The sequence below is a fragment of the Colias eurytheme genome, chromosome 8 (genome assembly GCF_061535395.1).
Source record: "Colias eurytheme isolate Ceu_HAF_F1 chromosome 8, ilColEury1 Martin Lab GWU primary, whole genome shotgun sequence".
Lineage (NCBI taxonomy): Eukaryota > Metazoa > Arthropoda > Insecta > Lepidoptera > Pieridae > Colias > Colias eurytheme.
In genome coordinates this window covers 10,186,905-10,258,993 of record NC_142987.1, presented here as the reverse complement: position 1 = coordinate 10,258,993, position 72,089 = coordinate 10,186,905, and the positions used below count along the sequence as shown (strand labels likewise).

The 72,089-nt window shown below is 32.8% G+C and overlaps 1 protein-coding gene across 1 annotated transcript; it reads right to left on the bottom strand.

Moving 5' to 3' along the window:
• Positions 1-14,012: 14,012 nt before the first annotated feature.
• LOC149906748 (uncharacterized) lies at positions 14,013-65,071 on the bottom strand. Its single transcript, XM_090104207.1, has 6 exons — positions 64,932-65,071; positions 30,552-30,724; positions 27,188-27,374; positions 26,707-26,846; positions 25,581-25,800; positions 14,013-14,141 (listed from the first exon to the last, which is right to left on the bottom strand). Exons 1-6 carry the CDS (start codon positions 64,963-64,965, stop codon positions 14,050-14,052), a joined length of 846 nt encoding a protein of 281 aa, XP_089960333.1. The 5' UTR covers positions 64,966-65,071; the 3' UTR covers positions 14,013-14,049.
• Between the last annotated feature and the right edge of the window lie 7,018 nt (positions 65,072-72,089).

Below are 72,089 nucleotides of genomic sequence, written 5' to 3'. Positions count from 1 at the left end.
AATGAACTACTGTACATTAAATAATTACAGAAAAATAAAACAATATCACAAATAAAATGACAGTTTATTAGTATTGTGACACATATTGAATAACTATTATACTAACACCTTTGTATTGAAGCTGATATTCGAAGCCAATATTGGTCTTGATAAATTCTGTTAGACAATACCTAATATTTTGTCGTAGGCAAAATGTATGAATTCGTCGTTTACAAACGGCGTCGTCATTTTACAAAAGCTCGGTATTTTGTATTACCCATGCCGATAACAAAAAAATCTAAAATGTCCGACACATTTTCTTTTATTTTTTTGTTGTAGAAGGTGGGTTAGGTTCGTTTTATTTTAAAAGTATATAGAAATAGGATCCCAGTTCTATTGACTTGCAATCGACTGCTTGTGGAAGTTTGAAAAAATTCTGGGCATTATACAAAATGGCGAGCTTTTACAATTTGCCTACGACTTATACTCCACGATGTACACAAATTTTGAATAGGTACAAACCTCAAATAACAATGCCATTAAATTATAATTACGTTTGAATCATTCACTGTAAAACCGAAGGATATTGGGAATACACGTGAGCTTTCTAGCGTAGTATATAATTGTGGTTATCTCTGAAGCTTGGTCAGGAGACTCAGGGACATTGAAGTGCATTGAAGAGGGTCTAATGAACATGTAAGGGTTTGTTATGATGTAAGTGTAATCTATACTTAATCTATACTAAAATATAAAGCTGAAGAGTTTGTTTGTTTGAACACGCTAATCTCAGGAACTTACTGGTCCGATTTGAAAAAATCTTTCAGTGTTAGATAGCCCATTTATCGAGGGAGGTTATAAGCTATAAGCTATATCATCACGCTAAGACCAACAGGAGCGGAGCAATGCGGGTAAAACCGCGGAGCACAGCTAGTAATATGTATCAGCCATCTGGTCTTCATAACACAAGCGAAAGCTTAGTATGGGATCAGATCGTGCCGTGTGTCAAATTTGTCCTGAAATATTTATTTATTTATTTAAATACTTGAAAATTTACTTCAAGGTTTTTCGAAGTTTTGATGTTTTTTTTTTACTATACCTGTGAGTCAATTCTTATTGGTATCAGAATGAAAAATGAATGTTAAAAGATTAAGGAAGAAATTTAGGGCAGGGATAAATGGATAGAGCACTTTCTTCACTCGCATAAACTCACTTTCAGTCTCTCCGCAAGTAAATAAACTAAGTACTAATACCGTCGAAATCAGTGACGAATCCCAACATATTTCAAATGTATTTATTATAAAATGTAAACATTTATAGAACAGTAAATTTACGTCATTGATAACCGTCATATTTTACAGTAAAAACCCTTCACACCCTTTCTTTAGAAATTCTGCGGTCTACATATCGGGCTTAAGTTTAATTCTAGCAACATTGTGCCGTTCAAAGAGCCGGAATAATAAATAATTTAGCGAATTCACATTCAGATATCTCTGTATTCTGAAGGATCCGTTTATTAACAATTCAGCGATTTTAAATAGAATCGAAAACGTGCCAACTCGCCTTTACACCAAGCGACTTGCGGTCTGTCATTTGATATTCATGTAATGGCATTATTCTGGAGGTAAAGATGTATAGAAGTTTCGGCATAATGTTATATTTGGGATTAAAAGAAATGAGGGCTGATGACATGGGTGAACAGTTGCTTGATACTTCTGAAGGTTTTTCCATCTTTTCATTTTTCAACTGCTGAATGTTATATTTTTTCCGTTCAATACGTAAACAATGCGAAGATGTATTGATGTGAATTTTTTATTAGTAGCATTGTTATAGTAGTAGTAACGGGGCCACAGACGGAACATCCTCGTACAGGCTTGCATCGCGAGGCTGCCCAATCTGTGTGGACCCGCCTTTATGATTTGAATCATAATGAAATTTCAGTAATATGGAACGGAATGTACCTCTAGTATCTACATCCTAAATTAAGTGTGCACTATGTTTTTATGGATTTCGTTGTTATTTAATCGTGATCACCAATTTGGCCGCTTTTTAAATGGTCCTTGCAAATTTAATCCACGAAAAAACTATGTCACTCTTGTTGGGCACAGAATGTAACCAATGCTCTATGAAATATAAGCCTCATACCCAACAAACAGAAAACGGGTCTTGAAACAGCCATAATTTAGCGAATAAAGCCAAGGTCATTAGTTAAAATATGACCCATAATCATAATGTATCCCATACAAAGTTAATCGCTATTAAAATCTATTTGAAAATTATGTTTTAATGATGATGAATTGTTTAGTAAGTTGAACATAGCCGCATATCCCGAGGCAACTTTATTAGGTTATAAATTCGTTACTACTAATTTAGGTTTAAACTTTACTAAACTAGTGGTACGCTATTTGAAATAATAATGATTAATAGAGATGAGTGTTTTGTTTATATTTAGGCTACAAATGGGTCTAATATTTATGACAGTACATTAAACAAGAAATTAAAACAAGAGCATCCTTACACGAGCAGCTCGAGCAGTTAACGGCTGAGCGATGTACACGGAATGCTCTAGCAGTCGGTCGTTGACAGCTCAAGCTGTCGCTATCAACCGTGCAGTTGACGGTTTGAAGCAATGGCGCCTTTTCGAGCAGTCCGTGTACGGCAGTGACTGAATGTCTATAGTTCACTGCGCGGTCGCGGCTTCAAGCTGACAGCCTCAACTGCTTGAAGCGGTCCGTGTACGGCTACCCTAAAGCTGTATAATCTGTACTACTCAATCTATTATTATAATTGCGACAGTAATCCTGTATGACTTGTCTTTTCTTCAAGCCTACACTACTGAACCTGTTTGGATGAAATTTTGTACAAAGATTACATTATTAATAAGTATGATTAAACTACAACTTCAACTCAGTAATCTATAAATATCTTATAAATATACAACAATTCAAAAGCAAAATCGAAACGATATCTTTCAAAATATCCAGAATATTCCCGTCAGATTCTCATATGAAGGTACAAGACGTGCCGTCTTAGCCAGTTAGCCATAAATTTAAAAATGTATGTAGATACGCCTCGGACTGTTTTACTGCTCTCCAATACCCAGAACATTTGTTAAGATTTTTATAGTATTTTCTTGTGTGATTTGACTGGAGTATTACTTCTTGAAATGATTGCTTTACAAAAATATGAAAGTTTGTTTTTGATTGTTATGTTATATTATTACCTATATTGTTATGTTACTCTTGGTCATTAGAGATTTTTCTAAATATAAAAGTCTAATATGAAGCTGGTCTTTACACCTCTTCCTAATGTTCTTGCATATCACCATCACACTATTATCTAATAAAAATGAATTCTATTCTATTGAGTACCTCTCTCTCCTATTATATTGAGTAATAAGTCTATTATAGAAAGCTGTTCAGCAGATAGAGATGGTAGAGATATAAGGGATCACCACCACTCATGAACACTCAGCATTTGTAGAGGAACTTAATTAGGCATAACCAATCTTTGTAAATACCTTCAGGAATAATCAATACTTTACTATAATATTACTATACTAGCCTATAGTCTTCCTCGATAAACCGACTATCCAATACATGGTAAGCAATTAGAAACCTAAAATCCTGAGATTAACTCGGTCTAATAAACAAACTGTACAGCATTATCATATATATACTTTCCAAATGTTACTCTACTTCAAAGATGGTCCTTCTTGTTACAGAAATAGAAATACTTAGTATATTAAAGCACAAGCAGCCAAAGCACAGCTCCTAAAGGACGCAGAATTTGTAAAATTTCATGCAATACCGATTCCACTATTGTGAATCGTCCTATTATGTTTCAACTTTATGCAGGAATCTGAATATCGCATATATTTATACAGAAAGTGGATGTAAAATTTAACAGAAATGTATGTCATATATATATTTTGTTACTGGTTTTATTCGTTTCTTGACCGGCTCCTATATATAGAGGTTAATGCTTGAGAGAAAGGAGTGTGTTCAATTTTCAGTTAGTTAAACTAAATCATTGTCTGGTCGTAGAAAGCTGATCAGCTACTTGTCCTAACAGAAAATTAATGTGTGAAAGAGATATTTCGAAGTAGGTATAATCTATTTACTTGTATTATGAAGCTCAACTGTTTGTTTTTTTGCTTGAACACGCTAATCTCACTACTTACTACATTAGTTACTTCACTATTAGATAGTCCATTTATCGAGAAAGGTTATATTTCATAACGCTAATAAGAGCGGAGCAATGCAGGGCACAGAATATACTTGTTACATATTATGTATATATCACGGTAGCATCTATGAAACATGCCTATCAATTAGAATATAGGTTAATAAAGTCATGAATATTAAAGGATTGTTCTACGAATATAGAATAAATAAATAAATTATTGGGTCAATATAATCTTGATAGAAGTTCGCGAAGTATTTTGGCTGTTTCTAACTCGATTGTAGCCAAAGCTGTGAATAATACGCAGAGTATGCCAGAAAACCTCTTGAATTTATCATAGATCTCATATCTAGTAGATAATTTATTGGTTAGATTGACCATATAACATACTATGAATATACAAACTCAATCTCAATATATTTTACATCTTGGTATTTATTTTTAAAGCGTTGAAATACTTAATAACAAAAAATCATCACGATCCATAACAAGGCGGGCTTCGAACCGGTGTCTAGCCGGGGTCACGCCTGGTGGACGCCAATCGAGTTCATCTTGTTGTCTCATATTATGTTATCTACTATGATTGACCATAAAACATAATTACAAACGGACCATTGTATTCGTGAAATTCATTCTAATAAATTATTAGCGATTTTACTTTCTTAGTGTTAGAATCCAAATATGTATTATAATTTAAACTTTTAATTGCTCCTACTTCAAAAAGATATCTTCGATCTATCTGCGAAAAGATAGATGTAGTAAGAATTCTGTAGTATTATTGTAATTTGATGATAAAATTTAATTTATGAAATTCAAATAACATTTCTTCTTCTAGAAATAATGCGAATTACTTGAAAATTAAACTTAAACCAGTACACAGGCTAACTTCGAAGATTCTTTACATGTAAAGTTACCAAATATATGAGAAAACTTTTAGCTGGGACATTTTAATGTTGGGAATATACAAGGCTAGCTGCTAGCTAGCTGTTGTAAATGGAATATGTTTTCTGCGAATTTAAGTAAAGACAATACAATCCACGACTTGTAGTTTTCTTATTATATGCCTATGAACTAACACTAATAATATATCAAATTCCAAAAGAGACACCTAGGGAGTTTTGAGAACTGCGTCTAATTGTAATTTGCTGCCAGAGATTATGTATATGTGTATTGTAATAAATATTCACTGTGTAACATGTTTAATTTAATTAGCTACGAACTACTTTAATAAAGATTTCGCACCAAAATCGGTTAAGTCATTTTTCATCTATGAGGTGACAGGCAGACATTTAGACACTTAGATACAATAGTTATAAAAACCTAGTTATGCCTAATATTCATTGAAGCTTAAAAATTACCTTAATCACGAAACTGTAGAATATAATTATGGAATTAATCAAAACTGCATTATTAGCTACAAAATGAGGTAATCCAATTAACCTCTAATTTGTATATGAAGGTAATTATAATCTATTGTCTATAGACACAAATAAATGGAGTAGAGTTATGACTCTAACTCAGTAGAGTAGTAGAGTATTTGTGTCTAGAGTTATGAAGCCTAAAGTATTACTACTTAATCTTCTGTATATAGTAGTTAATCAGTTTTTCCTTGTTGTTCTAATAAATAGTGGTAATTTCCTGGTCTTTCTAATTTAGCAATAAAATACAGAGTATGTGAGGGCTATAGTTTATTTAGATTATCTTTTTCATGTAGAACTGATCAATTTTTTAACTCTAGCACAAAATATACTCTTAGTGATGAAGATTGGAATTGGGTTTCATTAAATGAGCCAGTATACAAAACTAATTGAATTAAGTTGCATTTGTCGAGTTAAATACAAAACCTAGATAATTATATTAAAGCTACACGACCCAAAATCCCTTTACAATGGTCCAAAAAACTGCAACTTTCATATTCTTTAGTCCTCATAACTTTTCCTTTCACAGCATTAGCATTGTTAACTCGCATAATGAAACTCATTGTTTTATTTCAATTATTTTCCCTCGAAAAATTCCGTTAAAGAAGCCGGAGGAACAAAAGAGTTGGTTCAAATTAAAACCACAGAATTATATTTATGTTTATTATTCGCCATGACGACATTCAATGACAATTTATACATTATAATATTTCAAATAATAATTGGTGATAATGCGTGAGCGACATTCATTGAATTAAATATAGCAATTAGTCTATCAATTATTCTGTGGGAATTATACATCGAAAAAATTACAATAGTGGAACGTTAAATACAACTGGCTTATAATGGAATGACTCCCCGTTATGTGTTCGCATTTGATACACTCTATAATTTAAAATAAACAAGGATCATTTGTAGTATCGAATACATAGACAGTCATTCCTTGACACATATCTATATACAGTAACACATACATAATTATAAGTTTACATTTTACTTCATAGTTTCGTTTTCACATCGAATACAACACAATATCTTAAGTACATCATAATACTATACGTGTCAAAAACTAAACAATTGCAAAAGCTCTATACATACCGCATACACAACATTAAAGTATATTAATATTAAGCTGACTACACACGTACCTGCCGCAAGGGCAATATTGGAATTGCACCCTTAATCTTCCTAAATTGTGAAGACAAGCAGGGGCAATTTTTAAATTGGCCTCTTTGGCTTTTTAATTGCTCCAACTGCCGTGCAACCGAGATTGTCCCTGCGGCAGGTATGTGAGTAGCCTGCTTTATACAGCATTCGTAAAGCCTGTGCTAATCATAGAAACGGCTTCTCACCTACCTGCCGCAGGGGCAATATTGGAATTGCACCCTTAAATGGATCCTTAATTGTGATGTGTATAGGCAAGCAGGGGCAATTTAGAGAGCAGCAAAATTGTCCCTTTGGCAGGTAGGTGAGTAGCCCGCTTTAAGTATATTACAGAATTCATAAAGCCTGCGCTAATAATAATAAACACAGGCAATTAATTAAAATGTCAGCCCAAACATCATCACCACGCAATACAACAAACACATGTATCACAGAACAATTTGATAGTGCTAGAAATTGACAATCAACATCAATGGGACGCCACAATAAATCATTGGTTACGAATACACTTTTGGCTTACTGACAGATGGCTTGTCAACATTTTAAACCTTTATTCCACGTACATTTCCAATATAACGCTATTTTTAATAACAATTTAAGAAAAAAGTCGTCATATTTAAGAACCAATTTGAATAGACCTTAATGCTTATTTATATTATCTGTTATAATAAAAGGCGGGTCCACACAGAGCGAGCAGCTTGATGATGTATTGCTGCGCGAAGCAGCTCGGTCAGTGTGGACGTGGCTCGGTGGAGGAAAATGGCGACATACGCGGTTGCCACGTAGAAATTGCTTCGCGAGGCTGCTGCCTATTAAAATAACGGTCTGTTTAAATTGGTACTTAATTTAAAATTTGCATTTTTTTCTATTGTTTATAAAAATACGTTGAATATCATTCAATGCGAAGATTACATTTAAAATAGTTTACATTGTATGGAAGGTTCTAGAACGTTTCGAAGCCACATGTCAATAGGGATACAGCCTTAGAGATGAGACGCTTCAAGTCCTAGTAAATTTGTGTTGTCATTATTTCGGTTCTAATATTGGTAAGAGGTAGAGAAAATAAGGTAATTTTATTATTTCATCGAAAATCTAAGCAGAAAGTTTCGTCCCAGCGACCAAATCTAATTCATCTTTGTTTACTTTCACACAATTAATAATAACAGAAGCTTTAAATGTCAAAAATTTATACAATTATCAACATCTTGAGTCAAGAGCATTAAGTTTACAAATTAGATACCTAGTATTACCAAAACAAAACTGAACGAATTAAGCGAATATAAATGAAATTATACAAAACAATATCTAAAACTTTTGATACAGTTATATGAAAACTATTATAATAGTAAATAGAGCCAATTTAGGTAAGGAAGTGAGCTGTCAGACCCTCATTCGTTTGGGAATGATGTTTTGTACTTATCAATATTTCAGTCTTCCTTTATTTAAATTGTTTATTATTTACACAACAAAACAATGTGGTTTTCACCGATTGTGGTATTACCTCAATGAAATAAATAAATATTTCAGGACATTTTTCACACACGGCACGATCTGATCAGGAAACCAAATGGATGATAAACATACATATATAAATTTTAAATTTAAACTTATATAGATAATCTGTCTATAGATAAAATGTCTGGATGTACCAGACACAGAGCAAACATAAATGTTCATCACACAAATATTTGTCCCGGCCCCCGGGTGGGAATCGAACCCACAATTTCTGTCTTGGAAGGCAGGGCCACTACCAACTAAGCCAACCGGTCAGTCAAGTTGCTCATATACTTTATAAACTTAATTAATATTTTAATTAATTATATTCAAAGGAAAAATGTACCACATTTGCAGCGTCTCATCTCGGAACAAATAAATAAAATATTATTTTATACATACAACATTTATTTTAATTTAGATATTTACTACCTAGTCATAATCTATTTACATATTATTTAAATACACGAAAACTTTAGAATTTGGCACATGTATAAAACACTTGATTCATATTATACCGGAATCATAATACCATATATTTTTAGGTAGAATTTAGCAGAGTTATATACCGAGACGTCACCATTATGATGTTGTTACTTAAATAAATAATAAAGATAATATCATAAGAATGTGGTTAGAACATTTTTTTTTAATTCATTTTTCCATTGCCTGCATTAATCGTATTGAATTTCCATTTTTTTTATTCCAAATTCAAATTAAAAGCAAAAACCTCGAAAGAATTAGTTTCATTCAACGTTGCGAACAATTGTATCTGTATAGAACCCTTAAAAACCAAATAAATGGAAGATAAATAAACGTTACTATATTAAAAGAAAGCACGCACCCCATTTAGTTTTCGCTGGCAAAAGAAATAAACACGACAAAATTCAACATTCTATTCACATACGTTCAAAGAAATTCTGAGAATATAAAAGTGAACCATTTCGAAGGCTTATTTCGTCGAATATATTTATGATTTATTCATAAAATACAGGCATATTGTAATCGTGTAAAACTTTCGAATGAAATAAGCTGGTCTCATAACTAACTCTTGAAATTTATGACCATTGAAACAATTCAGACCTCGGGAAGTTTTTCAATTATAACAATTTTTTCTAATAATCAAGATAAATTGGCTATTAAACATTCGCAGTATGTTTATGTGTCGCTTTTATAGATATATTTTTTATCGAGTTTATTCCGCCTTATTATTAAGCCGCCTTACTCGATAATATTTAAATTGTTAATAATATTCGATGACTTAATTTTGTAAAAAGTATTTCTTACGCACATAATATATTTCTAGGTAAAAATATTCCAAAAGAAATAAGACATTGAACATTCGATCTCATTGAAGTACCAAAACTAATATAATAGTAACTATAAAAGTGGATTTCGTACTTTCACTGAACCTAATACAATAATATTAAGGCCAAGTACCTAATAGACACAGCCAGTATTAGTGTTGTGCCGTTAGTTTCAATCTGCCGTAAACGATAAACAAGGAACGTAAAACAACCTTTTCTTTTAATAAGCTTAAATGTTATTGCTTGTGAAATTGTAAATCAAGCTGGCTAAGTAGGGTTTGCAGTTAAAAGGACACATTTCAATATTGAGATAATAATAATATCCATAAGAATTTATACAGTCATGTTTACTCTAATTGTATACGTTGTTATTTGGCACAAATAGACTTTTTTTATTTGATTCAAACGAAGTGTGAAACTGTCATAAGTCTTTTATACTTGTTTAAATATATTTTGTTTTGATACTTCCATTACTCACACTATTAAACAGGAGCAAATAATTACTAGAAGCCCCAGACGTATCATAAATCAGTATCGAAAAAAAGTTCTTACACATTTTTAAAACAGCCAAAATATTTCCTCGAAAATTTCCACGAATAAAAATAAACGCAATACGAATTTAATATAAAGAGGAAAACCAGAAACTCCTACTTACATCACCCATGGGAGTTGTGCTACGAACCTGTGCTACGAAATTTTTCGTAGCAAGCGTAAAAAATAAGTACTAGCACATGTCAGCCTCAATTTAAAAGGCTTTTCTAGATAAAAATTAAACGTCCACAAGCTATTCCCAAATCCATTTCGAAATTAGTCCGAGTATGCAAACAGACGAGCCTTGAGGCAATTTATATTAAAGTGCTTGAGCATCTACGAAATTCGTAGAGGTGATGTGAAATGTCACGTTATAACAGTGATTTTAGTGTGTCGCGCAGTGATTTATCACTGTTACTTTGTTTATTATGAAGCAAAACTAATCGTTGTTTTGTGAAAACTTATTTGATTGAAGTTGATATTATAATATGACATGTATAACTTTGTATTGTATTCAGTTCATAAAGACGTGAAATTATGATTTCGTTGTATTTATTTTATTTATAAGGTTTGTATAACTGTAGACAATCAAGACTATACTAGAAATACTTTTTTCCAGAAATCATTATTCATTACACACTTCTATTAACTATTTTGTTACATAGTTTGAGACGTTTTAAAAATTCAAACAATAAAATTTATATTATATGTATACCTGTTACTTATACCGTTAACTGTAACAGTTATAACACTGTGATTATTCACTCATTCAGTTACGTAACTAACCTTTTGTAAATTCTATATCCATTTGAAAATTGTTATTCACAGTCACGTTCATTGAATAACAATAATGATTTTACTTTTATATAATAGCTAGCTTATAGCACGCGTGTTTGTTTGCGATCTGTTCGCGTTGCCGCGTTAAAACCATTTTCCTTTCAAAATTCCATTATGTATTTTATTTCTTCTACGGTGTTTCTTGTTACAAAAAATGTCGATGTTCTGTTTGTCTTTTACCGATATATAAGCTATAACTAAGTATTTATAAAAATTAACTTAAATGTGTTACCAAATGATAATAGAGAGGCAATTATTGCGAATAAATATTAGTTTTCTATGAATCAAGTGCTTTACTCTACCGATGAAATACAGTAATAAAATATAAGATGCAAAAATGTATTCTATGCTTATAAACTAACATACATGAAACACATAAAATGACTAGGCCATGATTCAATTGAGAAATAGGAAATCAGGCCGGCACGTGTTTAAAGTTGACCAAAATACAATATGAAATATAACTTTATTTTCATTCAATTCGTTAATTCTTTATTATTAACTACTTGCATTTAAGGTCGATTTTTCAATGCTTGGATAAAACTTATTCGTCGAATAATGTATAAAACTACCATTTTAAAAACGTATTCTAATTGCCCGTATTTGACAGTTTACGTGACATTTTAATATTATCGTGTAATACTTTATTGGACGGATAAATTTTATCCAAGCATTGAAAAATCGGCTCTTAAGGTCGTTTCTTATCTGATCATTCCGATTATATTTTTAACCACTTTTTGGAGCCGTATTATGACCGCAAAAACCAGCCATGGTTAATTATGGTATATGAATTTGCCAGTCAGTTCAATTCACGGCGTAAACTGACTGAGAATAAGAGGTCATAATACAGCTCCTGTCCGACTTTTGTATAGCTTTACCTTTCTAGCTAAAACAAAATGTTCAAATTTCTTTGCAAATCAAACAAAACTTAATACAAATATATCAATTTATATTTTCATTTATTCTATATTACATTTAATTTAATTTTGACATTTATATCGTTCGTAACATATGTAAATATTATAAATAAGTGTTTATAAAACATTGAATTCAGTGCTTCCTATAATTATAATAATTTTATATTCCGTAGACAATATTTATTATTCCATCCATTAAAAATAAATTCACATAAATACATTAAAATACTACTTAAATTCTTAATACAAATTAACTATAATATTTTATACACAGCCCTTATTTTTATAAATATGAGATCAATGTTATTAAAGTTTATGCTAAATAATTACCTAATCTTTCCACTTTTGTATTATTTTAATTTCAGTACATAGTAACTAATACAAACAGAAAAATATGTATAGCAAAAACAATTCCACATTGCAATTATTTTTGGTAATTTTAATTATTATTGAAAATAATGGTTATTTAGCAGCACTTTATCATTTTTACGCAAAATAAAAAGTCGTAAAATAAACATAAATCTATTTTTATGCCAAGGAAATTATAAATAATGTTTGTATAAACAAAATACGTTAGCCAATGACCAGTGATACTTATTTTGTAATACATTGCTGTATTTAAAGCGTTTTTTTTCAATCCTCATAGTTTTCAATCAGCAATCTAAAGCATAATTGCTTCTACTGATAGTCTTCATTCATTATCTCTTATTGCAATTTCAAATACGACGATAATAGTTATAAAAATATTAACATTGATTAAACATAAATGAGAAAATAATTAAAAATATTTGCTCTTGTGCATATCGATAACTAATTGAAGTGTTTCAAACAAATCAATTAAACTTTGGAATGAAAACTTATAAATCCGTTCACAATGAAACTGTAGCTTTGATAAGAATCAGTTAATTCAGTTTAATCTTTGTATATAGATAGCGATATTAAAAAAAAGAGTGTATGCCGACCACACGTGTCAAAAGTGAAACTCGGACTGTACTGCCATGTCGTGAACTTGAAATTTTACTCTCAACGCGCTTAAAGAAGTTTTACTCCAAAATGTCATATTTGCAGAAACTTAATAAGAAAACTGTTCTTTATCGGCAATTTATTTAGGCAGTGATTTATTTAGCGACTACTCAGTCCAATTTGTTTATTTGTATCAAAGCTTGAAATAATTCAAATACCTACGTACTATGTAATAAAACATATTTATATAAAAGACTTCTACAATAAAATGAACTGTTTCCATAGAGATATACGACACGTCTTATTTATCAGACCGTTACCTAGTTGGAATTTTTCTTCAAAACGTGAGACACTGACACCTGGTTCATCGATTTCAGATAATAATATATTTGTACATAATAATATTATCGAAGATATAATACATAATACATTGCCTCGTGTGAACATCTATAACTATAGGTAATACGTATGGAGTATGTATGGAGTAGCTGTCAATCAGTCAATCTATTGATGAAGTTTGACGTGGTTAGACTAGCGCTTACGCATGACGTCGTTGGCTTACACAGAATATTAATTGTAGTGATGAGACATTGAAATTCTTTCATTACATAGATAACCTTTGCAAATTTCTTTTCCAACCAAATTGCATGGTAGAAATTGCTGTTTAGCAATAAGGCCACCTAATGCAGAAACGATGCCTTTTCTGGGATAATTCCATTAATATTTTTCGTTTTACGTTAGTTAAAAAATAAATAAAGATACGTTGTTTGACCAGTATTTTAAAAACTATAACATATAAATTTATAAAAAATAGAAAAAAATCGATCACGAGGCGGGACTCGAACCCGCATCCTTTCGCGCCATTCCGGGGCGGATGCCTGACCAATTCCACTTGACCAACCAATATGAAACACTTTTCAGTGAATACAATGTTGTAACGATGGAGCACGACCTTTTTTGTTGAAATTGATATTTATTGTTTTATGGCATTCAAATGCTTTATAATAATTTTTTTTTCTATTTTTTATAAATTTATATTTATAAAGCATTTGAATGCCATAAAACAATAAATATCAATTTCAACTATAACATACATAAGTATTAATAAAATAAACTATTATAAACAAAAATAAACGTTGTTTAACTAATTTTATTAAACTATAATGATAATGATATAAAATAATCGATATGCACAAGCGGATGGAACATTCTACCTAATCTAACTTTTTACAATACCGTCACACCCTATCGCTTCGACTATATCTCTCTCAAGGCACTGTATTTAGAAAATATATGTTCTAAGATACTCAGGGCTATCACTGATACTGCTGTAGTGGTGATACTCGAACCTGTGGACAAAGATCATTATTGTAGTAGTAATAGTAAAGTAACTGGCCTTCGAAACACAATTTACCACTAGTTTAAAGTCTGCACATTAAGATGTATCTGTTTCTTTAAAAATACAATTTTATTTCATTACACATCATAATATGGGACTGAAATGATGATGCCCACTATAGTTATTTATAATAGAGGAGATTTTTCTTCATAAAAGGCTCCCTTTGTTTCATTTCAAGGAAAATCAGAATGATAATAGCAGCTTTCCTTTATGTTGCTCTACTAATTAAAAGGCTGTTGATATTGGTATCATTCAAGTAAGTAAAAACTCTTGAGAAAACGTAGTTTTTATTAAAATCACACACAGGTATTTCTAGTTCATTTATGCCTAAATACAGTGTAAGGATACATCCCAAATGACAAAGATTACATGAAACATCTCCATTGCTCTACACTCGATTATATTCCCCTCATATTAGACGATCAGTAATCAACTATTAGTCTATAGTAAACTATAAAGTTTGTACTGCTCCAGGCTTTTGACTTAGCTTAATAGTCTCAAGGGCAATAACTTTTGCCTAATCTTGTTATTCTGTGGTCAAAAGCAAGTTAACTGATTGACTACGTCCATGCTTACTTGACTCTGGAAGTAGACTGTCCTTATAAAAGTTATTTCAGATTTGTTCTAATCTATGAATAGTATTAAGATCGTTTTAAATAATGTAGGAGGAATCTTTTCCCAAGACAGTAGTTATAAGTAGGCATCATTCATCAAGATATCTAAATTCTATATTCCCAAATCACCAACATCAGTACTTATATATACTTATCTATTCGAAATTCTAAAACAGATTGTCAATTTTCATTCCGCTCGCTTTGTTTATTCTCAAATATTAAATAAAGATCCAAGAAAATTTGACCTTTACAAAATGAATTCACCTCGATTAGCCCAAAACCTGAACATTAAACATCGTAATGAAATCTACAAAGTTGGCAAATAAGTTAGGCCGTGACAGCCTTTGGCCTCCTTTGCCGGCACAATTGGTCTATTTATCATCACGATAATTTCGTCAGAATTAAATCATTTCGGAGAAAGATTTCTACCTGACGTTAATGTTAACTATACCTTGGAAATGATTCAATTTGTGTTTATTAAAGGAACGCTTTTATAACAATGAAAAGATTGTGAGAGTGGCTTGTTATATACTACCAAGCCTATAGTAAAATCTACAAGTTGATATCGCCTCTATACCATTGCATAATCTTTGGTATATTTCATAGCCGCCTCTGCGTACATACATACTCATCGGTAGCATTCATGGATACATTTTGCTGACTTGCATCGACATCGAAATTGGATCGCCGCTGTGGATTCCACCTTACTTAGCCTCTAACCTCGAGCAAGTCCATTGGTATTTAAAGTAATTTTAATGTTTAATTTTTATTTGTAATATTTCTTTAATAAAGTTATCTTTGAAAATTGGTTTTTTTTGGGACTCTCGGGCGCGATAAATATAATTGGCGCAGTCGGTAGGATTTCCGGGTCCCCCAGGATATAAAATTAGGGAAAATTCTGGAGGAGATAGGCGTTTCCAGCCGAACCGGAAATTAGAAGAACAACGTGGCCGAGCATCCAAACCTCGATACCTCCCAAGAAATGCCGAGATCTATGTGAGTACACTTTATTTCAGTGATTGCTCCTTTATTTCCTATGTTAGTTTTAGATTTTTTTTTTCAACACGTATTACAAAATTTTCGATCCTGAAAATTTTAATTAATATTTTATAGGCGTATAGAACTTTAAATCAATAAGAATTAAAATTTTCTTTTGATTTTAGAAATAGGTATAATTTTAAAAATTTAATTGAAGGAAATTAAAATCATTTTTCCATTATAATAATTATAAAATTTAGATTTATGTTAATATTTTAATTAAATGAGTAGTAGGGAAGAATTAATTGACAGATTAAGACAACTTGACGATTCAGAAATTAGTGAAATTAACAGGGATATTTTAGTTGATAATTTAAGACAATTTGAAGAATCTAAAATGGCTACCCTAGATGATATCTGTAAAGCCCTCCGTTTAGTTCCTGAATTTGATGGGAATTCTCATGTTTTAGTAAGATTTATTAATATTTGTGATCAGTTAGTTGCAAAGTATGGTCAGGCCGGTGATCAATTAATTAATTCGGGTCTTTTAAACGGAATTTTGAACAAAGTAGTTGGTGCTGCCGCGCGACAAATTAATGCCAACGGTATCCCCAACGATTGGACTAGCATTCGTAATTCTTTAATAAATAATTTTGCAGACCAAAGAGACGAAACTGCACTATATAATGATCTAGCTTTATTAACACAAGGGTCTAACACGCCGCAAGAATTTTATGAACGTTGCCAGAACTTATTCAGCACAGTTATGACGTATGTTTCACTGCATGAATCTCTTGTTTCCACTATCGATGCTAAACGAGAACTTTATAAAAAATTAACCCTTCAAGCATTTTTACGTGGATTAAAAGATCCTTTAGGTTCTCGTATTAGATGTATGCGTCCAGAAACGATAGAAAAAGCTCTAGAGTTAGTACACGAAGAAATTAATACCATGTATATTCAGAATAGGAATTCACACGTATCAGATAAAAAACCTAGTGACAATAATCAGCCTTTTAAAATGCCTATTCATAGTTTTCAGCCCTTCAGGCCTAATAATTTTAATATGCCAGGTCCGTCTAGACCACAATTTATGCATAAGCCACCATTTTCACCCCAACATCAATTTAAAATGCCTTTTAATCAACCTCGAATGCCCACGCGCACCCAACAAATTTTCAGTGCACCACTTCCAAATAATAATCAAGGTTTTCAAGTACAAACTAGACCGCAACCATCATCTCAAGGCCCTAAGCCTATGAGTGGAGTTTCTCATTTTGTGACTAGGGAAAGACCGATGCAACCAGGTCCAAGTGGATGGAATTGGTCCAAGCAAGGCAATCCACCACCCTCTAATTATTTTAAACCCCGAGATGTTAATGTGAATGAATGTGCAAGCTTAGAATACGATACTCCTGATTATTATAATTATGATGACTACTATAATTACTATGATGATTATTACAATTATGAAGGTTATTATAATGACTATCCCGTAATGAACCAATATGGATATGGTGATAGCCCTATAGTCGAGGAGTTAGTAGAACAGCCCCAGTCAGAACCAGAACCATCAACAAATGAAAATTTTCAGAAGGTTCAGAGTATAAAAAAGTTAAAATAGAATTAAATCTCCAAACTCAACGCCAATTGCCATTTATTCGCATTTCCCTCGGAAATGGATTCTATTTAAAATTTTTGATAGATACTGGAGCAAATCAATCCTTTATTAGTCCACAGGCCGTAGAACAATATTTTCCAGACATACCACTAAATTTTGATCCGTTTGAAGTCACTAACGTCCATGCAACTAGTAGAAACAATTATTCAATTACATTACCTTGTTTCGAGGAATTCAATGATAACTGTAATATTAAATTATACGTATATAAATTTCATAATTATTTTGAAGGTCTGATAGGGATGGATTTGTTAACTAAATTTGAAGCTAAATTAGATCTTAAAAATTCAACATTAATTACTAAAAATGCCATAAACCCGATTAAGTTATATAATTCTCGAAATTTTAATTTGTATGAAAAAGTTATTCCAAGTGAAACCTCTTTACTTCTTAGATTGCCAATAAACGCCGCGGATGGTGAAGTTTTAGTGCCAGAACAAATAATTTGCAATTGCATTATAAGTGAATGTTTAACTATAGTTAAAAATAATAAAGCCATAGTTCAGGTAACCAATCATACTAAAAATGACATAATTTTTTCATTAGACCATCCGACAGAAGCAACTATTTTTAATTCCGAATTTTCACAAGAATCTTCAAATCGTGCCAGTAACGTTATTTCACGTTTGCGAATAGACCATTTAAATGAGGAAGAAAAAGCCAATTTAACAGGACTTTGTAGTAGATATGCAGACGTTTTTTATATTGAAGGAGAATCTTTGTCTTTTACGAACAAAATTAAACATAAAATCCGTACATATGATGAGGTCCCCGTATATACAAAAAGCTACCGTTATCCATATATTTTGCGTGATGAGGTAAAAGACCAAATTTCAAAAATGCTAAGTCAGGGCATAATTAGACCATCGGAATCTGCCTGGAGCTCTCCGATCTGGATTGTCCCTAAAAAAATGGACGCCTCGGGGAAGCAGAAATGGAGGTTAGTCATTGATTTTCGCAAGGTTAACGAAAAAACAATCGACGACAAATATCCCATACCTAATATCAATGATATTCTTGACAAATTAGGGAAATGTCAATATTTCACAACCTTAGATCTAGCATCAGGTTTCTATCAGGTGGAAATGTCGGAGGAGGATATTCATAAAACCGCTTTCAGTGTAGAAAACGGCAAATATGAATTTCTCAGAATGCCAATGGGCTTAAAAAATAGTCCCTCCACGTTCCAAAGAGTTATGGATAATATTCTTAAAGGACTTCAAAATGTCATTTGCTTAGTTTATCTCGACGATATAATTGTATTTTCAACTTCATTACAGGAACATATAATAAATCTAGAAAAGGTTTTCCAAAGATTACGTGAATCTAACTTTAAAATTCAGCTTGACAAATCAGAATTTTTAAAACACGAGACAGCATATCTAGGACATGTAATAACTGAAGAAGGAATAAAACCTAATCCCGATAAAATTTCGGCAATTCAAAAATTCCCTATTCCTAAAACATCTAAAGAAATAAAATCATTCCTGGGTTTAGTAGGCTACTACCGAAAATTCATTCCCGATTTTGCTAAGATCACGAAACCATTAACTCAATGTTTAAAAAAGGGAAAGAAAATTACTTTTGACTCAGATTACGTTAACAGTTTCGAACGATGTAAGACACTTTTAACTAATGATCCTATTTTAATATACCCTGACTTTGACAAGGACTTTTTACTGACAACTGACGCTTCTAATTTTGCGATAGGTGCAGTACTTTCACAAGGACCCATAGGATCTGACAAGCCAATAGCGTACGCTTCTCGTACTTTGAATGATAGCGAAGTAAATTATAGCACAATTGAAAAAGAATTGTTAGCCATAGTATGGGCAATTAAGTATTTTCGTCCTTATCTTTTTGGACGTAAATTTAAAATTTTAACGGACCATAAACCATTACAGTGGGTTATGAGTCTGAAGGAACCAAATTCTAGACTAACGAGATGGAGATTAAAATTAAGCGAGTTTGATTTTACTACCCAATATAAGCCCGGCAAAAAGAACACAAATGCCGACGCTCTATCTCGTGTGGAAATCTTTAACGAAGAGATAAGTTCAATAGTAGGCAATACATCCAAAGTATCTGTAGCCGACGACTCCGAAAGTACCATGACCGCCCATACCTCTAATGAAAACCCAATCCTTGAAATACCTATATCCTCTGAGCCCTTAAATAAATTTCATCGCCAGTTAGTTTTAAATATTGTTAGTGATGTAAAGAAACGTACAATGGTTACCAAACCGTTCGATACTCATTCCAGGATATCTATACAATTATCAGAATCAAATTTAGAAACAGATTTAATCAATGCTATTAAAGGATATGTAAACCCTAAAATAAAGACCGGTATACTTATTAACCCTCCGTTAGGTATGTACAAAATAGTCCCAATATTACAGGAAAAATTTAAAAGCTCATGCATGAAAGTTTTTATAGCTAAAATAGAATTAGAAAACGTCAAGGAATATCTTAGGCAACAAGAAATTATTCGTAATTATCATGAAGGCAAAACCAATCATCGCGGGATAAATGAATGCTACCTTGCACTTTCAGCACGTTACTTCTGGCCTGAAATGAAAGAACATATTACAAAGTATATTAATGATTGCACAATATGTGGTCAAGCCAAGTATGACAGGAACCCTATTAGACCTAAACTTAATTTAGTACCCCCAGCTACAAAACCTTTTGAGATCGTACATATGGACACCTTTACAGCTAATAATGAAAAATATGTAACCCTTATAGATGTTTTTTCGAAATATGGACAGGCATACTTACTTAGAGATGGTACGGCACTCAGTGTCATACAGGCTTTGTTAACATTTAGTACTCACCACGGTTTACCACTTACCATAATTACTGATCAGGGTACAGAATTTAATAACCAAATGTTTTCAGAATTTTGTAAAATTCATAAAATAATTCATCATCAAACTTTGGCTCATTCCCCTAACGCTAATGGTAATATAGAACGTTTTCATTCGACTTTGCTTGAACATCTCCGTATATTAAAATTAAAACAGCGTGATCAACCTGTAATTAATTTAATGCCTTACGCTTTAATTGCATATAATAGCTCCATACACAGTTTTACTAAATGTAAACCCTATGACCTTATATTAGGGCATACTGATCCACGTGACCCTACTGACGTCGATTTAACTATTCATTTACTTCAACAATATATGCAATCTCATAGAGAACAAATGAAACAGGTTTATGACGTTGTGAATGAATCATCATTAGCTAACAGAGAGGCTATCATTGAAAAACGTAATGAAACTAGAGAAAATGAAGTAGATTATGAACCTAACCAGCAGATTTTTGTCAGTAACCCCTCAGCTTCCAGATCTAAACTCGCACCTCGATATACCCAGGACACTGTTTTAGCAAACTTACCTATTCATATTTATACATCCAAAAAGAAAGCTCCTATAGCTAAAAATAGGCTAAAACGAATCCCTAAGACCGCCAAATTGTTGCAGGGTGCTGATCATGATGCTTCTAACATCAACACTAGCTCTCGAGATAAAACTTGAAGATCTTGGAGAAAGCCCTGGAATTTTACCCTTTAAGTTAGGTCCCATGCAACTAACCCATCATTATCATACATTTTTACAGTTTATAGAATTAAGGGAAATAGATTCTAATATTAGTTTAGTGCAGTCTCAGCTAAGTGAAATTAGAAGTAAGTTAGATAACTTTACTTATGCTGTCTATGAATCGCAAATAGATTACTTAAGTGATAAACTTGATTTTGCTTTGCAACAATTAAAAATTCTAGAACCCTTAAGGTTTAAGAGAGGCTTAATAGATAGTCTTGGGTCAGTAATTAAGAGTATAACTGGAAATTTAGATTATTCGGATGCAGTAAAGTATGATCAAGCTCTTTCAGTACTTAAGAAAAATCAAGATAAAATAGTTATTGAACAGAATCATCACATCAGTCTTAGCAAAGATTGGATGGATGAACAAAATAAAATTATTGCTGAAATTGTAGAAAGTCAAAATAAAATTAATAAAACATTATTTATGATATTAAACCCTGACTCATTTCCTTCACCGGATATAGTTAAATTTGCGAAATTCGCACAAGCATTAGCAATAAGCAGTAATAATGTAGACAGTTTAGTAAGCGAAATAACTAGGTTAGAGAATGCGCTAGCATTTTGCAGTGCTTCGCGCACTCATCATTCTATGATAGGTATAGGTGTAATGAAAAATATGTTAAGTAAGCTTAAGACATTTTATAATAAAGAAGAAATATTAGATTTAGAAATTAGAGACTATTACAATATAATTAAGCCAGCATCTTATTTTAATGGAGATCAGTTAGTTTTTGCTTTTAAATTTCCTATAGTTTCACCACTCGAATATAACTTTTATAAATTAGCTATTGTTCCTAATAAAAATAGGCAAGCTATAATCCCTCCTTCTCCTTTCCTTGCAATCACTGGTAATATGCACGTGTACATAGAGGCAGAATGCCCGAAGTCAGGCATGAGGTACTTATGTGAAGACGAGCTCCACCACATGCTGAAACCCCAGCCGGACTGTATCAGCAACATCGTTGAAGGAAATCTCCATGAAGACAGGTCCTGCGAAATGACTACCGTAAACCTGATGAAACCTGCAATGGAAAAACTTGATGACCGCCACTACGTCGTCGTGTTCCCGTCTCCAACTGAAGCCCGGTTATCCTGCGAAAGAGAAGAAATCATTAATCTCAATGGAAGCTACCTCGCTACAATACCACCTACCTGCAAGCTGCACACAGAAGACTTCACCATCGTCAACACCAACGATCACATCAAAGGACAGCCCATAAAAATTACTAAAGTTTCAGCTCATGTAAAAGAGCCTACCTTATCCTTCTCTATTAAAAGTAATTCAATCAGCCTTAAGAAACTTCATGAAATTCAAGACAAGATTCACCATCAAGAACCTATTCAATTAGAACAAACTCCAATGTTCTATAACACAACTATTCCCTTCTATACTATATTATTCAGTGCTATTGCACTTTCTCTCATAATTTTGGGCAGAAGATTAATCCTGAACAGAAGAAAGAAGAATGAAGAAAGAAGCCAATCAAGCAAGAAGCCTCGCCAAGAACAAACTTATGCTGAACCTGGACCAAGCCAAGACTGTGGAAAGCTGCCAATGACATTTTTTCCTGTCGTTCAAAAATAGTCCTTGAACTAAGGGGGGAGGTGTTATATACTACCAAGCCTATAGTAAAATCTACAAGTTGATATCGCCTCTATACCATTGCATAATCTTTGGTATATTTCATAGCCGCCTCTGCGTACATACATACTCATCGGTAGCATTCATGGATACATTTTGCTGACTTGCATCGACATCGAAATTGGATCGCCGCTGTGGATTCCACCTTACTTAGCCTCTAACCTCGAGCAAGTCCATTGGTATTTAAAGTAATTTTAATGTTTAATTTTTATTTGTAATATTTCTTTAATAAAGTTATCTTTGAAAATTGGTTTTTTTTGGGACTCTCGGGCGCGATAAATATAATTGGCTTAAATGTGTTGTATTGTTGTTTTTTAATATCGACGCCATTAACATTTTTGGAGAAATTCGAATTAAGTCTATTTTCGTCCTAACTGGATCGTTTACTTAATAAATGTCATGAATTACTTCGGAGCAATGGAAAATATTTATTGATGGTATTGTTAATAAATTGTAAAATGTAAATGTAATGCAAGAATGTATGTAATTGTGTCTGTTGATGTACGAGATAAAACTAATATACTTTACATATTTTTTTTATATTGATAAAAGTATCTACAGAATTAGGGCCTATACAAATCTGTTGCTGGCTTTATGCAAGCTACGTAATCCCTAAATATATGAAAAGGGGAAATTGTGAAGAACAAATTTTGCCTAACAATACAAAATGTATGCGCGCAAAGACAGGGAAGGAAGCTAGTGAGTAATATAAAGGCCTTTGTCCAAAGGGTAAACAAAATGCTGACAAAAAAGACTTGCATCTGAAGTAAAATCGATCAGTGTGACTCGCATATACTGCAATTGGGTAACTTAGCCTTATGAGTTGCCGTTTAGAGCAATAATTCACTGGACACTGTGAGTTTGCGAATCTTTACGATGTCCTCTGGTTCATTTCTTCTTAAAATATTGTGTCAATTATACTTTACTAGCTTACCACCCGCGGCTTCGCCCGCTTTGTCTAAAACCCAATAAATTATATACTAAAACCTTCCTCTTGAATCACTCTATCTATTAAAAAAAACCGCATCCAAATCCGTTGCGTAGTTTTAAAGATTTAAGCATACAAAGGGACATAGGGACAGAGAAAGCGACATTGTTTTATACTATAGTGACTAAGCTAGTGAGAGTTTGAGCTATTGCTTGAATAATAATGATTTGACTAGCTGTACCGCGCAGTTTCACCCGAGGACGAACCGCCGGGCAAAATTAAGTATTTCTATAGCTCTTATATGTAACCTATATTATATTCCTGTAAAGTTTTATTCAAATCCATCCAATAGTTTTTACGTGAAAGAGTAAGGAACATCCATACATGCATATATACTTACAAATTTTCGCATTTATAATATGTGTGATATTTCAATATCCAACAAAAAGAGACGTGACATAGTTATAACGTGTTTAGAATAGGTATGTTTATCAGTGGTTGTAGCTTATTAGTTTGGAAACGAACGGATTTTGTAACGTAATGAGGTAACACGAATGTACCAAACATAAGCGGTCTACTAATTGGTTTAATCGTGATAGGATTGAGAGGAAGGATTGAGGCCGCTATCACAGCTTCCTTATATGTTATGTTTATTAGTTACTTATACAAAGATAATAAATAAATATTTCAGGACAATTTTAACACACGGCACGATCTGATCCCACACTAAGCTTTCGCTTGTGTTATGGAAACCAGAAGGCTGATAAACATACATATATAATTTAAATAAATACATACCTATATAGATAATTATCACCCAGACACAGCGCAATCATCTATGTTCATCACACAAATATTTGTCCCGGGTGGGAATCGAACCCACGACCTCTGACTTGGAAGGCAGGGCCATTAGTCATTACCAACTAAGCCAGTCAGTCAATGTACGAAATATAATGTATGAAATATACGTGAACTGGTGTTAAATAGGCTAGGGACATTTTAGTGGTTAAACCATTTATATTTTAAGTTTATTTGTGTCAAAACCAGAAACAAGGGATTTATTATAGGGATATTATAAAAACAATTGTATATTAACAGCCAGTTATCGACTGTCAGGACCATGTTCGCTGGGCTGAAGATGACAGGTGATTATAATCCGCTCACACAGTTGACTCGGCTATTTATATGCTCGTACTTTCCTAGTTTTCGCGGAATAGTTGTAATTGAATATATTTGATTTCGTCATAACTATGATTTTCTGGGAAAATTTTGAATATATTCATGGACCAATTATTTGTCATAATATTATACTTAAGCAAAATTCTTTGAAATGTTTTGAATGTTTGGGCATTTACAGGGTGTAATAATTGTATACAAATTACTAGTACTTGGAATAAGGATTAAATCTTACTGAATTTTCTGGAACAGGTAAGTTTTAGCCTAATCGATGTTTCACTTCACAATAAATTATGAAGCATGATAAGTTTTTTAATCACTTTCTTATTGGCAAATAATTGATCAATGAATAATTATTACACTTAGTTTCATGATAGCAATGAAAATATCGTTGATGGTTATAAAAAAAAATAACAGGAAAATGGCGGATCTGATGATGATGAAAATGAAAAGGATGGTAATGGTGGTAATTATGTCAATGAAAATGAAGGTGAAAGTGGTGTATATTGTAATGGTGATAATTATGAATGCAGTGGAAGATTATGGTGATTACAGTGAAGATAGTGTTGGAACAAGATGTTCGTAATTGTAATAAAGATGTCGATGACAATTAAGGTGGAGGCGGTATTAACTATAATGGTGATAAAGGCAGTGATGTTAACAATGAAGTAGACGGTGATTCTGATTACGATGAAGAACATAATTATAATTCACCATGTAACTATGGTATTAACTCTAATGATGATGATGAATTACCTGACGCAGTGAACATTGATAGATGCGGCGACCTAGCCACTACCAAGGTCACATTAGTAGCTCTAGTAAAGCTCGGTCGGGTTGGCTGTGTGGCCTCACACGTGAGCCCTATCGCGCCTCTAGCGGTGGTGACCCGAAACCGTAGTGGCCGCCAGCTAGAGCGTAGACCGTAGTCATCTGCTGTTGATACTTCAGTGTGGTCGTGCATCCATTGTTCTGTCTGGGAGGAGAAATATATAGTAATAAATGTATTTTCATTGCCTTACGGCTTAGACTACATAGATTGCAATAGGTTCAGCTTATTTTGTGCTAAAGCTAAGGTTTATTGTCTTTTCGGTGTCTTACGTTTAGTGGACGGATAACAATAGCTTTAGCTTATTTTGTGTTAAGACTTAAAAATATATTTTGGATTGCAGTTGTGTTTTCGTGTCAGATAAGCAATCATTGGTAAGTAATGCATTTTAAAATATAGTGGATGTGAGTGGAATAGAAAATATGACCTAAAATGGGCATAAAACTTTGTCAACACGGAAAACCATATTAACATCATTGCAGAGTACATGTATATTTGATTATTATAAATGTAAACTTTTTTATTCTTTACTTCAATAATAATGTTCAAGTAATAAACATACATTAAACCACACACACACACACACATTTACCACAATCCATCCGCATTGTTTGTAAATATACTGAAATACGTTTTTTATCGTTGAAAGGTTGCGGCTTCATAAACATCGAGTGCTTTAATTTTAATATGAAAGTCATATTATAATATTAAAAACCTGCACATATAAAAACTGAGGTTTTTCATTATCATTCCAACAAAAGATCGAATAGTAGGCGATCATCGCCAGTCATGAGCATTCACAATGCCTAGAGAAATTGCCAGCCTTTTTTGTCGTTCATCGCTTCTTTCCTTGCTTTAAATGCCTTAGTTTTCGTAGTTAAAACATCAATGATGGATAGCTTCACACTAATTTCAACTAAATGCTAAGTTCAATAATATAGTACTGCGGAGCAGAATAGTCGATGAGATTCGGACAATTTTCAACCGTAAACTAAACGTATTGTCAATGGTACTATTACGATATGGCTATTCAAATGTAAAAATACGACTTACTTTTTCAGGCCGTCCATCGATATACCACATGATATTCGCTGGCGGCATTGCTGGTACAGTTGAGCAATTTAGCAGCACATCCTCTCCTATTTGAACGCTGCCAGGTAGCCCCATAATCACAGGATCTTGCTTCAACGTCACTGTTTTAAAAATACTCTTGTTAATACGAGTGTTGTAAGGAATAAATATTAGTTTCATGGTAAGAAAATAATTTGCATCTAATGCCACTTTAACTAACCGTACATGCCACTTTAACTGAGCAAGAAATGTATAGGGACATTTTTAACGCACAATGAATGCTAGATATATTTTGTCCTAAGTAAGCATTTACTTACTTAGGACAAAATTACATCATGAAAAATTGACCCTACTCTGCCCATATACATATTTTTGAAAAGTTTAACTATAATACTTATTATTCTCTATGAGAGTAAAGAAAGACCCTACACAATAACGACAAGTTATAACAACTTATACATACCAGCCACAGTAAGATATTTCGTCTGATTGACAACCGCGAACCTCGGGCCTTCTGTGGAAACCTCGCAGGTAAACGATATTCTGGTATTGTATCGCTTTGGTACTGGAACACTTATAGAGCATTTGTTCTCATCACAGGTACCACGGGTGACCCCACCAGCTGTCGTATTGAACGTCCTTGTTGAAGGCTGGAAGAGAAGAAGACTTAGGGTGTTTTTCTACCAATAATATGCGAGGGTATGTAGCGAGAAGTGTAAAGAACCAATCGTAACGCTTCTTTTAGTTTGAAGATTGAAGCGTTTAGCGTTTGATGGGATTCTATTGGTTATTTACAAATCCTTGCTACGCAGCCTCGCACATTATCGTTGGAAAAGTATCCTTATAGTACCTTTGAAGCAGTTAAGGTTGCTCTTGTTTATGCAATCCTGGTAGGATTAATTATAATTGCTATTATTAGTCTGTATAACAAAGGTCATGGCAAACTTTAGTTAGAGACAAAGGAAACCAAACCACGCAAATTCTTCTGGAAACATTGTGCCATGGAAACTTTGCCAAGTAAACAACGAGAAAAACGAACTACCCAAATTGTTTCGGCGAAATTTTTAACATATACAAAAAATATATTGCATTGAATTAATATCAAGTTTTGAATTGATATTTCATATTTGAATTCAGTAAGTAAACAGAGTTACAGTCGACATCATGATTTAAAAATTCATTTTGCATGCCTTATTCTAGCGTGCATATTGAGTAGCAATTTTAAAAGTATTTCGATCAGGGTTTATCCCAACGGAGTCTCGAGCTAGTATTATTTTCATCAGAAAATAATGTGAATAAACTTAAATAAACTGATAGTTTCAGGCTTAATATTAATGGAAATAACTAATATTTCTGAAGTTAGATCTAATATTATAAAATTTACCTATTTGTGAAGCATTAATCGATCTATAATAATTATTATGACCCCGCTAGTTTTCTATGTCACTATTAAACAATATTTTTGTTCCTTCGATCTTTGTGCGTGAACATTCTGTATGAAATGAATTATTGCTATATTATTATATTTTATAGTACGGTATAATAAAATATGTTCTTATGAATGATTTTCTCTTGAATTTGCGCCTCGAAGGACTTTTTAAGAATGACCTTTGGACTGTCGGTCTATATGCAAGGGTTAGGAATGATTTATTTGCATACATTGTTTGATACAATATTCATATAAATTCGTTTAGTTGTTATAACGTAATAAAAATTCCTCCCACCTTTACCTATGTGTTACATTTTTCCTTGACGTTTTCATTATTTCCATACACACCTTGATTCCTATCTTATATTACAAATACATTTCGAGCTGCATGCGTTTCATTACGTTGCCGGCAGATTGGTTTTATTAACGTCAGAAACAATATTCTCAGCTGAACGGGGACAAAGGTAGGAGGGAAAAAATGTCATTTGAAAACCGTTCGACTCGCTATTTATCGACATAACTGAATTTTCAGTTTCATTGGCGCGTAGGAAACCCGTAAAGAGGTACCATAAAATATTCTGCTGACGTAAATTGGAGGAACATGAATGTATAATATATTGGGGAGAATTGGGAATATCTTTCGTTAATGTGCATTAAATGGAGGCATCATTAATGTTGTTTATGGAGAGTTACAAGTGATAACTGCGTTAAAAACAACCGACTTCAAACTTGCACTTGCATTTACAAATACAGACAAAAATGCTCATAAAATAAAAACTACTGGGCCTATCCTAATAGAATTTTTATGGGACCAATTCGACACCATCCCGCATCAAACAAAAAAAGAATCACGTAAATCGGTTGAGAAATCTCGGAGTAATCGGTGTACATACATAAAAAAAACATACCGGCCGAATTGATAACCTCTTCCTTTTTTTGAAGTCGGTTAAAAAAACAAAAAAATATTAAAAGATTTGTAAATAGCATTGCGTTATTTATTATAAAAAAAAACATACCGGCCGAATTGATAACCTCCTCCTTTTTTTGAAGTCGGTTAAAAAAACAAAAAAATATTAAAAGATTTGTAAATAGCATTGCGTTATTTGTTCTTAGGTCTTTGATTAGGATAACAAGCGCTTCTAAAAACCTAGTTGAATAAAATCGAAATTTGGATTTACTTTATATAATCATTCATTCCACACAGCTTTTTATTTATTTATTTATTTATTTATGACACTTTATTGTACAAGTCAAGTACAAGTACCAGTAATAAAAACATAATTTAACAGCTTTACAATTTCGTCGTATAAAGTTGTATTTTATTTATTTATTTAAAATTTACTTATTTATTTTATTTTACTTAAATAAAAACCATGACCAACCTTAAAAATCACCATGATTTTTAAGTTTGGACATCAAGAATTATTGCTGGATAAATAAAAGAAATTAGGCACTCTCTTCGAATACACTTTTTTTTAAGTTATTTATGTAGGTTTGTTTTCGAAAGATTCTAGTTGTATACATGGTTTTAATTATAAGCGAAAAGGTTAAACCAACAGTATACTAAAAATGTGTGCAGTAATTTTTATTACATATATGATATAACACAACTCGTAAATATCCAAAACGCAAAAATAGCCCCACATGAATGAACTTCCAACCTCAAAGCTTCATATAAAAGTGTTTATATTTTGTAAGGCTTAATAGCGTTTTGTTAGCAGACCTGTTGCGCAGATTGTTGGCTGTCAACTAGCACTTAGGTGTTAAGTTTAACCTGAATATCAAGGATGCTTTTATAACGTATAGCCTCTGTAGAGACCTCTGTTTAGAGCTCCTTGCAATGTTTATGCGTAATTATGCAAAGAGCATGTATAAATTAGTATTTTCTGTGTTGGATTTGTGAAGATTAATTATGATTAGATGTGTTGGTTGATATTTTTCTAAGTATATATATAGTCTTCGTTACGTTGTTACTCTAACCTATATTTTACTCTCAGCTTCGATGGTCTTATGAAAAGCCCATAATTTCGTGTAATAAGGAACTTCATATTGATTTCATGTGAATGAGATAATGTCCTGTTATGTAGATTTCTAAGATATTCTCTAACTCTTCAGTCTCCAAATGGAAAGAGTAATAAGTAAACATGAATCATATAATTATAAAATGTTGATATTTTGATGAAGTTGCAACATGAAGGCCTCGGCACAGTATAGACAGAGGCGGTATAGGTGCTATATGTTTCCGTTATTTATTTATGTATGTCTTATTGTTGTGTGTGTAACTTTTTCTACGCTAACGTTGTAACTTTTGTTGCCTTTTTCAAAGTGTAGTGTAGTAGTTTTCATTATCAAAGTGTAGTGTTTTCGTTTCCTCTATAAAAATATAGATCATACTAACCTGCTGTCCAGGCGTAAAGCGAAATATTTCGTTGTTATCTCTATACCACTTGACTGAATGCAAGTCGGGGTCCCCTCGCTCCTTCACATAGTGGCAGGCGAGGTACGCGTCCCTTCGAGGGTCTCCATACTGCGGGACCTCCAGGTGCGTTATATTGTGAGCCGTGGCTATCACTGGAAAGAAAGAACTTGTTAATATTGATGGGGATGTAATAATAAGTTTAGTGGTGTTATATGGTTTGGATAATATTATAATTATAATCATTTTCTAATACATAACGTAGATATATAAACAAATAATTCATAGGTACATGTTAAAATCGGGTTTATTAGAACGAATATTACATTATTTGTACGACAAACTCATGAACAATAATAATTGTCCATAATACATCATTATACACATTCATTTGACAGCAAATTTCCCAGAAACAAACATTTTCAACAACACCACACAACTTCTATAATAACTTTACAAATATTCTCGACGATTGTATCAAAATTCACATCTAATACCATTTCCGTGCGGAAATTTGGAAATGAAAATAACGTGTGTCGGAACTCGGAAGCCTGTCACATATTCCGCGAATTTCCAATGATACATCCCGTCAGAGGCAGCTTCGTTAGCGTTGGGAGCTTGTGACATGTAATGACGAGCGGATTTTTACATTGCAACGGTAAATTGTGCGTGTGTTTGTGGTAGTTTTTACTTGTGAACTAATCGGGCAAATGTTTTTCGAGATCGGCAGAATATTCGGCATATCAGTCAAGCGCTTTAGGATTAAAATGGATGGCAGGGTAATTGCAATAATGTAAAATGTTACAGTCAATATATAATAGGTATCTTCATAACAAGTTACACGATTCGTCGTCGTTTCAGCCGTGGGACGCCCACTGCTGGACAAAGGCCTACCTTCCATATTTTAAAAAATTCTGTCTGATTTTTTAACTTATATGTCAAACTATAATATCTTGTAAATTACCGTTTCATATCGCATATCATAAACTATTACATCTTCAATTCGAACTTCGATTAATTCCAGACTTCTTTCAAAAGAATATTTGAATCGACATTTTATACAACAATTTACGGCTGGTTCGATTCTCAGTGAAATGTTCAATCTATACTAATATTATAAAGAGGAAAGGTTTGTATGTATGTATGTATGTATGTATGGTTTTCACGCATAAACTACTGGACCGATTTTGATGAAATTTGGCACAGATAATCTTTAGACCCTGAGAAAGAACAAAGGCTAATTTTTATTGCGAAATATGTACCACGGGCGAAGCCGGGGCGGACCGCTAGTATAATATAAAAAAAGTTGGCTCTGAGACGGTATTAAGTCATTTATTTGGTTAGATACTTTCTATTTTAACTGATAGTAGTTTAAAATGTTTGAAAAGTATTTAATAAGTTTTATTGAGAAGTCTCGCATAGAATATAAAGTTAAAATAACTCTGAATTTGTTCTAAAACGTATTTTCTCCTTCATTACCACCTACAATATAGTTTCTTGAGATTGAACAAAAGTATTATATTTTGATAAACAAGTACCTAAATGAAATTTGGGAAGACGACCACGATGCTTTGGTAAAAATTTTAACGCAATAACGTGCAGTTCCCGTAAACTGAGTCGTGATGAGAAAGATTTGATTGCTTGTAAGTTATTAAAACAAAAAACATCTTTAACAATTTTGAAAGTCGTTCCCCAGTAGATTATAATTACTAGGCTACATTTCATTTTTCATTTTTTATGTTAAAGTCAAAAAAATTCCAAACATCATAATATAATATAGTGTTCGCTTAAATATTCAAACAATGAACTATTAAAAAGATTTTCGATTCAAAATAAAATACATAAAATATCATACGTGTAAAACATATGTGTAAATCATTTCATCAAAAACTCAACGATTTCACAGTTGCATATTGTTCGATACAAATTTCATTAATAGAGAATGTTTGGTAACAATTTTATCATCTATTGTATATAAATAAGCTTTAAAATTTGAATTTTGTTTCGCGTTCAATATATTTCATTTTGCAGTCAAAATTGCGTTATACTATTAGTGATAATGATATCGTGGGTAGATTAGTTGTTTATTTTAGGGCCGATTTTTCAATGCTTGGATAAAACTTATCCGTCCAATAAAGTATTACACGATACTATTAAAATGTCCCGTAAACTGTCAAATACGGGCAATTAGAATACGTTTTTAAAGTGATAGTTTTATACATTATTCGACGAATAAGTTTTATCCAAGGATTCAAAAATCAGCCCTTAATAGGATAACATTTTAATCATATAATATTATGCTTACTTTCTTAAGCAAAAAAAAATTAGTTAAATGCGAAATTAACTAAGTAAAGTGGCTAAAAAAGTGGCTGCTTCAAAATGTATGCGAACAGCAAGAGATAGAGAGCAATGGAAGTCTTTAGAGGAGGCCTTTGTCGAAACACAAACTGTTAACATTTTCCCATTGTTAGACCCAATATCATTGTTTAACAAAATTGTGAATATTTATTGCAAAACTACATTAGTTGTAACAAATTATAAATAGCAATAAAGGCTTATTTTATTTATTTATTTTAACCACGATACCGATTTTGGTTAAATTTGGTAAAGATATAGAATTACACTCTTGAAATTACTACCTTGGACATACCGATGATAGTAGATGTAATTTACTATAGTAGATATAATTTACTTGCACCAACAACAAAATATAACTAATTGCGGTAAAAAATACTCAAATATTAAAATCCATATCATACCAGTGTCCTGCCACCTTCACATAAACTCGAATTTAAAAAATTCACTTTAATAATTTTAACCCACCTTATTATCCCAAGGCTCATAAGGCATAATTCACACTTCATCCACGTCCACCGGACCTTAAGCCATTTACACACGGCCCCAGCGAGCTTAGTGAACATTTATTAAACGACGTTGCTGAGAAAATATCTTGGTAATGGAGGAAAATCTTCGCCATGTATTTTGAGCTTAACTCGTGTAGATAAGCCTTAATTAAGACTTCGGGTGTTTGTTTGCTGAGCACAGGTTATTATTTCGGTCAATTTTATAATAAACTAGCTGTGCCCCACGGTTTCACCCGCATTGCTCCGCTTCTGTTGTCTTGGGGTGATGATATATGGCTATATATCATGCAGGCAGCAGGCTTATAACCTTCCTCGATAAATGGGCTATCTAACACTGAAAAATTTTTCAAATCGGATCTGTAGTTCCTGAGATTAGCACGTTCAAACAAAAACTCTTCAGCTTAAGCTGTAAAAGCTCGTATGTTTTGAAATATTACTTAAATCATGTATTGAATAAGATTAAACACATTTCAAAACTGGTTGTGATAAATTGTAGTTTTATGCCATAATTTGAGCTCTAGTACAAAATGGATGAACTGAAAATAACGAGATTGGTTTATTTTAGGGATAGTTAATCGAATTTTCTTCCTTTCATGATATTTATAGAACAAACACATAAACGGAAAAATCGTTAATTGATAACAGAAAAAAACAAAGAGAATAAAACGAAATCTTTAGAATGTTTTACGTTAAATGGAATTCATTCGCTTGCAACAGCAAAAAGTCCATTTACCTTAGTTGAATGTAACTTGAGTTATTATTCCATTTATTTTGGTTACGATATAATGCAGTTTACAAATTGTTTATCGAAAGCTGTTGTAATTAAAATTTATCATTTCAAATAATTGGGATACAAGAAGTGTATATTCAATCATTTTTAAATAACGTGCTTTATCGAAATATTGTTTGATTTATTCTGTCATGAACTGAAATTTCAGCTTTCATTTTAAATGTGAGATGGCTGATGGCTAATAGATGACTATTATGAAGTAGGTAAATAGAATGTAGCATAATGATAACATGTACATGATATACAAGACATGTACCATCCTACTATATACGAAAATCAAAATAAGTTATATTTAGAAAACCACTTGTATAATAAATTAAAAATAAATGTTTTTGAGTTTTTGCGTAGTAAAACATCTTCATTCTTTTTACATATTGTATATTCATTTCTATGCGCACTGTGCGGTCTGCGGTAGCCGCATCGCAGTGCGCATAGAAATGAATATTACGTACATAATTGTGCTTGCGGTCAGCCGGACGGCTAACCGCAATGCGGCTACCCGCATAGTGCGTATACGCTCTAATAAGCTTGTACAACGTTTTCGCCCACGACTTTACTTGCGGAATCTTCAAATGAGTACGCTAGAGCGGCTAGACCAATCAAAATAATCGTCTCTTTCTTTACCACATTTTAACAAGAAAACGTAGAATTGTTTATTTTCTAATTTATAGGTATTATAAATATAGGTATATACATATATATATATATATATATATATATATATATATGGGTCATTATACAAAAATGGGGTAACTCGATGTCATCAGCCAATTTAAACAAAGTCTTATTATATTTTATTCAAATAACAATCTATTTTAAAACAATGAAGCGTCCTTTATTTGGTCACTCAATTTCACTTCTTTATTTAAAATACAAATGAATAAAAAAAATAAATTAATACCTCAAACGTCAGTACTTTGGCATGTCACAACTCCGAAAACCAACAATCAAGTGACTATCGTTTAAACATTATCATCGATTTAAGAAAACTTACTAATTCACTACAATCTTTGATGTACATAGTATTATATACTACAACTTTCATAATGCAATGTTTTCCATTTTATTTAAAAAATAAAATTAAACTTTGTCATCGTTTTCACTAGTCAGTCCGTTGTGTGTTTTTTAAATTCGTAATTCTCGCTAAATATCACCAAGTCGAGGTCAAATCCCTGTCTAAGTATTAATGTTGGTAATGAAGTTACTTGTGCACCGCATATTTTGACGGCCGTCATAACTGTACCAGCGCTAGGGTTGTGTTTGTCCTCTAAAATCTTGCTGCGCCAGTCAACATTTCAGTCCTATGGTGAGTCGTTATTTTATTGTTAATCCGATTTTTATTTTCATTTATAAATGGTTAACTATGATTTGTAAAAATATAGTTTGTTGATATTTGAAATTAGGCAAAAAAACGTAATTTGTGATTATAACCTCATATTAAGTCCCTTTTCATCAATCCGCTGGCATCAGTCCTTTGTCAGATATCGTGCCAGAGGACTGACGCGACCCCATAGTACTGATGATTCTGTCGTTTTTGAGAACTTTTATCTTGATTGCTATTGGTATAAGCATTTCTATTTTATATTTCAGTTTAAAACATCCTGCGCCACGCTAAAAGAACCTGAATTTGACTAGGGAAGAAACATTTAAGAAAGAGTAGCAAAGAAAAGAGCTATTGAAACAAACTACTAATAATTTTATTAAAAAAGATCTTATTTTATTTTAATTATTGATTTTGATGCTTTCAGGGCATAGCTTTTTATATTTATCAGATAAATACGTATACGTTTATTACTGTGAAGTAAAATTACCTCAAAATAAAATAGAAGTTAATTAATATACTTAATAACATTATAAAAATGTCAAGGGGCTCTTATGAAAACTCAGATGAGACTTTCATTCGAGACTTTGGTTTTTAATTTTACTATAATTAGTACTTTTAACATAAATATTGGTAGATTTTTAGGGCTCCGAACCTCAAAAGGAAAAAACAGAACCCTTATAGGATCACTTTGTTGTCCGTTTGTCTGTTAAGACGTTTTTTTTTTGGAATGCGTGGAGGTATCAATCTGAAATTTATATTGGATACTCAAGATTAAGAACCCTTGGGGCTGTAAAAAAATCAAACTTATAACGCAACGCAATCAAAAGATACCTACATCCGTTAATACTGCAAATTTCCGCAAAATTAAATATTCGCAAGGGAATAAAAAAACACACAGGATGCTTGCAGTGTATACAGTCTACTATAAACTGCTATATAGTTTACTTCTACTTGGTAAATAGCAACGTCTTTATAACACAGATAAGGAAAAATTGCTAAAAGTGTAAATTTTTAGTTACAAACATAATAAAAAATAGGTTTTTTAGGACTCCAACTCGCACTTGGCCGTTTTTTTGTTTCTTTTGTTTGTGAATTACTTGAAATATCAAGTAAAACTAAGTCAAAGTAGAAAAAGTTAAGTAAGAGAGTAAGAATATTCACGTAGCGTTAAATGTCAGAAGGCTGTTTTGAAACTTGAGACATTGTTTTTTCCCAGTATCACAATGATCATTTTTAAACGTAAATTATCATTTTTAAACGTAACTAAGTGATTTTAATACTTAAAAGACATGTGCCATTATTAAAACTGAGAGATTTGTAGTAATTTTCATTCAATTTCTTTAAGAATATTACAAAATTGTGTTTTTTATCAGTACCATGTTAGCCTCGTCAGTCCCCTGGAGGCCAATTCCAGAAAATTTAAAATATCTCACAATCTACTTAAAAAACTGGCTGGCCCGATTTGGAACAATATATTCATTAGATTAGCTATCATATACACCCTAATTTGTAACAATCTGATATAAAAAATATAGTAAACAAAATATCCTCAAAAGTTACCCCATTTTTGTATAATCACCCATATATATATATATATATATTTATTTATTTATTTATAAATGGAAATTTGATCAAATTCAAATCCGGGATTTACCTAGGTGTTTTCAAAGTACCAGGCGCACATAACACAAAGCAGTTATTAAAAGGCCGCACAGATTCGTACCTAGATTAAACAAATGTACAAAACCACTGCTATATTAGTTTTGGCGCCAAGTTTTTAATCTGTGTGTTTTAACGTGTCTTGTTGGATTTATGAGTTTGCAGTTAGTATCTATTCTGACGTATCTTGGGACTTGGCTTTGTATAGGAATATGTAGGGCTATTGCATACAATGGTATTGTAGTTTTGGAAGACTGGTTTCAGCAATTTTCATTTTATTTTAAGACTTATATGGATCTTGTTGGATTGGGTGGATCTCTGTCATGCTATTTATTGATAGACTAAATTACAAATATACTAATAATAATCCTACTACTACATATTATAAAGGGGAAAGTTTGTAAGTATGGATGTATGGATGTTTGTTACTCTTTCACGCAAATACTACTGAACCGATTACAATGAAATTTAGCACACATATAGACGGTAACTTGGATTAACACATAGGATAGGTTTTATCCCGGAAATCCCACGGGAACGGGAACTATGCGGCTTTTCTTTGAAAACGCGGGCGAAGCCGCGGGCGGAAAGCTTGTATAATATAATATATATGTAACGATTTTATTTAATTATAGTTATATTCTTTTGTTATTTAAATATTCCTATAAAATTAGCGTCTAGAAGCTATTGATCTCTACATACAAAATTTGCTCTACATACGTATCCAAAAATAAATAAATAAATATTTCAGGACAAGTTTCACACACGGCACGATCTGATCCCCTACTAAGCTTTTCGCTTGTGTTATGGAAACCAGATGACTGATAAACATACATATATATTATACAATTTTAAATAAATACTTATATATATAATTAACACCCAGACACAGAGCAAACATCCATGCTCATCACACAAATTTTTACCCGGGTGGGAATCGAACCCACGACCTCTAGCTTGGAAGGCAGGGTCACTACCAACCAAGCCAACCGGTCAGTCAAAAATAATACAATTATCTTAATCTTAATTCTTAATCTTAATACTATTATAAAGGCGAAAGTTTGTAAGGATGTATGGATGTATGGATGTTTGTTACTCTTTCACGTAAAAACTACTGAACCGATTACAATGAAATTTAGCACACATATAGAGGGTAACTTGGATTAACACATAGGATAGGTTTTATCCCGGAAATCCCACGGGAACGGGAACTATGCGGGTTTTCCTTTGAAAACGCGGGCGAAGCCGCGGGCGGAAATCTAGTGAAATAATATGTATAAATAATACTGAAGATAATTTAAAATGTGAGCAAACATTTTAGAATGTTTTGAGTTTTCATATAATAGGCAATTTTGTTTTGTTCCTCAATCCCTTAATCTGCAAGCAAATCCCTGTGTATTTAAAATCCATATTATTTTTTCATAACATAAAATTAATTAATTTCTATACAAAATGATATACTTAGATAAAACATATTCTAAGCTACATATTCAGCTATATTACATGAATATAATATGAGTCTTTAAAGGTATTTTAAATTCAAGGGAAATGATGATTTATCTTAGAACATAATCTAGCGTTCCTATAACAACCTTGTAGATTATATCTCTAAGAACTATGTGGGATATATGACCTTGTATTGAATATGTGATGATATCTTATATCATGTATGATGTCGCAGGAATAGTTCGCTGGAAAAATTAAATATTTTTTAAAAGAAAATTTGCAAATATGTGTATGTTAACAGATCAATTACTGCAGTATTTTGTCGGCTCTTTTATATTTAACTAGCCCACCGCCCACGACTTTGTACGTGCATCCCCGTTTTTCCCCGTTCCCGCATGAATTTCGGGAAATCCTTTCTTAGCGGATGCCTACGTCCTAACATCTACCTGCATGCCAAATTTCAGCCCGATACGTCCAGTGGTTTGGGCTGTGCGTTGATAGATAACTATATCAGTCACCTTTGAGTTTTTTATATATGTAGATAGATTTGCTTTACACATCTTTTGAAAAATACCTACTTCTATGATGTATTGTGAACTTATCATATTGTTTTAGACCTGAGAAAGGAAATAAGATAGTTATATCCAGGAAATACCATGTAGACGAATACTTATGTTACCATTGCCACAGTTAATATAGTATTATACTTACTTAATGATCTAAGACTATACTCATATACTTTGAGGGTCCATAATCTACTGGCTAAGTGCGAGTTGGTATATTATGTCACGTATCGATAAGATTTTAACAGGCCGATTTCATGATACTCCCACTTAATTTTTCTGAAAATATATTAAAATTACAGTAAATTATTAAACATAATATATTGTTTAATAATTAATTGAATATTTATTAATTTTCCCTTCGTACAATAGACTTCTGCTGCGAATAAATAAGTTACCTCTCGTATTCGCAAATTGAAATCACAAATGAAATATTTATGAGGCTTAAATAAAATTAATTATTAAATAATCCCTGGGAATTGTTTGATCCATATAAAATTAATCCAATTTGATAAATAATTCGTTATTTACGAGTAAATCAGGTTTACAAATTATTATGAAATAAATATGCATTTCAGTTTCAAATCAACTTACTTACTACTTGGTTGCCTGGAAGAGATTGCATCTTAGCAATAAGGCCGCCTATTGTACACTTGCCGTGTTTCTGTTTTCATTCGGTATTTTATGTATTCCTGGTATTTTACAATGAAGTATCAGGAATCCTTACTAATATTATAAATGCGAAAGTAACTCTGTCTGTCTGTCTGTTACTCAATCACGCCTAAACTACTGAACCAATTTGCATGAAATTTGGTATGGAGATATTTTGATAACCGAGAAAGGACACCTTTTATTGCGAAATATGTACCACGGGCGAAGCCGGGGCGGACCACTAGTAAGGAATAAATACTATAACATACTGTCTGTATTAAATTTCCTATAAAATATAATCTACACTAATATTATAAAGAGGAAAACTTTGTTTGTTTGTTTTTTTGTTTGTTTGATTGTAATGAATAGGCTCATAAACTACTGGACCGATTTTAAAAATTCTTTCACCATTCAAAAGCTACATTATCCACGAGTAACATAGGCTAGGTTTTATCCCGGAAATCCCACGGGAACGGGAACTATGCGGGTTTTTCTTTGAAAACGCGGGCGAAGCCGCAGGCGGAAAGCTAGTTTTCTATATTGTGAAACTGAAACCTAAACTAAACCATATTCACACTTTATATCCTCTGTTTTTAAATCGATAGAAAATATAGTTTCAAATAAGAGAGGTCAGGAATAAAATAACAATAAAATTTATATCCACACTAAACCATTTCTCTCTTTATGACTTCCATTCGTGACTGTAATATTATAAAAGTGTGTGTGTTTAGATTTCAAACAGATGAACAATAAAATAGATAACTTTTCATGCATAGTTGATGAGTTGATAATTTAATAGGGAAAGTCTATGTCTTTTCTCGGGTATCAAAATATCTCCATACCAAATTTCATGAAAATTGGTTCAGTAGTTTAGGCGTGATTGAGTAACAGACAGACAGAGTTACTTTCGCATTTATAATATTAAGTATGGATTTGTACCTACATAAGATAAGTCATTCTACATATTTTAAAAGCCGTCAAGTCTTCCGTCAATAGGCAATTCATAAATCGAACTACTAGTTCATTGAAATGTTACATTTTTTAGGCCTAACCTTGCGTTTTTTAGAGGACGCAATTTTGTTTTTTTTTATATGTAGGGGGGGTCAGTGTGAAGCTAAAACCAAGTTTGTGGGGTCGCCACCCTTGTCCCACGGCTGCCATCTTGAAAATAGCGGTTGGAATGGTTTTTACGATATATCTCTTAAACTACACATCAAAAATCATCAAAAATCCCCTACACATCAAAAAATAAAATTGCGTCCTCTAAAAAATGCAACCCCAAATGTAACTTTTCAATGGAGTATACATAAATTATTGTATGTAATTCAATGATATATTGAATAGTTTGTTAGGTAATAGGTTTAGATACGGCCATGTTCTGATTTCGATAAAAGTAGGTAATCGGCCTGTCAATAGTGGAATGTGATTGCAAACTTATTTTGTAAGCTAGGTTAACTTAAATTTAATTATGAGGCGACTCTACATTTTAAGAGAAAAATTGTTAGGCTTTATTGAAACAAACCTAATGGTATGTATGACACTTTTGTACAAGCACCAGTAATAAAAACATAATTTAACAAGAAAACATGAATACGGTAAGTGCACAAAAGGCGGCCTTATTGCTTAAAGCAATCTCTTCCAGGCAACCATATTAATAAAGGACATGTACGATGTTGGTTTAACGCGAAGGCGCAAACAAAGAAAATAAATAAAATCAAGGTTATAAAAACAAAATCAAAAACTATGGGAAATAAACCTTAATATACAGGGATACAATAACTATAACATAAATAATTATGTACACAAAACTCAAAAATGGTTTTAATTTCTGTTTATTCTGTGTACCCGAATTAAAAAAATGCCTGTTAAAAAGATTGCTATTTTAACATTTAAATAAACATGTATTGATTTTGTAAAAAACATAACAAGTTAACCTTAATAATTCTATTATCAGATAGTACAAAGTAATCTAAAACATCGCGGAAACTAAATAAATTTCAACAAACTAAAAGCTTACCTTTTTAGTACCGACTGTTTTTAATTACCACCAAACATACAATAACTGACTTGGATTACAAGAACTAAAATCAATCATTACTATAATATGAAATCAAATATTTCCACAAACTCCAAACATCATTTTCGTCTATATTATTAGACTAGCTGTGCCCCGCGGTTTTACTCGCATTTCTCCGCTCCTGTTGATCTTAGCGTGATAATATAATTATATTATAGCCCAATAGCCTTCCTCGATAAAATATGGGCTATTAGTTAGTGGACCAGTAGTCTTGAGATTAGCGCGTTCAAACAAACAAACTCTTCGGCTTTATAATATTACTAGCGGTCCGCCCGGCTTCGTCCGTGGTACATATTTCGCAATAGAAGTTAGCCTATGTTCTTTCTCAGGGTCTAAAGATTATCTGTGCCAAATTTCATCAAAATTGGTCCTATAGTTTATGCGTGAAAACCATACATACATACATACATACAAACCTTTCCTCTTTATAATATTAGTATAGATAAGTATAAGTAATAATTATTAAGTTTAAGTATAGATTAGATAATACTAGTATTTTAAACCAACTCGCTCGTTGTTAAAAAATTGGGATTATTAATGAATTGTATAAATGTCATTTAAAATGTTTTAGAGATGTTAATTTTTTAGTTAATACTAACAATAATATATAGTATAGGCAATACCAGAAATAAATAATTAGTATTAGGCATATCACAAAAGGAAATCGCAATAGTTATTCAGCCTCAAGCGTGGCTTTACAATGAAACTTAAACGACTTCCCAAATGTAACAACTTGAGTGTGAACACTAAAACTTACCATTGTTCACTAAATAGCCACTTAAATTGTGTAAACGCCTTTGTTCACCGATTTTGGAGGGAATTTTTAATTTAACAGGGTAGGAGGTTTAACTGTTCTTGAAAATACTACATAGTATGAAACAAAATTGCTTTCGGAATCTGCCTGTCTGTCCCTATGTATGCTTGAATCTTTGAAACTACGCAACGGATTTTTTTTATTGATAGAGTGGTTCTCGAAAAAGTTTTGGTTTATAATAATTATTTGTAAGGTTTTCCGTTTCGAGTGAAGCCGTGGGCGGAAAGCTAATGTATGAAACGAGAAGAATGTTTATTGTATTTTGTTCTACTTTGTGCAACTGTTCAAACAAAAAGGTAAAAATTAAATTATGAATTTATAACCAACTAGCTTTCCGCCCGCGGCTTCACCCGCGCAGTCAAAGAAAAACTCGCATAGTTCCCGTTCCCGTGGGATTTCCGGGATTGCTTCATTTTCCCGGAATAAAAAGTAGACTATGTCCTTTCTCGGGTATCAAAATATCTCCATACCAAATTTCATGAAAATTGGTTCAGTAGTTTAGGCGTGATTGAGTAACAGACACACAGACAGAGTTACTTTCGCATTTATAATATTAGTATAGATTTATATTATGTAGGTATATGTAGATGTATTTCGAATCAAGCTACTGAACTTTTTTCAATGAAATGAAGTCATCTGTAACTACCTGCACAGTTTAATGAAGAAATACACTTCAATATTCTTTAAAAAATCAAAATGAAACCCTTCTGATTACTTACTTACAATACGTAATACATTGTTTAAGCTATGCACATTCAGATGATTCAGATAAAATATTTTGGTTAGCAATTTAAAGCTATCTGTATGAAATATTCGTGCGATATTTTCGAAGTCAGAGTCGCAAGTTATAAACCATGCCCCTGGGGTAAATACGTGACTATAGCCTCGACCGTTGTACTGAAAATATTGATATAATTCTCTTACATTTGCTTTTGGGCATGTTCATTTGGAAATGAGGGCGGAGTCGGTTTTGGCGCGTGTTTTAAATTCCTTGATGTATTGCGCGTATGTAAATATGTTGTGAATTATTTACTTTTTAAGCTATTGCATAGCTTCTATCGCGGGCCTTGAGCGCGGGGACCGAATCCAATAATTGCGTAACGAAAAACCTCACGCTCCCCACTCCGACGGGCGCGGAGGTGTGGCTTGAAGGCATAGCATGCAATAGCTTTACCGCGGCAGTCCCCGATGGCCACACGTCTTTTTTTCTTTCCTTTTTCTTCTTCCATAGACCATAATAAGTACTTATTACTTAGTGTGTAAGTCGACACGGCAGAAAATATAATGCCTATGATGTTTGTACCTATAAAGAGTGGCTTGTATGTGTAAATCGAGTACGTAGAAAATATCCAATGAATGCATAATGAATGTACTTATTTATACTGTGTGTGTTCTCATAATTATACATTTAAGGGAGTTTGGGAAGAAACATAGTTTTCATCAATACAGCTTTTTGAAAGTACTTACAGGTCGGTAGGTAGTTCTTCGCAATACAGATTCAAGTGGAAAATTGAAAAGGTCGAATGTCAAACAAATTGCAACTAACACAGTTTTTTTTATATTTATTTCCGAATAATGTACAATAAGAATAGTGTTTAACTTTATCAAGGCACTTTCAAACTTCCGATTTATACGGTTCTAAATAGCAGAACTGTTTTGAAAAATTTAAGGAGAAAATAATAACAGCTAATCACAGATTTTAACATTTTAGTATTGAATATTAAATAAACACACATATATAATAATATACAAAACAAAAACATACCACGTCGAAAGAATTCCAGCTACAGCTACGGATTCACCCATTTTCTTTGCAAAATTATATAATAAATTCTATTGTCGATTCGTTAAAGAACAAAATTGTAAAAAAATATAAACACAAATAATATTGCTTTTCACTTGAAATATTTTCTCAGAATTACAAGTTTTATTTAATGTTTGAAAACATATTTTAGGAGTTTGAAGACTTTCTGGGAGTGACATCAACCGTGACTAGACTTTTAAATTATTTAAGCAATATTCTGTGAAAAATCTTATCTTATCCATAATTTATTAAGAAAAGGATACTTTGACGTCATTTTTTAATATTTGCTTCATTCAAAGTAATGTTTTACAAAATGTATTTGCACAAAACATTCATATTATAACTTTTACATTTAACATAACGTTATTCATATATGGTTTTGCTTGTGCCAACTATTGGATTTGATAATAACGCATACTTTGGTTTCACATACCTAATCACTACAAGAGATAACTGCGTTAAAAACAACCGACTTCAAACTTGCACTTACAACATTTACAAATACAGACAAAAATGCTCATAAAATAAAAACTACTGGGCCTATCCGAATAAAATTTTTATGGGCCAATTCGACACCATCCCGCATCGAACAAAAAAATAATCACGTAAATCGGTTCAGAAACCTCGGAGTAATCGGTGTACATACATAAAAAAAAACATACCGGCCGAATTGATAACCTCCTCCTTTTTTTTTGAAGTCGGTTAAAAACTTAAAACCATTCAGAGATGAGTGTGACACACAGACATTTAGAAATTAAAATTCATAGTATGTTGAATGTATTGTTAGACATAATATGCAAGAATAATATTAAACCAATCAATAATAATTAATTATGACAGAGTAAACATGCTTGTTAGGTTTTATTTCATTTAATATTAAAAAAATTTACTCCATGATATTGGGTTAAATTATGGATTCTTTGAAAAAAAAGTAGTGCCAATGTTCTTTAATAAATTTAAATTACAACTTAAAGAAAAATATGGATGCTTTTTCCTTATTTTCATTAATTATACCTTATAACTGAATCATTTCATTAAAATAATACTGTACAAATTGCTATAATAGTAAATAATACGAAATATTGAGAAAAATCAACTCGCCTTAAATAATTTTTAAAACACTAAAGTAATTCATTCGTACTAAAAATGAACAGAAAATTGAATTCGAAGAAACCAAAAAGATACCTGAGCAGCTAAAAATATTATAGGCCATTTATATTTAATAAAGTTCCCGGGAAATACACCGTGAATCTATATTTATATTATATAGCAGAAGACTTTGTTTGTTTGTTTGAACACGTTAATCTCAGGAACTACTGGTCCGTTTTGAAAAATTATTTCGTTTTTAGATAGCCCATTTATCGAAGAAGGCTATTAATAGGCATTCTAATATGAACACGTCTTAAGCCGCGTATAAACTAAGCGCGGCAAACCATCGAACATAGGCGCGCGCGGCGGCCGCGCACTATGTAGACGGGATCGCCGCGCGCGGCGACGCGAACATTGCCGCGCTCGAACGTGCCGCGGGGCGATCCGCTCACTGTCGGTTTTTGAGACCGCATCAAAGGAGCTTCAGGCGTTCGCTCGCGCGCCGTGTGGACGGTTTGTAGTTTTGGTGATTCGGCTCGCGCGGCGTATACGTAAAAATGGACAACGAAAAGTGCCGTTTACTAATACAATTGTATGGCGCTAATGAATTTTTGTGGAACAGCAAATCCTCCCAATACCACAATAAATCGCTGAGGTATGATGCGTGGGTAGAAATCAGTAAGAAAATGGATATACCTATTCCTGACTTGAAAAAGAAAATGACTACACTTTTGGCGTCCTACAGAAGAGATGTTCGTGATGGATCGCTTGCCGCGCGCGGCAACTACGTTCAACTTAAAATATATCTACATATTGGCTCGCGCAGCAAATGAACGTCAACTCTGGTCGAACATTGGCTCGCGCGGCTGCCGCGCTTAATTTATACGCACCTTTAGACCAACAGGAGCGGAGCACTGCGGGTGAAACCGCGGGGCGCGGTTAATATAAACTAATAATAAAAAGCTGAAGAGTTTGTTTGTTTGAACACGCTAATCTCAGGAACTACTGGTCCGTTTTGAAAAATTATTTCGTTGTTAGATAGCCCATTTATCGAAGAAGGCTATTAATAGGCATTCTAATATGAACACGTCTTAGACCAACAGGAGCGGAGCACTGCGGGTGAAACCGCGGGGCGCGGCTAATCTATACTAATATTATAAAGCTGAAGAGTTTGTTTGTTTAAACGCGCTAATCTCAGGAACTACCGATCCTATTTGAAAAATTATTTCGTTGTTGGATAGCCCATTTATCGGGGAAGGCTATAGGCTATATATCATTACGCTAATATCAACAGGAGCGGAGCTAGTAATAAATAAAAACAAACATAAAAACTTTCGAACAAAGGGATAAAATTCCGTATTTACAAATATAACTTTTTAAAACATGAGTAAACGACAATAGAGTACGCGCTAGCAACAGAAAGCACAAAGGACTACGGAAGGAAGATGTTTTTAATCTATAAGGTGTTTTTCCTTAGAAAAATTTTCAAATTATTTCCCTTTGTTTCGCATCCATTGAGAGAAAATTGCGCTGTGTAGTTGCATCGTAATTTGTGCGAATATTAATAGAAAATAGAGAATGTTTTATATTTTCGCGCGCTTTTATAATGACTCTTTTTTTAGCGACAACGTCTTTACAAATAAGTAGATTTTATTATCATTGTACGATTGTATTTACGTGTAGCTATTTTGTTAGAATTGCTATTTTCAGCGAGAAATTTTAAATAAAATTTGTCCCTAAGTATAATAATAATTGATAAATTAAACAGAGTAAATAGGTACCACGTCTTTTCGGTAGCTTTTTCTGTTGGAAGTACTGACTAAAATTGTTAATACCCACCTAATGGCATAATAATATATTTTGTAAACAAGAATTTATTTTGTAGACAATAGATATCAGCGAGTCTAGCCGCAGACTATAGATTAGAGCTAGCTCTAGTTATTTATAACTAGAGGTCCGCCCCGGCTTCGCCCGTGGTACATATTTCGTACTAAAAGGTAGCCTATGTCCTTTCTCGGGTATCAAAATATCTCCATACCAAATTTCATGCAAATTGGTTCAGTAGTTTAGGCGTGATTGAGTAACAGACAGACAGACAGAGTTACTTTCGCATTTATAATATTAGTATGGATTAGACCTGCCGCTTATTACCGAAACCTTTTGTTAGACGTTAAGTTTTGTAATAAGTAATCCATCAGACTATTTATTACAATGAGAAAACGAATAATGAGCTATATATTATCTCTATATATCTATACAAAACTTGAGTTGCTCAAAATCAAGTAATTAACATGAAGCATTATTAATGAGCAAAGTTTGAGAGTTGTATGTGTAACATAAAAGAAGGCTAATAACTAAGGAAAGTTTCAATCTGAAGTTAGAAAGTTGAGATTGGACAGATGGGTTCAATTGAATGAATGTGAATCGGATTTATTCTCATTTTTTAGAATCATTGAGTTTTTAATGATGACTTCTAAGAACTAATCTGTAACTTTACTATTTGTATAGGCTTTATCTATGCTAGTATTATAAAGCTGAAGAGTTCGTTTGAACGTGCTAATCTCAGAAACTACTGGTCTTATTTGGCGTCAGATAGCCCATTTATCGAGGAAGGCTATAGGCTATAATATATCATTACGCTAAGACGAACAGGAGCGGAGCTACACGGGTGAGACCGCGAAGCGCAGCTAGTACCTATAATATATGCGTGTGATTTGGTTGAAATTTAACATAGCGTTTCATCTAGAATATAATAAATAATGATTTTTAACAAAGTATATTATTTATTACGGGATAATTGAATACGGGAAACCATATTAAACGAGGTTCCGTTACTTATATCTCTCTTAACGATATCTGATCCAACAAAATTATGTTTAAGACATCAATTACCCTACAAATTTTAGTATCAAACTAAGCGTTAATTTCCGCTTATTGATCCCATAGCATCGGATCACATTTCTCAAGAAATATTCGCTGAAAAAACAACAATATTCCGCGAGATAAAATTCCGTAGCATCTTTGCAACGTTGGGAACAAAAATAAAATTTATAGTTTGCAAAACAAACTCTGTAATATCGCAGACACAGGCGTAATAATTAAAAACTTGGGTACGGAAAACCGCGGCTTTTGTGAACATGTATGTATGTATGAATGCAGAGTCGAAAAAAAGGTAACAAAATAGTGTGTTGTTCTATTCAATGTATGAATGAATGAGACGGGATTATAATTATACTGTGGTTCCTTTTTGGATACGGTTAATTGTTATGTACATTTGTGGGGTTTGTGGTTATCCTTGTTGTAATGTTAAACATATACACGCATATTGCACATTGTTTTTGACACATTTTGTGTCCAAATTATTGATAATATTCTAGAAAACTTGTTAGACTGTTAAAGGTAGTTACGATAAGAATATATGTGTTTTACTCTATCATTCAAAACAACCCACTGTAAGAAATTTGGTACAGATATAGTCTAGATTAACAGCTACTTTTTTACTATACTTTTTATTTGAATACTACTCGACTGAAGCAACGGGCGTGAGCTACTTATAATTGCAGAAAAACAATATAAGAAAATGTATGTGCACGCGATCTCAAAAAAGCGGTCCAATATATCTTTAGAAACGTATAAAAGCGAAGAAAAAAGAACGACGATTAAGAAGAAGATAATTGTATTAACACCAGTTAACACTAAACCGATTTACCCAAAAACATAATTCTCAAAAAATGCAATTAAGAGTGTTAAGCTTTATATCTGACTAGCTTTCCGCCCGCGGCTTCGCCCGCGTTCTCAAAGAAAAACCCGCACAGTTCCCGTTCCCGTGGGATTTCCGGAATAAAAACTATCCTATGTGTTAATCCAAGTTACCCTCTATATGTGTGCAAAATTTCATTGTAATCGGTTCAGTAGTTTTTACGTGAAAGAGTAACAAACATCCATACATCCATACATCCTTACAAACTTTCGCCTTTATAATATATATTAGATATTAGATATTAGATTGATCACAACCTACACTTTCCATTTGTGCATTAAACATTCATATTACTTCGGATAAGGAATTAACGTCTTGAATATAATATAAATGGAGGTATAATCGTTGAGGAAAATCTTCGTAAGTGCTTTTACTTTTCGCAGGATCAAGCCCGGGTGCAGAGTCAAGCTACCGATTTACGGCTTAAAAAGTGAAAATATATTATTAATATCTGACCTGGCAGATGTTACTCTTACGAGGTACTGTATTTTAAAATGAATTTTTCTGACTCATTAAAACATACACTGTATACATTTTCAACCGTATGAAGAAGTTTTATTATATAGAGCTAAAAATTGTATATACTCGTACATATAAAGAGGTAATATTATGAGAAAACATTATACTTATAACATGCAATATTCTTTCATTAATTTAGTCTCGAGTCTCTTATGTCATTACAAACATAAAAATATGAGTAAAGTTTAAATGCATATTAAAAAAAATACGATACTAAAAATATGGTATAGTTAAATTTCAATTTAATGTCAAAGAAAATATAAACATTTCATAATTACTTTTACAGTATTAATTCTGCTTTTATCAAAAGACAAAAAGTCACATTGAAGAGTTCCAGAGGTTTCAAACAACAAAAGCTTAGAGCTAATAAAGTTCTTGGAACTAAGAAAAATCTCAACCCATTCAACCCGTATATTTGTGAACTAACTTCAGAAGGTTATACGGTGTATAATATGGTTGTGTGACTGTTCTGCGTTCTTTTAGTTTGTTCGTCAGAACCTTGTAAGGATTATTGGAGAAAAATCTTATTTGCAAGTAATGAACTTATAATATAGCGGCTTCGCCCGCTTTGTCTAAAACATAATAAATTATATACTAAAACCTTCCTCTTGAATCACTCTATCTATTAATCAAACCGCATCAAAATCCGTTGCGTAGTTTTAAAGATTTAAGCATACATAGGGACATAGGGACAGAGAAAGCGACTTTGTTTTATACTATGTAGTGATGAGGTAGAATTGATTATTTATTAAAATGTATGGTAAGTACGTTGCTTAATTATGCATTTATTTTAAAAAGGATTGCGCACTTGGTATATCAATGTTTCGAGCAAGTAAAGATTCAGTAAATTAATAATAATAACTATATAACAATATTTTATTAGGTAGGACACGACAGCATGTTTAATTAATTACAAATGAACAACTTTAATTTACATGAATTTGAGATTTTTTTTGAAACGATTTGAAACGCACTATAATTATTTACGAAACCAGTTTATCTCTTCGTCAAAAGCGTCACATGCGAAACTGGACATTCATGAATAAAACCAATTTAATTATTCATTTATCTCATAAACTATTCACATAACTTTGCCAAGTTATTTAATATTAAGTAAATTGTTACAAGTCTAAATGGAACATTGAAATATTGAAAAACTTCTCATTCCCTTGGGTTATAATATTACGGGAATTTTATGGTTAGGGAGCCAGGTGCAAATTTGGTTAACTATTTCCTCTCAAGAGATAATTCGTCAGACGCATGAGAGTATAGTATTATAAAGCCTCGTGAACGTCAGCTGGCGCTCGGTTGGGGGGGTGAGCGGTTGTAGCCTCCCACGCACATAGGAAAAAAAATACATTCATTCATTCATTTCCTCTCAGCTAAAAATTTGTCAAATTGTAGCTAACCCAATATCTCAACGAAAAAAAATAGTCAGCTGGTTACAACATGGTGTATTATACGTCAGCTGGTGTCTCGAACATGAAAGTTAAATTTAAAGAAAAATTTATTTTCCGTTATTTCCTCTCAAACAAAAATTTACCTGATGATAGCTTATATGTAACTGTGGATAAATATATATGTCAGCTGGCTGTATCTTGGTGGAAAAACCGTCAGCTGATACGGGAGGCTACAACCGCTCTTCCCCCCAACCGAGCTCCAGCTGACGTTCACGAGGCTTCATAATACTATATTTTGATGCATTTTACTAATTACCGCTTGAGAGGAACTTGGTCATAAAATCTGCTGCTGGCTCCCGGACCATTAACTATAATGTTTTTATTGTTTCAAATGTTGTTCACTCTGCCTCATATTTGTATACCTGTATTTTATAATAATTATTGTTTTTAAGATTATTATACAATTTTTTTCAATTCTAGTACATTTTCAATGGAATTGAATTTTATGGCCTAAATTAACTTGATGAGTAAGACATTAATAATTCATATTGCGTGGTATCATCATGTATTTTTTTCATTATAAAATGTTTAATTTATAATTATTTGGTTTTTGATTTTACCCGTTTGGATTACTGTGGGTGGGGTAAAGTAATTTTCACTTTCATTGATATAAACTTTAAAATTTTTAACACGCTAATCTTAATTAATCACTAAATTAACCTCAACTGTTATCATAATGCGTGTAACATATGTATGCAAAGTAAGTATTGTGTAAGTTTTTTTCTAGCGGAGGAAGAAAAGCAGCAGCAGCAGCGTGTATGGGGCAGTGCATCAGTGCTTTACCGGCTTTATGTATCTACATAATATGTGTAATATGTATAGGCTCTTTTATAACATCTTCCAATGACAATAGAGCTAGCAGACCAGGTTATCACTGTCATAGGGGCAGCCTATGATAATATATAAAAAAGCTAGATACGTTACCCGCTCTCTATTTTGTCAAGAAAAAACTCAGCTAAGTGCCCGAGTTTCACTTAGTCACGCACCATTCAGCGTCGTGGCTGGACGTTCTTTTTATATTTTAATCGGCAGTTGTTATTACGAAGTACATGAGTGAGACATGTATTATGTATCGTGCGTGAGAGTGAAAGAGAACAACTGTATTGGTGATAACTGATAATGCATTAGTAAGTAGGTATGTATTAATTACGCTGTTTTTTAGTGCAATGATGTTGGCGTATACCGCGTCTACTAGTATAATAGAGTCATTGGGGGCAGCAGCCTAAAACGTATCCCTGCAACCGAGTACACTTTAGATCTACAAGTTAATACAACACTCCCTCACACACACACGTCTTAATTCTTAAAACACCGTGCTAAAGCTGAAGAGTTTGTTTGTTTGAACGCGCTAATCTCAGGAACTACTGGTCCGATTTGAAAAATTCTTTCGGTGTTAGATAGCCCATTTATCGAGGAAGGCTATAGATAATATATCATCACGCTAAGACCAACAGGAGCGGAGCAATGCGGGTGAAATCGCGGGGCACAGCTAGTAATAAATACAATATAACGGTCACCCCTATATAATATGTTCAATTTATTTTTATTGCGGGTATCACGAAGATCGATAGGGCAACCCAAATAAATGTGCCCTCAAATTGGATAACCCGCGGTTTCACTAGAGACAGAGAGAGTGGGGTAAATCAGAGTTAATGTACACATTTTTCTCGGGAAATAAACGTGTTAATAAAAGAATATATAGTTTCTTCCGTCCGTCACGTACTTAAGCTTGAGGATGTCACGCAGCGGTCATTTCCGAGATATATTTCCTCTACTTCAAAATATTATGTAGGTATCAGTATTTATAGAAAGAATAGAATATTATGGCATTCTTGGAGACTTTATCGAACTATAACATTATATATGATAGGATCTAAAAATAAATCAATAAACATACCTCTCACATAGTATAAAACAAAGTCGCTTTCTCTGTCCCTATATACATAATTACATAGGTATGCTTAAATCTTTAAAACTATACGCAATGAATTCTGATGCGGTTTTTTAAATAGTGTGATTCAATAAGAAGGCTTTAGTATAGAAATTATTAGATTATTGGCAAAGCGGGCGAAGCCGTGGGCGGAAAGCTAGTAGAATATAACCTTCTCCGGGAGTTTGTCGAACTGTTTTTAAAAGTTCATTTCCGTTCACATACACTGTAAAAAGAACATGAAAGACTTACCTCTGACATTTATAAATAGGTAGTCATTTCTATTTACCAAAACATATATTTATACTAAAAAGAACCCAAACTTAACAAAGCAATACACCGCTCATATGCTTTCGAAATACATAGTAATGAATGTTCACTCAAAAGGTATTAAAGATGTAATAAGAAAAAGCTCTTCCCCTGTACCATGATGTCTTAGCCGTATTAATTCCAGTGTGGAAAAAGGACAGCGCTATATAGGTCGTCTAGCGCCATCACTTTCCCACACCGGAAAAAATACTGCTATACTTAAAACATCATGGTAACTGGACTCCGTAAAAAAGACGACTGTAAATACGGTGTCATTATAACGTTGATCTTTTGCAAGGGTGTGGACGTGACCTAATTTTTATAGAAGCATACTCGACGCCCACTTATGAAATCTTCTAAAATTATTAATTTCCACAAATTATTTCAGGGAGTTTTAATTATTTGTTATTGTTTATTCCGTGTTTATTATTACAAAATAATTGGAGCGTATTGAGGTAGAAATAATATCCGAGTTTGTAAACGTAATTAAAATAGTCTTATTCATATTCAATATAGACGATCTTTCTTTCGATAATTTACTTACACGGATGTTAGGTATATCTCCAACTAGCTGTGCCCCACTGTTTTACCCGCATTTCTCCACTCCTAAGTGACTTACCGCGATGTTATATAGCCTATAGCTTTCCCCGATAAATGGACTAACTAATAATAATTTTCAAAATGACTCATAGGTCCTGAGATCTCTTCTTCAGCTTTATAATATACTAGATTTCCGCCCGCGGCTTCGCCCGCGTTTTCAAAGGAAAATCCGCATAGTTCCCGTTCCCGTGGGATTTCCGGGATAAAACCTATCCTATGTGTTAATCCAAGTTACCTTCTATATGTGTGCTAAATTTCATTGTAATCGGTTTAGTCGTTTTTACGTGAAAGAGTAACAAACATCCATATAAATTTTCGCCTTTATGTAACTACTAGCGGTCCGCCCCGGCTTCGCCCGTGGTACATGTTTACGTTTTCTCTACATAAAAACCATCCTCGTACTTCAAGGAATATAATAAAAAAAGAATTATCGAAATCGGTTCAGCCGTTCTCGAGTTATGCGCTTACCAACACATTTTGCGATTCATTTTTATATATAAGAAGATTAAGAAATAAAAAAAATCTTTATTTGAATTCATACATTAACATGTTACAATAGATTGGGGTTCAGGCCCCCTTACTAGGTATCAGGTAGTATAATCTGTATTAAGGGGACCTGTTCCTTTCCTAGGATGAATTAAAAAAGAGAGAAACAACTTAAGAATATGAACTCAATTCTTCAATTGCAGGCTACAAATAAGATTTCAGAAAAATTACATTTACTTACATCTTCAGCTCGTTAAAAAAGGCTGATTCGTTAAGAATCGCATCACGACCTATATTTTACCAAATCGGTTCAGTTACGTGAAGAAATTTCTAGAAGCCATTTATTACCAGAGGTGAGTTTACAAAGAGCTCTTATCGACTGATTTTAAAGGCCACGTCAGCCTTTCGCTGCTCCCGCCGAATGGGGTTAAAATGCTCTAAATTGAATGGAAACGTCTGTCTGTATTGGGAATAGTGAATATTATTTTATATACTTTTGTCGCTTTGTTAGGAAGGTGTTGAATACGTGTTATATTCCGTTTATGTACTATATCACTACATAGTATAAAACAAAGTCGCTTTCTCTGTCCCTATGTCCCTATGTATGCTTAAATCTTTAAAACTACGCAACGGATTTTGATGCGGTTTTTTTTAATAGATAGAGTGATTCAAGAGGAAGGTTTTAGTATAATATAATTTATTATGTTTTAGACAAAGCGGGCGAAGCCGCGGGCGGAAAGCTAGTATAATATATGACGGAAGAAGGGGCCCGAAGGCTATTTTTAAAAGAGTGACGTCAGCAATTCCGACGTCACCATCATCAGAGCAGACGCTCATACTCGAAGTAGAACGCCTGTGGGTATTTTTACTGCCTTTTTAATCTACGTGGAAATTATAGAGAGCTCCGAACGCTCCGACGGCCGGCGAGTGAATGTGCTCTGTGCTGTCGGGTGCTCGTATTTAAAGCGAACCATGACTCACAAGAATTAGTTTGAGTGTTGCCACTCGAATTTTTACAATGAATTTTCATCAGTTTTAACAAACATTAATTATTTCGTTAATTTAATTGTTTCATTAGTGGTTGATTAATGAATCAACCACTTATTTAAAAAGATCAAAGTAAACTTTAGCTAGTTATAATTATTTAGTAGTTTGAGGGTAGTCGTTTATCGTCGTTGCGCCGACACGGCCATACTGACAGGCGGTGCGCGCTCTGCACCAGCCTCGTAGTAAATGTCTGTAACAATGCCAAGCAGGTCACCAATGCGCTGGACCGACCAAGTGAAATCTGCTATAGGAATTTGTGTATCAGACTGCACCAGACAGTCTAGTAACAGGTTCTCGGAGAGTCTCGAAGGTTCTCGTAGATTTCTCGGAGGTTCTCGAAGGTTCTCGTAGATTTTAAGTCTAACACGGCCATATTGACAATCGTACGTCCTCGTACGCCTTTTCTCGTATTACAACACTACGGTAGTTCATCTCGGGATTTCAAAAACACACTGCCTCGGCCACACTGACCTTTCAGAATACTGAACACTCCACATGACAGACACAGTCCGTTCGCGTATCATGTGATCAACACCTACTCATTTGTGATATAGGCAGATTCTCGAAGGTTCTCGTAGATTTCTCGGAGGTTCTCGTAGATTTATGCTTATCACAAAGAGAGGCGCAGCTCAGATAACACACACAATTCCTTCGATGAACTACACTCCCGTTACAATTATCCACGTAACAAACTTTTACTTTACACAACGCACGAAAAAACACAAACGCCAGTATGCCGTTACAAAACTACGTAAACGTTAACATTTAAAAATAGAGAGCTTGAATTCTATCCAACTTCTGATGACGGAAGAAGGGCCCAATGGCTATTTTTAAAAAGAGTGACGTCAGCAATTCTGACGTCACCATCATCAGAGCAGGCGCTCACACTCGAAGTAGAACGCCCGTAGGTATTTTTACTGCCTTTTTAATCTACGTGGAAATTATAGAGAGAGCTCCGAACGCTCCGACAGCCGGCGAGTGAATGTGCTCTGTGCTGTCGGGTGCTCGTATTTAAAGCGAACCATGACTCACAAGAATTAGTTTGAGTGTTGCCACTCGAATTTTTACAATGAATTTTCATCAGTTTTAACAAACATTAATTATTTCGTTAATTTAATTGTTTCATTAGTGGTTGATTAATGAATCAACCACTTATTTAAAAAGATCAAAGTAAACTTTAGCTAGTTATAATTATTTAGTAGTTTGAGGGTAGTCGTTTATCGTCGTTGCGCCGACATATATAAAAAAATATAAATACAGTGGAACATAGATCGGAAACGTTTTTCGAAGTTGGTTATACCAGATATATCTTCAATTTGATTGTGTAGAAACAAATACTACTGAATTTGGAAATAAAAATAAAATTCATTGGAATTACGTAATCAAAAAGGAGGCAGACCACAATAAAAATTGTAGGTATTATTGAGTGTATCTTATGGTATCAGTAAAAACACGTTTTATGGAAAAAACACATACAATAGAATTATTGTATGTAGTGTTGTAATTTGTAATAGTCACATCCATAACCAAATTATATTACTTCCGAAACATAGTAGAGCCAAATAAAAACTCGTGTAAATACATACTCGCCTAAATACATAATAATTAATATATCATCAAGCAAAATAATATAAGCTTGAAATAAACGACCCCTAAAATCCCAAGTAAAAAATGAAATACCAATTAAGAACATCATTCAAATCCCTTACTTTTGTAATTTACATGTCCCCAAGTAATACCTAGATTATATCGCATTCATTTCATTCATAAAACATCGTTAAATTTTATCATTCAGTATAAAAAATGTTTAAAGCAGCCTCCTTTTCATTCCACTGAATAAAATGGGAAATTAGGTCCATTCCTTTGGAAATCAGAAGAGAGTAATAAAGACGAAAACTTCAATAGTAACTGAGCCAGTTCCGTGAGACTTTTACTAGTCTAGATTGTCCTTGATTCGAAAGGTAATGTATATTTAACGTTTAGCATTTTCTCAAGGATAAAAGTTCGTTTTGATGTCTATTTGATCAGTACTTATCTACGTTAAAATTTTACATACCTTTAAAAGTTTTTGTGGAGAAACGGAGACTTACGTTACCAGAATTATTATGTCTCTCTCTCCATAATACACGGGTATCACCATAAGGATACCCGGTCCTATGGTCCTATAGTCCCGATGACTGCACTATAGAGTATAGAGATACAGCCCTAGGCAGTCCGCGGCCAGTGTAGGACTATTGCAGAAAAAATGGAAATGAATAAAACTGGGTTATGGAAGGGGGTGTTAGATGGACTTTACCAGAATTAAAAAGGGGGTCTTTATTATTATGTAAATCACACTGCTAATTTTTGTAGGCAATGGCACAACCACACTTCTGGTGATTACGATAATATCACATACGTCAAAATCCGTCTAATGGTTTTGGATGTAAGGCGTGCCAAAGAAATATACGTACATACACTCGAAAACATAACCTTCTTTCGTAGTCGGGTTAAAATGTATATCTCACTAGATTGTGAGTGTAGTATATTTGTAGTATATGAAATTTTGCTCGTCGAAATAAAAATCACCTTCGAATTGGAAAGTTGCAAAATTATAACTCGTTTCAGAGAGATTGTACCTTCTTTCTACAGTTTGATTTGGTGTGGAGTGTAATCATGCATTTTCCCATACCTATTTCTCCTATATTTTTAGAACAGACTATTTTCTACTAAGATAGAGATTTAAAATTAAACCAGAAGGATGTTACATCTAAAGTGTTTATTTCACGTTGAAATCAAAATCAACCTACAAAAAATAATTTAACGTAGGTAGCTACAATAATTAAGACACTGGAACAAAATAAAATAACTAACACAAATATTTTAATCAAAAAGCCTGTGTATTTCCTAGTGTTTGATTTTACACGAGTATTACACATTTAGAAATTAAAGATTTTAAACGCAAAAAGCAATTTTTGAATGACGGTCAAGACGTATAGCATCTTGTCTCCCCGTGACCACGCTCGCTGCAAAGTGTGCGAAACGCCGGGAAAATAATGTAAACAATAAATAGCGTTTAAAATCTTTAATTTCTAACTGTATAAAGTAATCAAAATTTGAACACTCAAAACTTAGATTACATTCAGTTCCCACACACACAGCCACATTCTGAAATGCTTTTGTCACTCATTTTTATGCGCGTGAAAAAATATGCGGAAATTTTTAATTCAATTCACAGTAATTGAACAATGTACGCCGGTGTAAAAGCCTCACCTTTACATTATAATTTACACATGGCCGGCAACGTGGAAAATGTTGGATAAATGCACACTTGCTTTTTATAATAAAAATACTACATAGATTTTTCCTCAATTGTCTTTATACCATTTCTAAATTCTAGCTTACATCCAAGCAAAATCCTTAGATTATTGGATAGAAGTAAATTTATTGATTACGAATTTTGAGCGCGCGGTTTCACACGCTTTGTAGAAAACTTAACCAATTACATACAAAATCTTCATCAAGAACTATCACTAGGCCTATTAAAGAACCTTTTCATAATCCGTTACGTAGTTTTAAAGATTGAAGCATACATAAGACACACAGGCATAGCAGCTATGTTTTATTACTATGTAAATAACCAAGTCACTTTAAAAAAAATCACAGTTTTACATTTATATAACTTAAGGACTTACCATCTCAAGATACGATAATAATGTCGGCCGTTTAAAATAATAACTAAAACTATTAAGACTAGGACTAGTCGAATCTTTTGATGATAGTCGCCCAAATTCTCTTCACATAAGTTGCACGTTTAATTCAGAGCTCGAATAAGTGATTGAATAGCCAGGAAGGAAAGATCTATTCGAGCCCAATGACCCTTTAAACGAAAAGCTGTAACATAAAAAGTATGTTTAGTTGTCTATACATTAAGGAGTAATCATTTCACTATCACTACATAGTATAAAACAAAGTCGCTTTCTCTGACCCAGTCCCTTTGTATGCTTAAATCTTTAAAACTACGCAACGGATTTTAATGCGGTTTATTAGGTTTTAGACAAAGCGGGCGAAGCCGCGGGCGGTAAGCTAGTAGGTCATAAAATGAAAAGTAATTCTACTATTTATTCAATACAAACCAATTCACTATTAATGAAATTAAAAATGCTTTGATCATTATAGAAATATACACCTATACAAAATTATATTGAACTCTTTGTTATATTAATTGCAATTATTCTCGAGGGCACCATAATTGCACCGTCCCAATACTTTTCAAACATAATTAACGCTTATTTTGATAATTTGCAAACGCTATTTATTCAAACTGTAATACAAAAAGTTTTTAGCTACAAATTAATTCAGATAAATGCTCGAAGAGATAATTTGTTTTCATTATATAAATAGAATAATCCAGAAAGGGAAGCGGAAAAATTATTTAATTTTGCCCGATCGTTGGGTAAATACAAACCTTTTAGGTAATTTCTTCTGTGTAATTACTTATGAAATGATTTAAATGTATATTTTAAAGTACTCGGGAAGATTTGATTTAGCCTTATTTTTAACTATTGAACATTTCTGTGGTAACATTAAGAAGTAATTGAAATGTGAACTGTCTTTTAGAGTGACTTTATATTCTATGGAATTTCTTAAACTCTACTCAAACATTTATTTATTCAATTAGACTTTTTCTAGAAGCACTTTTGAATCGTCATTACATATTTTTAACATTTACCACTGATTCGGAAAGCAGTATCTATGGAGAAGAACCGGCAACAACTTCTTAAGTGACAATTAAACCTGTTTGAGGTAAATCTTAAGTCATCATTAAAGGTATAGGCAGGTGTACTTGTTATAAATAAGGAGTAAAATCTTTTGTCGTGAACATCTTTATGTGGAGGTTTATTACAAAAACATAATACATTTATAGTATATTATACTAGCTGCGCTCCGTGGTTTCACTCGCGTGGCTCCCCTCGTGGTCTTAGCGTAATGATATTATAGCCTATAGCCTTCCTCGATGAAGGGGCTATCTAACACCGAAAGAATTTTTCAAATCGGACCACAAAGAAATAATAACACAGCCCTTTTTATTATATCGCAGTTTTAATAACTGCCAATACAGTGCAAAATCAAAAAAATAAGGACCAAGGACTCAAAAAATGTTACAATCATAAAAGAAGGGGTATAAGAAAGAGAAGAACTAAAACGATTAAGGTCATTTCAACACAGAGCTTATTAGTAGTGATCAACATAAAACCTCCTTCAGAGTCATTAAAAATCCTCACTTCTTACACATTAGCATTAACAGGGAGAACTATAAAGCACGAACATTGCAGTCCTAATAAATATTCTCGTTAATTAAAATGCTAATTAAAGTATGCGGCGATCGTACCAAGTATGCTTATGTGCGGATGTAAAAATACCGGAATTTACCCAACTGCAAAAAGTAGGGTTATGAATTTTAAATGCGATTATATAAGGGCATTATATGAAACTAGCGGTTTACTGGGACACGGTCCGTTAATTCTACGTTTCGTTGTTCTCAAATAAAGTTTATTTCATTTCTTAGTTTTAATGCAAGGCGTGGATTTCCTGTGTGATCATTTTTCGATTCATTTTATTCAAATCTATTGAATGAATTTTCGAATTTTACTTTACGCGATTATAACTTATTTTGATAGACTTATCAATGAATTAATTCGATATTAAAGACTTATTTGATTTTATCAAATTTATAGCCATTTTCACAATTCCTGGGTTATATGTATACTATATTCCGTTTAACTTTTTCGTCTTAAGATGAAAATGACAAATAATTTATGAAAATATAAATCAAAATGTAACACGTTACGCCATAACAGGCTATCTTGATGGTTTTATCAGAAAGTTGTGAAATTTACCCTAAACCATTCGCGTAGGTAACTAAATTCATCGAATAAATCCGAAATGGGAGATTTTAAATGTAAAAACCTACAATCAGCCCATACATCTGTTTTTTTTTTCAACAAACAAGTCGTTTCAAACCCTTATACTCCGAAATAGTTTACATTACTGTGGTAAAAGACTAAATCTTGTGGAGGGTAGTTGAAATCTCAACTAGCACGTACGATACGACTTGAAAAACAACAGCTAACTTTTATCTTATATATCGAGTTTAAATTGAAGTAGAAACCTTCTCTCAATAGATGAATTTAAAGCTTTAGAAGTTCCAAATAAAATGTTGTCTTTCTGGAGTTTCTAACGAAATAGCGTAAAGTATATAAGTTGATTATGAAGCACCTAATCCTCCGCGGTGTGGGTTTACAAAATAAGTAAAATGTAAGCTTTTCGGTTGATTTTAAGGATAATATTAGCGCCTACTTCAATCTGATTAAACTCGATATCTGGAACGAACTTGAAATTCAATATCATTATCATGTTTGGCACTTTTTGTATTAACGAATTTTTATTAAATTCTCAATTAGTTTGGTAGGTAGGTGGTAATGGAATTTTATCAAAAGCTATGTCGTCGTAAATGAAAATGTACATTTTATAATACGTTATAAATATTTGATTAGTTTTCCATATTGTAATGATAATAACTATTTTTAAATTACAAAATTTTTGCGATACGATAATATTATGACAAACGATTTAATTTCCTATGAAGTTTCCATGGTGTTAAATCATTAACTACATATATCAATATAATCAAAGCAAACTAAAAAGTATTCTTTTTCAAAGTAATGATTTATTAAATGCTCCGAAACTGACCTACAAAGGAAACCCATCAGCTGATTCAAGCTAACCAGCTACGAATCTATTTACTGACTAACAAGCTAGCTTAACCTGGCCTTTCGACTCGACCTCACCTCTATTTGAAAGCAAACAGTTCGGATTATTATAAATCTTCAGGAGCATCCTGAATTTGGACTAAATGCAAATGTAACCAGTTAGAGATAGGTAAATGGTGATCAGAAGATAACTTCAAACGTGCACGACCAGATTCAGAAAGACGAATGTACTCTGACTCTAATAGCAAATGTATTAGAAGAGAATATATTAGCTAAATAGCTGTGCCCCGCGGTTTTAACCCGCATTGCTCCGCTCCTATTAGTCTTAGCGAGACGATACATATTCCTCGATAAATGGGCTATCTAACACCGAAAGAATTTTTCAAATCGGTCCAGTAGTTTCAGAGATTAGCGCGTTCAAACAAACAAACTCTTCAGCTTTATAATATTAGTATATATAACTACAAGAGATGAGATAGACATTTTACTAATATTATAAATGTAACGATGGATTTTTTTATACACAAAATGGTGATGGATTCGTCAGGGCACAAAGATGGATTATAGTCACTTATATTATAGTCCTGATTAGTACAATCATTTTTTCCGGCTACCAAGCGAGTATAATACATTGTATTATAAAAATTATTATTATACCTAAATACCTATTTAACAAACGAACTATAATTATCTGAAAACATCAGCACACTTTACGTTGTGCACAAATTTTCCATGCTATATTTTAGAGAATTTCAAACATTGCTAACTGTTAATTTAAAGTTTTGTTTTCCAACAAATATATTTTTACAGCTCGTAAAGAAAAGATCGCTTCGTCGGCAATGACCTGTAATCACACTTAATCCGGTAAATCGACCACCATTTGTCCTTTTTTATAACACGCTATATTTCCTTCCTTCTTACTTCTCGATAATAGCAGTTTTAATTTTAAATTTCGTTATAAGTACAATGATATTATGTTTTTAATGAAAAAGCTAAAGCTATTCTTTATAACTGGGTTCTTCATATTATTGTAATTTTAAATCTCCTTCTTACCCTTATTGGCATCGTAAAGCCTAATTAAAATTAGATAACACTGGTTGACTTTTGAGGCTTAATTCGTTTCGTATTTGATATTTTAAAGCCCTTTATCTCAGTATAGAAACATTATAGTAACTAATGTACTTAGTTGCTAACGGATCCATTTTATCTGTATTGCTGACTATCTCCTACCTCTAATATTCTTTAAAATGGTGGTCCTGTTAATACTGAAGAAGTACAAGTTCTCTGAATAAAGCGTTTAAATTGCTTTCGTTGCTCAATCCACCTTTTCTATTGGAAATTAAATTTTAAAGGACACTACTTATGTAAAGGTATTTCATACTTATTAGAGAAGACGGTAGAAGCTATATATTATATAGAAGATTAGATGATATTTGGCGAAAATGGTAAGAAATCCAAATAGTTTGCATTAATGTTCTCTCTTCTTAACTACGAGATTATTCTAAATCACCTGTGGTCTATAAAATCAGACATTATTACATATAATATTATTATAAATGTTTGATTTTTCAGCCGATTTCAGCAAAGGAAGATGTTCTCCATCGACAGTATTTTTTTGTGTTTGATACGGTCTGTGATAACTTTCGACTGGGTGATCCGATTTTGATGGTTCTATTTTTATTTGAAAATTAGTAACTTCCAGTTGGACCCATTTAAATTGTGTTCAAAGTATTCTTGTTGCATCCATTTAAATTGTGTCCAGTTCTTCTATCTGACGGCGGATGAGCTTAATTTAAATTAATGTTTTTTATGACATCGTGCACCTAATTTGTATTTCATTATTACCAAAAACATCTTCCTAATGTACCTACCTCTTTAATAGATATTGTCTTCTAATATCAATATGATAAATGGATTAGTGGCCATTGTGATCAGCTCTTATTTAAATGAAAAAGTAAATTATAATGTTCGCAGCAATGATATTCTAATTAAAATATCATTGGTTCGCAGTAAATAAAAAATGTTTTCTGCCCACGAGAATAAAATTGCAACTTATGTATTTGAATATCTAATAATTATTATTATATTCGTCGTAAAGTTTATTGTTAATTTTTTCCTTTGTATATAATTCTATTAACTTTTATGGTTGTGCTTTATAATTGAGTAAGATAAAATACGCAATAATACCTCGTAGAAAATCCATTTCAAATTAAAAAATAACATTGTATATTAATAAGTCATCTTCCGCGCTCTCTTTATTTTAATACAATTTCTTAAAGATACTTTTCTTTTATAACAAAACTAAACACGGCATCTCAAGACATTTTTAAAATAAGCACGACTGCCTCCAACTTCAACATTTGCACAATTTTTACTTTTTTTATTTGTCTTTCATTTAATTTTCCCCAAAGAACTCACCAACGAAAAGTCCAAAAACCAGTAGCACGGTCATGTTGTACACACACAAGATCACATTATACACACACAAAGCTGGCACTCATGTGAAAAGTTTCGTACGCTCGCACTAGAGGCACACAACCGTCGCGCAAGGAGGTCGGATGCCGACTGCGGGCGCCCCTCCCGTGGCGTTATCGCGATCGCATAATTAGATAAATGTCACTGTTTTTTTAATGCGTTTTATATGCGGATAGATTAAGCTATGGATTCGATTGTTTTTTTTTTATAGGGGGGCTTCAAACCATAGACGATAGTTTGTGTTCTAATTTCAGATTTTGAATGTTTTGTTTATAATAAAGCTTTTATAAGCTTCACCTGTGTATGGTTAAATGTTTGTGGGTAATCGATTCCTTAACATTTGATTTCTACTGATTTTAATCGTGCAGATTTAATTCAAACTCTACATACAAAATTTGAAATTTCATACTAGTATTAAAGCGTCTCTCTATTTTGTTTTTTGTTTAGTTATATATGGTTATATTTAGTTATGTATACAGAAACATGCTACTTTCTAATTAATTCAAAAAACAGCTATAAAATTATTTAATGATAATACATATAAGTATTAAGTAACTAACATTAAAATTCAGCAAAAAAAGTCAGCAAAGTTTTCTCTAATGTACAAAAAAAAGCTTCAAATCTTCCAAATCGTTTTTATAGATGTCTAGAAATAATTGACGTTATCGAACCTTAAACAATTAATCTTAAGTTCATTGAATAAATACTTTCATCTGAGATTGTCTATTTTTCTCATCTTGCTTTCAAATAAATTACTGCAAAATGTAATTACTTACTTATATTACTGAGAACCTAGTTTTTTATTTAGCTTGAACACAAACAGAATATAATACTTACTTATATTTATTTCATTATAAATAATTAACACTACAATAAACTACCGAATTGATTTATTTATGTAATTTTCCGGGAAACTCACACTGTTTGGATTGAATATTAGAATTATTATATTTTATTCATGTGTGTATCAATCAATTACAAAAGTATTAAGTAATATTCAGACATATTTTAACCGATTTTATTGTAGGAAAATGTATTTTTATTCATTGATATATTTTTATTGTTTACATAAACTTTATGGAAAAATAATACCTTCTAGAGTTCTAGGCTGGCATAAATAACAATATGTTTTTTTTGTTTTTTTGAAATGCTTATGCAACAATTTTAGAAGATGGCCGACGATCTATATTCAAGCATAATTATTAATGTATGAATTATGCTTGAATTTTAACTTTGAACTTTATAATGATAAAAGTGTTTTTTACTTATTTTTGTTTTGTATCTATAATTATATATACTTATCTATTTTTATGTCAATTTTCGAATCAATAAAAAAATACTGTTCATAAATTTATACCAGCTTAACGTCTTCTCTGTATACTAACTATCTACTACAGAAATATCTAAAGATAGCAATCATTATTGACATCAATAATTATTACGTTTAAAATCGTATGTGTCAATTTAACCAATGAAAGGAGGTCTGTTTGTACCAGCCCTAATAATTTCAATACTGTTACTGGCAGCATCGTTCAGTATTTAAAAAAATAAATCATGCCGTTCTAAATTCCCGCCGTGCATGCGGTTCCATATTTCAAATTTCGCGCGCTCCGACCTCTACTATCTATGGCCATTCATTATAGCGCTAGTTCGATGGCGCAATTAAAGTTTACAAATGTTCACGTGCACTCTTGCTTATTCCATGTTTGTATTATTTGATTGAAATTTGTGATTTATTTTATTGTTATTCTATAGTGGTTGAAGGGTTGATTTATGGAGTGATATTTGGAGTGTTGTTCAGTAATTCATTAACTTCGTACTTAACATAATATTTAACACTAGAGCGCTCGCGCCTAAAATTTTCCTTGAGTGCACGCGTGGGTCACATATGTCACCCAATACGACGCACGTTTTTTTTCATAAAAATCGTAGTTGAAAAAGTAAACGAAGTACTTATTTATGAATCAACTTTATTTTTAAGTGATGAAACAAAAAACACATCAATATTTTCTCATTTTACTTAAATTATGAGCTAAACATAAACCTCTGTGAAAAGTAACTAATTTATTACTTATTGTGATCAATCAGTTGTTTTTACTTTGGAAACTACAAATTTGGTAAAAATAACCATCTAATTATAAAGTTTAAGAATAAGTTGTTCTTATCCAATAAAATTTTATTTTCAACTAGGTTTCCGCCCGCGGCTTCGCTCACGCAGTCAAAGAAAACCCGCATAGTTCCCGCTCCCGTGGGATTTCCGGGATTGCGTCATTTTCCCGGGATAAAAAGTAGCCTATGTCCTTCCTCGGGTATCAAAATATCTCCATACCAAATTTCATAAAAATTGGTTCAGTAGTTTAGGCGTGATTGAGTAACAGACAGACAGACAGAGTTACTTTCGCATTTATAATATTAGTATGGATAAAAAATAAGTATGTCCTAGCACTCGAATATGAGTATTTTATTTCGATTTTAGTTACCCATATATTAATAATTTCTTAAAAGTATAAATTGATCATAAGAGCAGTAAAAAATAAAAGCGGTATACTTGATTTTCACTCGTAATTGTATGATTTTAAAAACTTCCTAGAACGCTCGCGCGGGGGACATGCGTCACCCATGTACTTTTATATTTTCGCAGAGTACACTTCGTTGCACCAAGGAAGCTGACACGCTGTTAAAATGTCCGGTGATTGGTAGTCGGGGAATACCTGAGACAACAACACTCAAGCACGATTGTTTAAAAAAATATTTAGCAATATATAGCACTGGGTGACCTATGTCCCCCGCGCGTGCGCTCTAGTGTTAAGGTATTTAATATTTAGTTTTATACCCTTCAAATGCTTTATAAATGAGATTTTTACAAAGATTAGAAAAAAATCGACAACGAGGCGGGATTCGAATCCGCGCGTCACGGCAAGGCGAATAATTAAGACACGGGTTTGAATCCCGCCTCTTGCTCATTTTTTTCTTTTCTTTAAAATATTCTCACAAATTTAAGGTATTTTTTAGTTCAATCAATTAAATACCTAATGAAATATTTTGTTTCACGCCTTTCATGCCTTATAATTTAATATAATATAGCTAATAGGTACGAAATAAGAAAATTGTATTTAACCTTTTCCACGTTACTTCATTTAGGTATTTCATTAAAATTATTTCAGCATAGCTAAAACTAAAATGATTTTATTAAGGTAATATAGTTGCTACATGCAGCAAGCGTAACCGAATTTATTAAAGCCACAACTACAGTTGTTTTATGTTCTTATCTTTAAAATTATTAATCTTTTCCCTACATTACCGTCTTTCGTCTTTTATTTATTTTTTGCACTACAATTTTGATAATAACTGATAAAGAGCAATAGAAAGAATATGATAAAAGTTGCCTACGCCGTTCGTAGCTTGATGCTACGAGAAGGTTAATCTTATAAAGAGTAATATTTTTGGATCGAATTTGTAATTGTAGCATTTACTAATTTTATTGCTTGGTATTTTCAAACACCTGTAAAATATTCGAAAAAAAAATGGTTGTTTGTAGAGTAGGTTTACGATCGAGATGTTTACGTGATAACGTCTTATTGGTGGCAGCGCTCGAGATGAGACGGGAGATCGGTCCGTCTCTCTCTCGTTATTCCTGCGATCGCGCTCGTGAGGTTTTGGTGTGACACAAGTTTCTGAACATGTCACCCGACTAAAACGATTTTAAAAACGTTATCACGTTAAAAAAAATTGGTTGTCTGTAAATTCGGTTCACTGACGATAGTTGAACGTGACAACGTTTGTGCTTCTTTGTCGCTCTCGCTTGCACTTCAACACGGAACGCCTCAGATCGAGGTAACGCCGCATGAGTAATGTTTTTTCGTGCGTGCATCGGGCTCTAAAAATAAAAATAGTGTCATTACACAATTCTACATAATTCTAATAATAAGAATAGTATGGAATATAAATTATATTCAACTCTCTAATTAACACTGAAAACATTCAAAGCGAAGTCCATATACCAAGAACTTTTATATTTTTAGTCATGTTAACCCTTTACCAAGAATTGTAGAATTAAATTAATTTCCCACTAAAGGGTGCCCTTCCACTAGAGATGTGCTATGTTACGTTGCTGCGACATAGCTCGACGCATTAGCATGCTGAAGTGGCAGTGGGCCGGTCATATGTGCCGCAGAATTTACCGCTAGGGCACTAGAGTGGAGACCGCGGCTCGGCAAACGTAACGTAGGACGCCCTGCTACAAGGTGGAGTGACGATGTCCGCAGGGTTGCTGGTCAATACTGGCCTATGTCCAGCAGTGGACAAACATGGTCTGATAATGATGATGATGATGATTTTATTTATTTATCAAAAAGGTGCTCACTATAGCTGACAATTTTGTCTAATTATACACATATCTGATGGAAAAGCACCTTAATGTATAGTATGGCATATGCAAGCCCGCATTGCATGGTCAAATTGAGACAGTCATTGTGTAATCAAGGCAATTGTTACTGCAAGTATTGTCCACTCAAAGGGTTAGCTTTAATCCAATATGTATTGTTTCACTTCAGTTTAGTGGAAGGACATAATATATGTGGAGATGTTCGTTTTATTGTTTCTATTTTACGTCCATCTTCAATTTAATTGGTTTCTGATTCTGGTTGGCTATTTGTATTTATTTATTTTTAGGAGTGTATTTTAAGCTAGTAGGTACATGTGATAAGGGTGCTGAAAATCAATATGAAAAGTTTTAACTTATGTATCGAATACAATTATTTTTTAATTGTAACACATTATTGCACGCTGAAACAATAAATAATATGATGAATTCAATATAATTAGAGCTATTCATATCAAATTTCTTGGTTCATTTGTTAGGGAGCTACGACGCTACACATACACAAACATAAAGATACCCAAAGTTTAACTATTAAATGTTAGATTTGTGTACCTACGTATTAAGCGTCGTGTTAGCTAAATAATTTAACACAAAGCATATTATATCATCATCACGGCATCATGTGTAGGCTAATCTTCGTAATTAGTAGCAGATAAGTAGGAGGCAGTAGGCTCTTATTTGTGTCCAAGAAAGAAAGCTTTAAAATTGAAAAGCATTATTCTATAAACTAGCTTTCCGCCCGCGGCTTCGCCCGCTTTGTCTAAAACCTAATAAATTATATACTAAAACCTTCCTCTTGAATCACTCTATCTATTAAAAAAACCGCATCAAAATCCGTTGCGTAGTTTTAAAGATTTAAGCATACATAGGGACATAGGGACAGAGAAAGCGACTTTGTTTTATACTACGTAGTGAAGGCAACTTCACAATACATATAACCATATATCAAAATCAAATAAATATAGTTATAAACCCCCTATTAACCCCATCAATCCACAACGCCCTCCAAAAACGATTTAACCAAATAAGAAAATATATACCATCATTTATCATACATATCTCATGCTAACAATATCGAACAAAACATTCTGTCGGTTTCATAAATATATAATTCGGTTTATGTGACATTTAAGTGGGTTTTTATGATAATTTCAAGCTCTGTAAGATAATTTCTCATTCATGGTCCAAATCAAGATTTAGCGGGGCGTCGTAAATCATAGAATTATTTCTTTTCTGCGTTATATTTGATAGTATGTAAATGATGCTGTGATATGAGAGGATTGTCTCAGTTTGCCGAAATTAGTGTTATTTATTATGCTTGGGGGATTAATCTTGTGAAAACAAGCAATAAATTACTTATTTCTAGTTTTTGTTCACTTTTTCATCGAATTTTCCAGATCTAAAATGTTTTTTTTTATAAGGTAGTGCTCACATTGATATATGTTTGTTTTACAAACAAAGATTTATTGCATTTAGCCAAAGTGAGCTTTCTGTTGTTTATTTAAGAAGGTCATAAATAATTATGTTCATGAGATGTCGTGAATTGTGATTAATGTTTCTCTCAATAATACAAAGGACAATAGCAATTTAAGCTCTATCTACTGAGACAATGCTAACGATAGACATACATACATAATTAAAATCTGTAGAGATAAACTACGATAACATGGCGCGCCCCTCCAAATTACTGTTTCAATGTGTGTAGTGACATCCTTACGAAGGAGTTTGTATGTAGTTGTACGTATTCGTCTTTAGTACTTTACGTCCAGATTTGTTGGTCAACTAATCATAAGTTGCCGAGCGCCCAAGACAACGCACGTGTCGTTTTCATAGAATACGTCAGTGCAGCGCCATTACTAATAATAATGAGCGATTAGAGCGTGACTAGTCGAGCAACAAATCCGTGGATTTGTTTTTGTTTGACGGCAGTCTCATTACGCACACATGCGTTGTGAATCTTGGTGGTGCATTGTAAATACTTTCACAAATACTTTCAAACGTTTTGAATTTTGGAGGGGCGCGCCATGTTATCGTAGTTTATCTCTACATATACGTGATATAGGTACATAATGTTTATGTATAGTGTCTTAGGTATGCAAAAAATATATAATTTGATTAATATAAAAATAGAAGAAAAGCAAGTTATTAAATGCACGATATACCTTACCTTAAAACGGCTGAAGAGATATTCATGATTTTTTCGGTTTGTTGAATTTGTCATTGATTGGATTACGATAATAATAACTATAAAATTTTAGAGCTTATAAAATAAAGCTATCTCGGTGCAATCGAGGCGAGCTTCTGTTACAAATCTATACTAATACCTATTATAAAGCTGAAGGTTTGTTTGTTTGTTTGAACGCGCTAACCTCAGGAACTACTGACTACTACTATTACTACTACTACTATTTGAAAAATTATTTCGGTGTTAGATAGCCCATTTATCATCACGCTAAGACTAACAGCACCGGAGCACTGCTGGTAAAACCGCAGGGCACAGCTAGTAATGAAATAAACGCTAAGAACTCACTCCTTTTTCACCATCTATAGAATGGTGAAAAAGTTTAAATAATCAATTCCCACAGCATTTTCTTATAATAAACTTAATCTCATATTCCACATATATCTGATAACATAGTGTTTGCGTAGTGGAGCGACACGTTAATTTCCTCGTGTCTGTTGATTTGATATTGCGGGTATCATTGCTTGGATAAATACGG

Bases quoted from the DNA above. Each gene is read 5' to 3' on its own strand.
- LOC149906748 (XM_090104207.1), bottom strand. From the start codon at position 64,965: ATGACCGTGCTACTGGTTTTTGGACTTTTCGTTG. The intron at 30,725-64,931 runs GTGAGTTCTTTG...CTTTCTTTCCAG, and splicing joins GGTTTTTGGACTTTTCGTTG to TGATAGCCACGGCTCACAAT. The intron at 14,142-25,580 runs GTAATTCATCAT...CTTTGTCCACAG, and splicing joins ATCAATGTTCACTGCGTCAG to GTTCGAGTATCACCACTACA.